The sequence below is a fragment of the Bos indicus genome, chromosome 3, assembly GCF_029378745.1.
Source record: "Bos indicus isolate NIAB-ARS_2022 breed Sahiwal x Tharparkar chromosome 3, NIAB-ARS_B.indTharparkar_mat_pri_1.0, whole genome shotgun sequence".
Classification (NCBI taxonomy): Eukaryota; Metazoa; Chordata; class Mammalia; order Artiodactyla; family Bovidae; genus Bos; species Bos indicus.
In genome coordinates this window covers 20610847-20682935 of record NC_091762.1, presented here as the reverse complement: position 1 = coordinate 20682935, position 72089 = coordinate 20610847, and the positions used below count along the sequence as shown (strand labels likewise).

The 72089-nt window shown below is 39.2% G+C and overlaps 1 protein-coding gene across 1 annotated transcript; it reads right to left on the bottom strand.

Moving 5' to 3' along the window:
- Positions 1 to 34090: 34090 nt before the first annotated feature.
- ANP32E (acidic nuclear phosphoprotein 32 family member E) lies at positions 34091 to 48517 on the bottom strand. The gene is made up of 7 exons (XM_019956515.2): positions 48148 to 48517; positions 45033 to 45182; positions 44432 to 44554; positions 43540 to 43705; positions 42303 to 42475; positions 37633 to 37690; positions 34091 to 36757 (listed from the first exon to the last, which is right to left on the bottom strand). The coding sequence occupies exons 1-7, from the start codon at positions 48199 to 48201 to the stop codon at positions 36687 to 36689; spliced, it is 795 nt and encodes a 264-aa protein (XP_019812074.2). The 5' UTR covers positions 48202 to 48517; the 3' UTR covers positions 34091 to 36686.
- Positions 48518 to 72089: the final 23572 nt, after the last annotated feature.

Here is a 72089-nt window from a genome sequence, read left to right as displayed (position 1 = left end):
TCTCTGGCCTCAAACTCTCATATCTGTTATTTGCTATTTGGGGAGCGCCCCCCTACACACACACACACACACACACACACACACACACACACACACGACGTGACTGCAGAGCAGTGACCAAAATATACGTGCTGCCACAGGCTTTCGTCTCTAAAGAATACCCTTCTGTTGGAACAAGTATCCTTTCAATGAAAAGGAATAAATCCCCTCTGGTTTAAGTAGCAGATGGTTAAGATTGTTACTTTTGCTTTAGGCGATGCTCTTAAATGGGAAAGAAAACCTAAAGGCATAGGCATGGAATGAGAAGAGATCAAATACTAAGGTCAATAACTAATTCCTAGCAACTGAGCAGAAGTTCCTGGGGAGCAACTCAGGTTCTTTACATCAAGACCTCCACAAGGGCCACTCCTGTCATAGACTCAAAGTTCCAGCAATCTAGGTTCATCCTCCGAGGTTTGATGGCCAGGCTTACTCAGAAATCTGTGAATCACTTGGACTCCACTTCACCCCCCACCCTCAGCCTCCCAACCTTCACCCAGTTTACATTCTGATGTTCACCAAGGGAGCCTCCTGTATGTACGTGCTCCAACAGACAGCACATTTAAAGGCTTGTACTTGCACTGAAGAATATAAATTTCTTTATGTATGTCCCCCAACAGCACAGAAGCAGAGACCAGATTTTTCTTGTTCTTTTGTGATGGTCACATCATACCCATTCCTCAAAACCTTCCAGGTAAACCAGGTAATGATGAACTTTCCCATGTGCTATGGCAACTGATTATTCAGTTTACACTTAATTATATCTTGTCTTGAATTGTTCTCTAACAAGGGGCACTTTCAAAAACAGTCGAAAGGAAAAATACCAAACTGGGAGTAAAAAGATGTAGCTTCCAGTCAAAAATCTGCCACTAACTCTGCATAATCTCTAGCAAGTAACTGGGCCTCAGTGCTGCCTGCAGAATAAGGGTGAAGCGCTGATCTTCCAGTCGACGGGGTCAATGACACTGAGCTCCTCAAAGTTCAGGAGCACAGGCCACATCCTTTCTCAAGGCTAGACACATAATAGGAGCTCTATTAATACTTGAATGAAAACCATTGATAAACAGATTGACTGGCCCCAGCCCTTCTACAGCAAACTAGCATGCCACAGATGGTTGTGTCTTCCCCAAAGCACTCTCTCAAAGCCTACAAGTGAGTCTACAACTTCACTGATACAAATCTAATGAGTTTGAATACCTTTTTCTACTGGAAAGTATTATTCCTTAGGATAAACTTAAATCTCTCCAGATCAACCATCAAGGAAACAAAATCATCAGCCTCAAAGTTGTCTTATTCCCCCCACCCAAGGACTCCTTTTTGCTCCAGCTCTTAGACTCTAGTTCAGAGAGCAAACACTAATGCTGGACCACTAATTTGTTAGGGACAACCATTTGGTCCTACTGCCCAGACCCCCAGTGTTCCCACTAAGCAAGCCAAGAGATTATGTGAATCATTGACTGACACTCAAAGGCAAAAGATAAACAAAAACAAACTCCTTTTCAGGAATTTCAGTTAGAAAACCAAGTATAGTGGCAAACAACAAAAAAAAGCCTACTTTTTAAGCTTTTGGGGATGTTGGGGGTGTAGAGATCTCGAGAGCTGGTTTCCGAAGGGCATTGCATACCAGACAATGTACTACAAGAGCCTCCCGGCTGTTGTGTCAATGAAGCCTTTCATGCCTTGCACACTACTTCACTTGTTCCCTTAAAGTAGCGCTTTCTGGAAGCTAAACTCTCAGCTGGCGAGAACAGTGAACCCTGTGCCATTTGTCTATCAACTTCTTTAAAAAGAAAAACCTCCTGTACAGCTGTCTTGTTTTGCATTTTCTATTCTGTACTTCAGTACACGTAATGACAAACAGAGGAGGCAAGGGGCTCTTTTAAAACTGTGAAGAAAGAAGAAATGAAAAAGTGCCCAGAAGTCTCTGCTTCAGCTATTGGGGAAAGTTTGCAGCCCATAAAAACCAGTACTAATTTAAAAAAAAAAGGTCGTCAGTGCTGGGAATTAACAATAAGGCTTCAGGTCTGAGGATACAAAAGAAAAGGTACACAGCCCATCCATCCTTTCTAAATCAAACAATATAGCTTTCCAAAACTTGAAGGAAAAAATCTTTTCACATGTAAATTTTATCTCAAAAGATAAACTTTAAAAAAAATGTAAAAAACTCAAAAAAATATTTTCATATACAATCTACTCTAGTGGCATTACTATATGAAAATAGTGCAGATAATCAAAGTAGTAAATATTTCCCAAAACATTTTTTTACCACACTTTGGTATACGTTATATACATTTTACAGAAAATGTATCGTTGTAATTTTATTTTTTTTTAAATAATTGCTTAGTATAAAGAGTTTACACCACTTGAGCCCACATTCATTGGCAGCGTGAGAAACCAGCTCAAAAGAGTACCTAAAAAAAAAAAAAGGAAATTAAATGTTTTCCCCAAATAATATTTTTTAAAACCAAGAAACCCTACATGTTAAAAATTGGTGTTTAAAGGAATATAATTTTAAAAGAACTATCAACACTATTCATTAAGAAAAAAACTAACATTAATGTCTTAACACATCAAGAACTCAAACAAACTGATAAAACCTGAGAAAATTACAAAGTAAATAATAATATAAATAAATAAGAAATAACCATAAATATAAGGAATTGTTCAAACTTAATAGTAATCATCAAAGACTTGATATTAAAACAATAATATAACATTTTTTGTCTCCCAACTTAGCAAATAAAAAACAAATGAGACTATTTTGTGCTGTTGACTGCTGTGAAATGGATCTCACATTGATGGGGACAACTCTTCTGGTAAGCAAAGTGTCAAAATTTATCAGGAACCTTAAAAACGGTATACTCTTTAGCTTGGCAGCTCCACTTCCAGGAGTTGGACCTAAGGAAAAGAATCCTGAATATGGAAAAAAGTTTGTTTACAAAGATGGTAGGGCTTCCCTTGTGGCTCAGCTGGTAAAGAATCCACCCATAATGCTGGAAACTTGGGTTCGATCCCTGGGTTGGGAAGATCCCCTGGAGAAGGGAAAGGCTACCCACTTCTGTATTCTGGCCTAGAGAACTCCATGGACTGTATAGTCCATGGGGTCACAAAGAGTCAGACACGACTGAGCGACTTTCACTTTCACAAAGATGGTCACTGAAGCATCAGATGTGGAAAATCTGAATGAATGTCTAACCATGGGGCCTGGCTGACTGAACAAATGATAACACATCTCACTATTGTCAAGTAGGTATTTTAAATTATATATATGGACATTTTTTAATGCTTATAACTTTAAGGAAAAACAAATAAACAATTCTACTTCATAATCACAAGTATTTTTAATGTTTTAAAAGCCTGGAAAGAAATATACAAAAATAGTTGTCTTTGGAATTATGGATTAATGTTTTCTTCTTTTTTTTCATATTTTCCAAATTTTAAAAGGCTCCTTTTCCTAATGGAACAAAACAGATTAAGTTTAACTTTAAAACTTAATGTTTCTAACATGTGCAAATAATGCCAGTATGACTGCTAGGATGAATATGAAGTTGTTTTTGAAAGAACTAGATATTTCATTTTAACTCAGAATCCATGATGAACTCTTTCTCCTTCTGCATTTCTGGAATGAATGAACATGAATTTAGTACTTTGGGCATTTAACATTTTAGGACTACAGTTTAAAGTTAATTCTAAATCTCTATACTAATATTACTTTCGCACTAGATTTCAAGCTTAATGAGAGCCAAGATCACATGGTTTCTATGTATTGAACATATTCGCATTCCTCAGCTCTTCTGCACATAAGCAGAACTTCCTGATGATGACTATTTGTTTCCCTAACTGGTAAAGAGCTAGTAGCTAGAGTGCAACTAGTGAAATAATCAAATATAATTGAGATCAGTTACTGTAACTGATGTGTAGTTACTACAAACAGTATATTACTACTAATCTCACCATATTAGGCAGACAAATGATACTAAATGAACCTCAATTCAGAATGTGAACACACAACTTCTTGGCCATTAATATCAATCCATGTGAAACCTGCTTTGTGGCTCTGGAGGACCTCATATTATCCGTGCATTTCTAAGGGTCTGCCCTGGTCACAGTCCATCTCTCAGAGTTTCAGAAACTCTCACTTGCCATCATCCCTGCCACCACTCCCACCATCTCCAAAATCTTAAAACTTTTACCTTTACTTTTGAGTCACCCAACTAATTGCATGACTTGGGACAACTTATGTGCTTTCAAGGTTTAGATTCCCTCTGCTATAACTTAGAGCTATACTGTTCAATTAAAGTAGCTACTAGCTACATGCGGCTATTGAGCACTTGAAATGAGCCTCCTGCAAATTCAAATATGTAACATTCATAGCACAGCCTAAAGACTGGTATGAAAATAATGTAAAATATTGATTATGTATTTAAATGATAATATTTTGTAAATTAGGCTAAATAAAATATATTCTTAAAATTAATTTCACCAATTTTTAAAAAAACTTTTTAAATGTGACTACGGAAAAACTTTTTAAAAAGTGGTTCGTGTTATATTCCTATTATACAGCTTACCTTGAAGGACTACAGGACTTCAAAGATCCTTCCTCCCAGGTTTAAACAATAAAATTCTTCCAAGGAATTCCCTCGCAGTCCCCTGGTCAGGCCTCTGTGCTTTCATTGCAGAGGCCATAGTTTCAATTCCTGGTCAGGGAACTTAGAACCTGCAAGCCGTGTGGCTTGACCAAAAACTTTGAGTTCAAACCTCTGCTCTGCCCCTTACAGGCTTTATAACCCTAGGCAGCTACTTAAACTCCTTGTGTTTAGTTTCCTCTTTAGTAAAAATGGAGATGATGATAATAATAGTACCTACATTCTAGAGTTGTTATATGGGTTAAATGAGTGTATACATGTAATGCACTTAGAATTGTGCCTGCCACTTATAGACTGCTGCTGCTGCTGCTAAGTCGCTTCAGTCGTGTCCAACTCTGTGCGACCCCATAGACGGTAGCCCACCAGGCTCCCCCGTCCCTGGGATTCTCCAGGCAAGAACACTGGAGTGGATTGCCATTTCCTTCTCCAATGCATGAAAGTGAAAAGTGAAAGGGAAGTCGCTCAGTCGTGTCCGACCCTCAGCGGCCCCATGGACTCCAACCTTCCCGGGATTTTCCAGGCAAGAGTACTGGAGTGGGGTGCCACTGCCTTCTCCAACTTATAGACTAGTGTTAGCTATTTCCAGTATCATTATTATTCACCAAAGAGAGCAAAGTCACAAACCATGCCTTTAGTATATAAAACACCTAGGTGAAAACAGGAAATATCTTGCATAATTCCAAATATACTGTTGTTTAATATTAAATGATGTATACCAAAGTAGTTCAGTGAATAATTCAGATGGATTATGTTCTATATATCCATTCATTCAACTAAATATCCCTTGAACATCTACTATGTGCTAGGCATATTTACAAGTATAAACAAAAATAGGCAAAAATTGCTGTCTTCATGGTGTTTACATTCTAGTAAAGGGCAGTACAGCCAGTGACCAATAAAGTCAATCTGAACTACTTGGGTTTTTTTACAATCACATATTCTTGGATATTTGAAAGAGCTCAAAAGTTATTAAAAAAAAAAAATTTCCTAGTCTTTTCCCCATTCCCAGCACCCTCTCAAAAGAATGATAAATCTAATTGGTATTCTGTAGCGCTACACCAATTAGTACTCACCCAGAGCTAAGGGGAAAGAAGCTACAACAAAGATGTGTCTAAGCTCATTACTTAAACCAAATGAAAGCATAAGATTCAAAGAATTTTTTTCATGTTTGTTTCAGAGTTTGAGGAAATATACTATCTGATGTAACATATTATAGGAATTTGGAATTTTTAAACAGATTTAATTGATCAGACAGCAAAAAATGAATATGTGCCACCTAGCAATTCCATCCTTATGTATATACGCTAGAGAAGAAAGCAGCAAACTTTTTCTATGACTGGTCAGAGAGTAAATATATCAGTCTTTATAGGCCATCCAGTCTTTGCTGCATCTACTCACCGGGTCTGAAAACAGCCATAGACAATATATAAACAAATGAGTATGGCTGTTCCAATAGCATTTTATTTATGGACACAGAAACTTGCATTTTCATGTGTCATAAAGTATCAGTGTTCTTAAAATTTTGTTAAAAACCATTCAATAAGGTAAAAGCCATTCTTAGCTTCTGAATCATACAAGCATAGATGGAAATCCCTATGGGCCAGGTCATAGCTTGCTGACTCCTGCCTTAGAGAACTCTCCCACTGCATAAAAGCAGATATATATGAGAATACATATAAATCATTATTTGGATTAGCAAATAATTGGAAATAGGCTAAATAACTATAATAGGAGGATGATAAATAAATATTGGTATAACTGGAGATATTTGTATCAACGTGGATAAATCACACACATAATATTGAAAGGGAAACACAAGTTAGAGTATCCTTACATGCCATTTATGGTAAGTTTTTAAATATGCAAAAGTTATGTATTACTGTACATATTTAACATATATAATAAAACTATGAAGAAATAGATGGGAATGTTAAACATCAAAGTCACTTACCTGGGCTCCTGGGCATGATGGCAGGACAGGAGGCAGGAAGAGAAGGATGCGATTGGTGAAGGGTGCACAGAGGGTTTCAATTGAATTGGTTCATAAATGTCCATTCTTTATGCTGTGTTGCAGATGGTACCACTCTAATGGCAGAAAGTGAAGAGGAACTAAAGAGCCTCTTGATGAAGGTGAAAAAGGAGAGTGAAAAAGCTGGCTTAAAATTCAACATTCAAAAAATGAAGATCATGGCATCCGGTCCCATCACATCACAGCAAATAGATGGGGAAAAAATGGAAACAATGACAGAGTATTTTCTTGGGCTCCAAAATCACTGCAGATGGTGACTGCAGCCATGAAATTAAAAGACGCTTGCTCCTTGAAAGAAAAGCTATGACAAACCTAGATAGTGTATTAAAAAGCAGAGACATCACTTTGCCAACAAAGGTCAGTATAGTCAAAGCTATGGTTTTTCCAGTAGTCATGTACAAATGTGAGAGTTGGACCATAAAGAAGGCTGAGTGCCAAAGAACTGATGCTTTCCAACCGTGGTGCTGAAAAAGACTCTTGAGAATCTCTTGGACAGCAAGGGGATCCAATTAGTCAATCCTAAAGGAAATCAACCCTGAATATTCATTGGAAGGACTGATGCTGAAACTGAAGCTCCAATACTTTGGCTACCTGATTCGAAGAGCCAACTCACTAGAAAAGACCCTGTTGCTGGGAAAGATTGAGGGCAGAAGGAGAAGCAGGTGAAAGAGGATAAGATGATTGGATGGCATCACTGACTCAGTGGACATGAGTTTGAGCAAACTCTGGGAGATAGTGAGAGACAGGGAAGCCTGCTGTGCTGCAGTCCATGGGGTCACAAAGAGTTGGGCACAACTGGGCAACTGAACAACAACACACCTTGAATGTTTAATAAATAGGAATGTGTAGGTTCCATGTGAGTTTAACAAATGGCTTGTCCTGTCTGGGGGAAGGAGTTTCAATTTTTACTAAAATACCCAAAAACTTAGACTTCAGCCTGGATGTCTCACACTGAAAGAGAAAATATTATTTCATTTTTTAAAACTGGACTGACCCTTAGGAGAAAACAGAAAATGGCACTGCATTCTTGCACAGTTAGCTAATGTAAACACCTTCACACAAACTGGTTATTATTTAATCTGTTTCAGAGATGGCTGAGTCAGATTCTCTGCCTCATCTAATGGGTTCAATCAGCTTCACCTGTCTGCTCGTAGTCCGGGGGTTCCAGACACTGCTTCCACAGCATTACAATGATCCACATGTCTTAGAATAGCGACTTTCCATCACCTGCTTTGACAGAGCAAATAGAAGTGTAGGTGGCAATGACGTTAGTGTTACTGTGTGTGAAAACCTAGCGTGAATTTTCCCCTTTCTCTGGCAAAAGTTCACAAGGCATCATTTATAAAAAGAAGAAAAATCCCGCTTGCTCTGCTTTTACTGATTTCAGAAAGAGTAATCGTTAAAACTGCCTTTTGATCTAGAATTACTTGAATAGTTCTTTAAGGGTCTCCTAAAGTCATTTATCTTCAAGCAACGTAAATTACAAGCTCCTTTTTAAGTTCAGAAGACCCCCCAAAGTACCGTAGTATCAATCACAACTGCTGGGGAGGCACTGCCCTCTAGTGCTTACACGTTTATAAAAACTTTTTTTAAAAATACTGACATATCAAAGCAAGCCTGTCAAAAATTAAATAACATCCTCTTGACCAAAGATCTTTCAACTTCATACATTTGACATTTGGGGTCAATAAGTCTTTGCTGTGGGGCTGTCCTGTGCAGTCTTGTATGTTTAACAACATTCCCAGCCTCTCTACCCACTAGAGGCTAACGCACCCCCATATCTCAATTGTGACAAACAAAATGTCTCCAGATAGTTGCTAAATGTCCCTAGGGAGCAAAATCATCCCTGGCTGAAAACTACTAAAAGCTATCCAAAACATTCATACTAGTCTCTTACAAGCCAAAAAAAAAAAAAAAGTCTCTCTAGACTAATTCATTTGAGTGAAATAAAAGAAAAATTCATTTCTGCATGAAAACAAAAAAGAATTAAGATTTTTCAGCTTCTTTCCCCACCCCCAAAATCTTGGCTGGTGGGAAAGTCTTTACACGTTTATGTTCCAGCTTCACTCCTTAGATCTATTCATGTCCTTTCAAAGTGCTTAGAAAATAAAACTTGCACTTCTAACTGAATGTAGGAAATACGATAAGGAAAGGGTCAGGGGAAATATGAATGTTTGTTCTGTGTTTTAGCATAAGGTAGAGGATCAGGCAATGGAGACTTTGTATTGATTGTAAACATCATATGAAAATTCTTATAAAATATCAAAAGAAGTTTCAAATCCAGACTTTAGAAAGTTAGATTAGGAGGGTTTATTCAGGTCTGCTATGAATGATCTTTTTCCTCGTGTAAGTGCTTTGTTTGTAAGTCCTGATTCTATGAATTTTAAAACCTACAAATGACTGAAGATTTGATATTTTAAACATAAAAAAGTAGTTTAGACTGACACAGTGAAACTTTCTCCTCTCATCAAATTTCTCTCTAGCTTAATTGATTTTACTGAAGAAATAAACAAGAAATAAGAATCAATAAATTTTAATTCACTATAAAAGTATATTACTTTTTATTAATACATTCAGATCTAATATTTTATTTATTGCTTAATGAAATTGAAAGTATTAAAGCTCTCTACAACTGACAAGCCCTTATCAGCAGAATATTGGAATGGATATCTATTTTAGCCGCTCAGAGCAATTTGTGATCGCTTCTGACCTCTTCTTAGAGGCTGTTGCTTTGCTGACTTTTTATATTGGTTTTGTTCTATCTTCCCTAATTAAATTCAATTAGAAAGCCTTCTAATCATATAATAAAGCCAGGGACAAAGAGGTTTTAGGCTTTGATCTTTTAAAGGACAACCAAATGATATAGAATGTATATTTAGAACAGTAACGGAGATTCCTTAAAAAACTGGAAATAGAACTGCCTTATGACCCAGCAATCCCACTGCTGGGCATACACACCAAGGAAACCAGAATTGAAAGAGACATGTGTACCTCAATGTTCATCGCAGCACTGTTTATAATAGCCAGGACATGGAAGCAACCTAGATGTCCATCAGCAGACGAATGCATAAGAAAGCTGTGGTACATATACACAATGGAGTATTACTCAGCCATTAAAAAAAATATATTTGAATCAGTTCTAATGAGGTGGATGAAACTGGAGCCTATTTTACAGAGTGAAGTAAGCCAGAAAGAAAAACACCAATATAGTATACTAATGCATATATATGGAATTTAGAAAGATGGTAACAATAAACCTGTATGGGAGACAGCAAAAGAGACACCGATGTATTGAACAGTCTTCTGGACTCTGTGAGAGAGGGAGAGGGTGGGATGTTTTGGGGGAATGTCATGGAAACATATATAATATCATATAAGAAACGAATCTCCAGGTTCGATACAGGATGCTTGGGGCTGGTGCACTGGGATGACCCAGAGGGATGGTACGGGGAAGGAGGTGGGAGCGGGGGTTCAGGATGGGGAACACGTGTACACCCGTGGCAGATTCATGTTGATGTGTGGCAGAACCAATACAATATTATAACTTAATTAGCCTCCAATTAAAATAAATAAATTTAAATTAAAAAATAAATAAAACAGTAACGTAGAAAGTTACATGATTTAGACCAAAATAAAAAAAAGGAAAACAATCTGGAAGGATCTTATTCTGATCAGAGAGAGAGGAGTGATACATACCACCCAGTACATTATTTAAGAGTTATTTTGTAGAACTTTATTCAGTTGCGTAGAAAGTCTTAGTTAAATTCTGTAATGTGCAATTATTTTAAAGCATTTAGAAGCTTTTTCTAAAAAGCAAATTACTCTGGAAATTCATTTACATATTCATTGTTAATTGCATAGCATTTTCAACTCCTCAGTGAAGGAAAATATTTCCTTAGGTTTTGATTTAAAGGAACTGTGGTGGGCAGAATAATCGTCCCACCTCTTCTCAGAAGTCCATGCCCTAACCCTCAGAACCTGTGAACATGCTACCTTACCTGGAAAAAGGGATTTTTCTGGTGGTGATCACATGAACAATTTTGAGATGGGAAGCATATCCTAGATTATCTGTCTTGGCCAAATGCAATTGCAAAGGTCCTTATAAGTGAAAGAAGGAGACAGCAAAGTCCGAAGAAATACATGATGGCAGGGGAGGTCTCAGTGAGGCAATAGCTGGCTTTGAAGATGAAGAGCTACGTGCTGAGGAAAGCGGGCCACGTCTAGAAGCTGAAAAAGACAAGAAATGGACTCCCCCCCTAGGGCCTCCAGAAGGAACACAGCCCTGCCCACACCTTGGTTTTATTCCCATAAGACCCCCTTCAGGCTTCTGACCTCTAGAACGATAAGAAAAGTTATTTGCGTTTTATAAAGTGACTAAGTTTGTGGTAATTTGTTGTAGCAGCACTAAGAAACTAACACAGGAATATTTCATTACTTTTTTAGTACTTTCAATATCTTGTTACTTCAGAGTTTCAGCACTTGAGGAATTCCCTCTCATATTACTACCATGTTTATCATTTTTAAAGTTATAGGTGCTCTTTCTCTGGTTGCTAATAACTATCATATTTTACTAAACTATACTTGCTATTTACTTTTAATAGGCCTAAATCAGCCAAAATGTGTATTCCTTGGTTTGAAATGTACGAAATTACTTTAGCTTGTGCTAAGTCACTTCAGTCGTGTCCAACTGTTCGACGCTATAGACTGTAGCCTGCCACGCTCCTCTGTCCTTGGGATTCTCCAAGCAAGAGAACTGGGAGTGGGTAACCCAGAAATCAAACGCACACTGGCAGGCAGGTTCTTTACCACTAGCACCACCTGCTGCTGCTGCTAAGTCACTTCAGTCCTGTCCGACTCTGTGCGACCCCATAGACGGCAGCCCACCAGGCTCCCCCGTCCCTGGGATTCTCCAGGCAAGAACACTGGAGTGGGTTGCCATTGCCTTCTCCAATGCAGGAAAGTGAAAAGTGAAAGGGAAGTCGCTCAGTCGTGTCCAACTCCTAGCGACCCCGTGGACTGCAGCCCCCCAGGCTCCTCCGTCCATGGGATTTTCCAGGCAGGAGTACTGGAGTGGGGTGCCATTGCCTTCTCCAGTGACACCTGGGAAGCGGAATTTTAGCTTAGCACTTGTAGTTTAGGAAAGCAAGCTTCAGAAATTCTCTTGCTTCATCTCCTCCTGTCAGGTTTCGGTATCATCTGGCCTTTCAACTTCAACCAACAGTCATTTAATATATTGACTTTTTAAAATAGTGTCTACAGAGTAAATTAATTATTACAGAATATTTTCATTATTTTCAGCTGGCATCAATTTGAGCATCAAGGTGTCCTTTGTACTAAGCAGTTTAATCTGAATTGGCAATATATGGATGACATATGTATAGTAACTTATAGATTTCATTGTAGTTCTCCTGTGTGGAATGTTTGATACTATTTTTCTCCTTCTTTGATGTGGTAAAATGCTTCTAGAGAAATTTATGCTTTATGTCTGAATAACAAGTAAACTGTGAGTTTAAGGGAAAATATTTCAAGAAAAGTAAACTCTAGCCATTTTTACCTATACTTGAAATTTTTCCTTTCTTGTACTTCTGTAATGAGGAACTGATAACTAAGGGGATTCTAAAAATCTAAACAGGCATTATAAGCTGCTGTAAAAAGTGGAAGATGCAAAGATAATTCGTGCCTTCCAGGAGTTTTCGCTTTGGTAGGGGCAGGAAGAATGATGATAAGAGACCATCAGCCATATCATGGAGGAGCTCTAGACAAGCAACCCAAGGATGTGGTCAGAGAAAGACTGTATCCCAGGGATCCATAAAAGAAAATTCCCTGATGATGGACAGGATCTTAGTGAGTAGAAATGAGGGATGTTCCAGGCAAAGGGGAAAGTTTGACCAAAACTAGAGAGATGGTATATTGTTTTCCAAGGGGTGGTGTAACAAGGTACCACAAATAAAGTGACTTAACATAACAAAAATCTATTCTCCCTTAGTTCTGAAAGCTAAATGTAAAAAGTCAAGGTGTTATCAGTGCCATGCTCTCTCTAAAGGCTTTAGAGGAGAATTTTTCTGGCCTCTTCCTAGTCTCTCGTGGTTGCCTGAAATCCTTGGCTTACTGGACATCAGTCCAGTCTCTTCCTCCATCATCACATTCTCCTGTGTGTGTCTCTCTTGAAGGTCTTCCCTGGGTGTCTGTGTCTCTTCTCCTATTCTTCTAAGATTTATCAGTCATATTGGATTAGGGCCCACCCTAATCGAGGATGACCTCATCTTAACTTGATTACATCTACAAAGACTCTATTTTTAAATAAGGTCACACTCACAGGTACTGCAAGTTTGAACTTGGACATGTTTTTCAGGGGACACAATTCAATCCACAATATGTGGTAATGAGAAGTTCAGTGTGGCTAGAAAGTAGACTATACCTTGGGGAAGAATGAAAATAACCCAGTAAAGAGTTGTAGAAGACTTTGATGAGTAAGCAGTAGGGGTGCCACAGAATTTTTTTCATGATTTCTTTTTTCTTTTTTGGCCATGCCCCATGGTTTCCAGGATCCTAGTTTGCTGCCCAGGGATCAAACTCAGGCCCCAGCAGTGAGAGTCCAGTATCTTAACTACTGGACCATCAGAGAATTCCCCTGCAGAATATTATTAAGTAAAAGAGTACTACTAAAAAAGTAAAAAAAGATTAAAAAAAAAAAGTATTAGCAATGAAATGATCCATTTGGGGAAATTAATTTGTCATGATTATGTAAAAGTCATGATAGAAAAAGAAAAAATAACAGGCAAAGTCAGAGAGCTACTTTAGGAAAAGAGTGTCTTTGTAATGCCTCAACTAAAATGGTCTCATATGGTTTATAAAGAATAGGACATACAAGAGAGACTGGTTATAGGAGATAAGAAATAAGGTAAGGCAATTTGGGAACTAGGAGACTAGTGTACAATTATTATCATTATTATGTTAATTGTATCACACTTTAACACCAATTCTTTAACAACAGCTGGGTGTCCTACAATTCAACTCTTGACACTATACTAGAGTTAATGCAGACCCCACATGTTGAGGGCAAAGTCCTTCCCAAGACTACCCCTACTTTAGACACCAGCCACAAATGTCAGGGGTCCCCCAGCCACTTGGCATCTGCCCAGCTCACTACAAATTCTCAGGTTTCTCACAGCCCCTTGGGTTTGATAGACAACTTGCTAGATTAACTCACTGAATTCTCTGAAACCACTGTACTTACAGTTTTATTATTAAAAATACAATTCAGGAATAGCTAAATGGAAGAGAAACCTAGGGCAAGGTCTATGGTGGGGGAGCAGAGGAGGGGAACACAAGAGTTTCCATCCCTTCTCCTTACGTAATCCAGTACATCACCATACTGACACATTAATGTGTTTATGATTCAGGAAGCTCCACTGAGCCTCAGGTCCAGAATATTTATTGGGGTTTCACTGAGTAAGTATGATTGACTAAATCACTGTCCACATGACTGAATCCAATTTCCAGTTGTCTGCCCTCCTAGGAGCTTGGGGCTGGGGGTTAGGGCAGTGGGGCTGAAAGTTCTAATCCTTTAATCATACACTAGGTCTTTCTGGTGTGGCCAGTCCCTCACTTGAAGTTATCTAAAGACCCAATAAGAGTCACTTCATTAGCATAAATTTAGGTATGGTAGAAATGGGCTTGTAATGAATAACATATTTTGGAAATTCCAAGTTTTTGAAGCTTGTGCCAGGAACTGGAGACAAAGAGTGGATATATTGCTTATTATACACATACTAACGTGCTGTGCTTTAGTCACTCAGTCATGTCCGACTCTTTGTGACCCCATGGATTGGACTATAGCCCGCCAGGCTCCTCTGTCCATGGGATTCTCCAGGCAAGAATACTGGAGTGGGTTGCATGCCCTCCTCCAGGGGACCTTCCCAACCCAGGGATCGAACCCTCGTCACCCAAATTACAGGTGGATTCTTTACCATCTGAGCCACCAGGGAAACCCAAGCATACTAGAGTGGGTAACCTATCCTGTCTACAGGGAATCTTCTTGACCCAGGAATCAAACCAGGCTCTCCTGCATTGCAGGCAGATTCTTTACCAGCTAAGCTACCAGGGAAGCCCATGTGTATTAATAACTAATATTTAGTAAGGCCTTGATATGGGGCTTCCTTGGTGGCTCAGATGGTAAACAATCTGCCTGCAATGCAGGAGACTGGGGTTCGATCCCTTGGTCGAGAAGATCCCCTGGAGAAGGGAACGGCAACCCACTCCAGTATTCTTACCTGGGAAATACCATGCACAGAAGAGCCTGGCAGATTACAGTCACAAAGAGTCGGACACAACTGAGCGATTAACACTTTCACTTGATAGGCAACAGGTTCGTTTTTCTGACAAAGTCTTATTTTATCATCTCCATTATACAGTTGAGAAAATTAAGCCCCAGACTTGACTGGTGGCCCAGTAGATAAGAATCCACCTGCCAATGCAGGGGACACGGGTTTGATCCCTGGTCCAGGAAGATTCCACATAGAACACTAAGTCTGTGTGCTACAAAGACTAAGCCTAGAACCTGTGCTCTGCAACAGGAGAAGCCACCGCGAGGAGAAGCATGAGCACTGCAACAGAAGAGCCCCTGCTCTCCAAGACTAGAGAAAGCCTGCACGCAGCAGCGAAGACCCAGCACAACCAAAGTAAATATACAATTTTTAAAAAAAGAAAATGAAGGCTCAAGGATCATAAGACCAGTAAACAGTAAAGATTTGAAGCCAGGTCAGCTTACTCTAGAGCCTGTTCTAGTAACCACAACGCATACTTCATAAGTGTTCTTGGGCAAATCACTCTACCTCTCCAGACTATCAGTAAGATGAAGAGGCTGTGATTACCAATGTTCCTTTCAATTCCAATGTTTCCTTTTTTCATTTAAATTGTTTCCAAGTATCGTAATATTCTACTTATGAGTAAAGAATAATTTACTATTACTCTGCTACTGGATGTTTAGGTTGCTTCCAGTTTTTCCTTAGTATAATTAACCCTGCAATGAGCATCCTAATGTACTCACTATTCGTTTTGCAGATTATTTCCTTAGAATAACTTCTTAGAAATAATCCTATCTAAATATATTTCAATAATAAGGGTTTTTTTAAAAATTGTGTTAATCTAAGGAAAATTTAAATTATCATTTTAATATACCTGCTTTTTAAAAACAGTATTTTGCTATAATAGAAATCTAATAAGAAAAATATAGCACCTTTTTAAACTTTATTTCATTAAAAATTTTATCACTAATTTTTAAATATCAGGTCTATATTTTATCTTCACAAAATTACATTTGTTAATAATAACAATTCAAAAGAAAAGAAAGTAACACATTTTACTTACACCTGATTACTTTTAAATTGTAATATCTTATGCACTGATGTATCCTTAGGGCTTGGAACATAGACATCAATACTTATTGAATGAATAAATTAGTCTTGCTCTTTTTGTTTATTCTTTTAGAACAACTTTATAAAATATTTTCAGTTCCCCAAAAAAGCTCCATAGGGAATTTAAATGAGAATTATATTGAGCTTTAAGTGGATTTAAGATGGCCTGAAAATTTTCAAAATGTTTAGGGCTTCCATCAAAAACTTAGCATGCCTCTTCTTTCATTCAGTGGTAAAAAACTAAAGATATTTCTGTTAAAGGGAATACCCTTTAATAGAAACATCCATAAACATCCTTTCTATTAGGAACACCCAATATTTTTTCTCTCTGCTAATAATTTGATAGTTTGAATTATATAGGTCAAACACATTCTTCAATAAAATCATGCCTATGAATTTCATTTGTTGATATAATGACTGAGATCTTTTTCATTACATTTCCTACCTGATTACTGCTAGAATAGTAGAATGATTTTTTTCCTGAGCTACTTTATTAATTCAAATGTTCAGTTCACATAAAAATTCCATCATCTATTTCCCTCTAGGATTTAAACCACTTATTCATTTACTATCTTATTGCATTGGTCTAAAATTTCAAAACAATTTTCAGTTACAGTGACTGAGAGACTAAATATGCAAGTGCATAATGGCCAGACCATATAATAAATAGAACCTTGACCCACAAGCTGCAGCCACTTGCCCAGGAAACCATCTCCTTATTTACAATAAACAACCCAGGAAGCCAGCCTGTTATGTCAGACTTGGAGTAAGCCAAGCTGCTATCTATAGCAACAATCCAAGAAGCTAAACAATAAATTCTGTAATAACTGGCTCAAAATGGCCAGGATTTGATTAATAACTGACAGTTTCCTTCATTTTGTTTCCCACTTCTGATGTGGGACCAACCATAGAAAGCCAAATATGCACTCCTAACCAATCACAAAGGATGCCCCATTTGCAGTTGGTCTGTCCACAAGTTTCTCCATGCAAATAGCCTCCAACTGGGGCACACCTGAAGCCTTCCCTGTATCCACTATGAAGCATTCCCATTTCTGCACCTGACTTTGAGTCATTGACAAAACTCAGGTAACCCAGGCTAACTCCTTTGCTATAGCAAATTCAGAAAAAAATAGCCTTTGCTTTTCTCAATTGGTTGGTCTTCATATATTTGCACAGGCAATATCAGGTTTCCTTAATTTTGCTCCTCATCTTAATGGAAACATCCTTAATTTTTTTGCCATTAGGAATAATACCATTGGTGGGACTTCTCTGGTGGTCCAGTGGTTAAGAATCTGTCTTCCAATGCAGGGGATGTGGGTTTGACCCCTGGTTGGGGAACTAAGATCCCACATGCCACATTGCACAGCCAAAAAAAGAATAATACTGCTATTTTTAAAATTAATAAACAACTACAAATTAAGACAACATTGTAAATCAACTATACTTCAATTTAAAAAGAAAGAAAGAATACTACTGTTATTTTGAAAAAGACTTTTATCGTTTGAGGTAGCCTTCTAGTCCATTCCTAATAAGTACTTAAAATAGAATATTTACTTTTATCAAATATCTTCTCAACATCTGAAAAGATCTTGTATTTTTAAAAAACTTTTTCAAAGTTTTAAAATTAGATTTTTATTGTTGAACCGTCCTCGAGTTTCTGAGATAATAATTTCTCGGTTCAGTTCACTCACTCAGTCATGTCCAACTCTTTGCAACCCCATGGACTGCAGCAAGCAGGCTTCCCTCCATCACCAACTCCTGGAGCTTACTCAAACTCAAGTCCATTGAAACAGTGATGTCATCCAACCATCTCATTCTTTGTCATCCGCTTCTTCTACCTTCAATATTTCCCAGCATCAGGGTCTTTTCCAGTAAATTAGTCCTTCACATCAGGTGGCCAAAATATTAGAGTTTTAGCTTCAGCATCAGTCCTTCCAATGAACATTCAGGACTGATTTCCTCCTTGCAGTCCAAGGGACTCTCAAGAGTCTTCTTCAACACCACAGTTCAAAAGCATCAATTCTTCAGCGCTCAGCTTTCTTTATGGTCCAACTCTCACATCCATACATGACTACTGGAAAAACCATAGCTTTGACTAAACAGACCTTTGTTGGCAAAGTAATGTCTCTGCTTTTTAATATGCTGTCTAGGTTGGTCATAACTTTTCTTCCAAAGAGCAAGCAATTTTAATTTCAGGGCTGCAGTTTCCATCTGCAGTGATTTTGGAGACCAAAATAATAAAGTCTGTCACTGTTTACATTACTTCCCCACCTTTTTGCCATGAAGTGATGGGACTGGATGCCATGATGTTAGATTTCTGAATATTGAGTTTTAAGCCAAGTTTTTCACCCTCCTCATTCACTTTCATCAAGAGGCTCTTCAGTTCCTCTTTGCTTTCTGCCATAAGGGTGGTGTCATCTGCATATCTGAGGTTATTGATATTTCTCCCTGCAATCTTGATTCCAGCTTGTGCTTCATCCAGCCCAGCATTTCTCATGATGTACTCTGCACAGAAGTTAAATAAGCGGGGTGACAATATACAGCCTTGATGTACTCCTTTTACTATTTTTCTATTTACAATAGAACCAGTCTATTGTTCCATGTCTGGTTCTAACTGTTGCTTCTTGACCTGCATACAGATGTCTCAGGAGGCAGGTAAGATGGTCTGGTATTCTCATCTCTTTCAGAATTTTCCACAGTGTGTTGTGATCCACACAGTCAAAGGCTTTGGCGTAGTCAATAAAGCAGAAGTAGATGTTTTTCTGGAACTCTCTTGCTTTTTCCATGATCCAATGGATGTTGGCAATTTGATCTCTGGTTCCTCTGCCTTTTCTAAAACCAGCTTGAACATCTGGAAGTTACAGTTCACGTACTGTTGAAGCCTGGCTTGGAGAATTTTGAGCATTACTTTACTAGCGTGTGAGATGAGTGCAATTTGCGGTAGTTTGAGCATTCTTTGGCATTGTCTTTCTTTGGAATTGGAATGAAAATGGACCTTTTCCAGTCCTGTGGCCCCTGCTGAGTTTTCCAGATTTGCTGGCATATTGAGTGCAGCACTTTCACAGCATCATCTTTTGGGATTTGAAATAGTTCAACTGGAATTCCATCGCATCCACTAGCTTTGTTCATAGTGATGCTTCCTAAGGCCCACTTGACTTCAAATTCCAGGATGTCTGGCTCTAGGTGAGTGATCACACTATTGTGGTTATCTGGGTCATGAAGATCTTTTTGTATAGTTCTTCTGTGTATTCTTGCCACCTCTTCTTAATATCTTCTACTTCTGTTAGGTCCATACCATTTCTGCCCTTTATTGTGCCCATCTTTGCCTGAAATGTTCCCTTGGTATCTCTAATTTTCTTAAAGAGATCTCTAGTCTTTCCCATTCTATTGCTTGCCTCTATTTCTTTGCACCGATCACTGAGGAAGGCTTTATTATCTCTCCTTGCTATTCTTTGAAACTCTGTATTCAAATGGGTATATTTTTTCTTTTCTCCTTTGCCTTTCACGTCTTTTCTTTTCTGAGCTATTTGTAAGGCCTCCTCGGACAGTCATTTTGCCTTTTTGCATTTCTTTTTCTTGGGGATGGTCTTGATCATTGCCTCTTGTACAATGTCACAAACGTCCGTCCATAGTTCTCCAGGCACTCTGTCTATCAGATCTAATCCCTTGAATCTATTTGTCACTTCCACTGTATAATCGTAAGGGATTTGATTTAGGTCATATCTGAATGGTCCAATGGTTTTCCTTACTTTCTTCAATTTAAGTCTGAATTTGGCAATAAGGAGTTCATGATCTGAGCCACAGTCAGCTCCCCATCTCATTTTTGCTGACTGTATAGAGCTTCTCCATCTTTCGCTGCAAAGAATATAATCAATATGATTTTGGTATTGACGATCTGGTGATGTCCATGTATAGAGTCTTCTCTTGTGTTATTGGAAGAGGGTGTTTGTTATGACCAGTTCGTTCTCTTGGCAAAACTCTGTTAGCCTTTGACCTGCTTCGTTTTGTACTCCAAGGCCCAATTTGCCTATTACTCCAGGTATCTCTTGACTTCCTACTTTTGCATTGCAGTCCCCTATAATGAAAAGGACATCATTTTGGGGTGTTAAATCTAGAAGGTCTTGTAGGTCTTCATAGAACCGTTCAACTTCAGCTTCTTCAGAATTACTGGTCGGGGCATAGACTTGGATTACCATGATATTGAATGGTTTGCCTTGGAAACAAACAGAGATCATTCTGTCATTTTTGAGATTGCATCCAAGTACTGCATTTCGGATTCTTTTGTTGATAATGATGGCTACTCCATTTCTTCGAAGGGATTCTTGCCCACAGCAGTAGATATAATGGTCATCTGAGTTAAATTCACCTACTGCCGTCCATTTTAGTTTGCTGATTCCTAAAATGTCAATGTTCACTCTTGCCATCTCCTGTTTGACCACTTCCAATTTGCCTTGATTCATGGACCTGACATTCCAGGTTCCTATGCAATACTGCTCTTTGCAGCATCACACTTTTTCCATCACCAGTCACATCCACAACTGGGTGTTGTTTTTGCTTTGGCTCCATCTCTTCATTCTTTCTGGAGGTATTTCTCCACTGATATCCAGTAGCATATTGGACACCTACTGACCTGGAGAGTTCATCTTTCAGTGTCCTATCTTTTTGCCTTTTCATACTGTTCATGGGGTTCTCAAGGCAAGAATACTGAAGTGGTTTGCCATTCTCTTCTCCAGTGGACCACGTTTCGTCAGAACTCTCCACAATTTCTCAATTGTAATTATTCTTTCAATTTACTGTAATATTTACTTGCTTGTCTTTTTATTTAAGATTTGAAGTCTGTATTTGTAGACAAGGCTTATTTTTAGTATTCAGTGTTAATCTTACTAGTTTTATTTTCGAATGGATAATTTTATTTTCAGACTGAGAGGGCATCTTTTAGGTATTTTAAAAAGATGAACCAGAATGTTGGCAGTCACTTACAATTATAAAGGAACAATAACCAAATGCCTCACCTTTAAGATTATAACAACATGGAACTTCCCTGCGGTCCAAGTGGTTCAGACTCCGTGCTGCCACTGCATGGGCTGGATCTCTGGACTGGGTACTAAGATCCCACATGCTGAGTAACCAGAAAAGAAGTAAAAAAAAACAGAGTATACAGCAATTCAGCGTATCCAAAAGTAAGGTGAAAATAAACCTACTTGTAAATATCTGCTTAATAAAATAGAAAACCATTATTTTAAGCATTGTCTTTATTTGCAAATTCTCAACTATAGAGAACCATAGCACTCAAGCGAGAGAGAGAAAATTCTATTGATATTAGAGACAAAATTGAGGCTTTTGAGAAAAATGAAGAGTAAATATACATAATGATGCTTTCTTTTAATGCTAATTGGTTCCTGTATTAAATGACAGTATATGTTTTACATATCAAATTCATATATGTTTAAAATCTGACTTCATGAATTTTAATATCCTCATGTGAATGATATTAATATTTTAAAATAATTAGATATAAGTAAAATATTACACTTAAGAATTTAATATATGCTAAAAAGGAGATATCAAATATCATCAGCAAAGGGACAGATGTGTTCATAATAAATAGTGCTAGAAAAACTAACAATTTGCGAGCAGAGAGAGACAAAAAAGAGTGTCCAAAGAATGGGCCCAGAGGCTCTCCCAGGGTGATTGATAATGAGCTGACTGGTATCTGGAGGAGCCTCATCTCATCTTCCCCCAAAGTCTCCAAGTGCTGGACAGATAGTGCTTCCAGCAGCTCTTGGAAGAACTGGCACCCAAGGTCAGGTTATATGACACCCAAATTCAGCTCCACTCACAGGCCACTCCCATGTTTGACCACAGAACACCTGGTGCACTCAAGCTAGTACACTACTCTCCTGGATGGTAAGTGCATGGCCCTTGCAGCCTGCTGACCCTTCTGTTTATGAATTCCTGCTTGAACCAAATAATGCTGGCTGATGACTGCCTGAGCCCTTTGCAGAAATGGGTTTAAACCCTGACCTCACATGATGCACTAAAACAAACTCCAGAAAGTAAATAAAATGAGATCAATAAAATAAGTTAACAAAAAATTAAAAGATCAATAAAAATAAATCAAGACAATGAAAAGCTAGAATCAAGTAGAATTAAATGATCTTCAAATCTCTGAAGGGTGAGACAAATTTCTAGGTTTCATAAGAAGACAAATCAAAAATACTAATCAATTTATTATTTACCTACATATGTTAACCATTTATGTTACAACAAAAAGGCAAAGAAGAGGAGAAATATTTTTGTCTAGTATGACAAAAGTTTAAAATCCTTATTACATAAAAATTTATACAATTGATTTTTTAAAATCATCACTGAAGCCTAACTGATAAAGGTTAGAAACCATCTACACAAGAACATGCAACCAGAACCGAAGAAATGCAAATGAAAGCAACAGCAAACACCATTTTACCTACTTTGCCCCCTACTTTTCTGGCAGCTCCTTCTTAGCGTCTTTTGCTCTTCATCTCCTCAATCTCTGTGTGTTGAAGGGCTCTAGGAATTCAATAGTATTTAGACTCATTGCCTAATGATCTCAACCAGTGTCATGGCTTTAAATAGGATCCATTTATCAATTCAAAAAAATGGGTTTTTGAGGGGCTGAGCTGGGTCTCCACCGCTGCACAGGCTTTTCTCTAGCTGCCATGAGCGGGCATTACTCTCTAGTTGTGCTGCACAGGCTTCTCATCCAACAGCGTCTCTTGTGGAGCATGGGCTCTGGGACACAGGCTTCAGTCGTTGCAGCTCCTGGGTTCTAGAACACCAGCTTAGTAGTTGTGGCACACAAGCTTGGTTGCAATGTAGTATGTGGGGTTTTCCCAGACCAGGGATCGAACCAGGGATTCTTTATCACTGAGCCACCAGGAAAGCCCCCAAAAATTTGTATCTCCAACCCAAATTGGGATATCTAGCTGCCTACTTGCCATCTCCACTTGAATTTTTTAACAACAGACTCAAACTTAATGCAAATTCCTCTCTCCCCAAAACCAGCTCCTCCTGTAGCCGTCTTCTCAGTTGAGGACACCATTCTTTCTGTTGCTAAGGCCAAAATCTTGGTACCATCCTGACTCCTCTCTCTTATATGCCACATTTCATCAGTCAACAATTTCTGTCAGCTCCACCTCCAAAATACACCCAGAATTCACTTTACTTTCCCCACCACCATCAGGGGGCTTCCCTGGTGGCTCAGATGGAAAAGAAGAATCCATCTGCAGTGCAGGAAACCCAGGTTCAATCCCTGGGTCAGGAAGATCCCCTACCCACTGGCTACCCACTCCCAGTATTCTTGCCTGGAGAATTCCATGGACTACCTGGGTTACTACATTAACCTCCAGCTGATGTCCTGGCTTCTGTCCTCTATTCTCACAAGAGTAGCCAGAGTGAAACTGCTAAAACCTAAGGCACATGCTCTCACTCCTTTGCTCAGCTCTCCAACAGCTGCCCATTCCCATTCAAAGTAAAATCCAATTCCCATTCAAAATAAAAAAATGTAGGCATGATCTACTCTCTTCTTACCCTACCTCACTCCCTATCTCCATGACTTCATCTAATATTGATATCCCTCTTGTTTACTTGGTTCTACTCACTCGAGCCATGCTCCTACCACAGAGCCTTTGCATGCGCTATTCTTTATCTGAAATACTCTTACGAAGACATCAAATAGCTAACTTTCTAATTTCCTTCTGGTCTTTACTAAAAATTTGCCTTTCTTCTCCTCTTCCCTTTCCTTCCTTTCCTGGCAATTCAGTCTTAAAAATATTCGGGGTCAGGGCAGAATAAGGTACACTGGCCCACAGGGGTGTGCTGAAGCCAAGCAGGACCAAGAGGGCACCCATGCAGAGGGGTGGCCTGGAATAGGGTGTCAGACCTGAGTAGGGTGAAGAGGTGCTTACATGCAGTGGCAGACCCATATAGAGCCTGTATTTAGTCAGAGGGCATCGAAGCAGGGGAAACGGTGACAGCAGAGGAAGAGATTATTTACACACAGAGGGTTTGATCAAATAAGTAAATACACTGACGATAAAGACAGCTAATTTCTCACTAATAGAGTATAGAGGTACAAAGATGGAAAGGGATAAAACTAGAATGAAAACTGAAGTGTTAGACTGAAAGTGAAGTAAACTCATGGTTTCCAATATACAGTATAAATATATTTATAGAAAGATAAATATATGTGCATATTGCTTATATGTATATACACAAATATTCTCAGTCCATTGAGAGTACCTGGAAGAAGGAAAATGCCACTAGCAATGAGCATACCTAGCATGCAGAGCATGGCTGCAAAATAGCATTCCCATGGGCTCCTTGGAGAAATGCCTGGTTCCAGAGTTGGGGCAGGAAAGTACAAGATAAACCTGGAACATCTTGGTATGCCAGAAAGCAAAGTGTTCAGAGAATGATGGTGACATGATGAAAGACAGAAGCTTAACTTGAAGTGTTCCAATGGGAAAGTCTAAGAACCATTTGACCACCAAAATAATGATACTAACTCATTGACTAAAACAGGAAACTATGAGCTCATATCCATTCAGTTAGTCACTCGGTCGTGTCTGACTCTTTGCGACCCCATGGACTGCAGTATGCCACGCTTCCCTGTCCATCGCCAACTCCCGGAGCCTACTCAAACTCATGTCGATCACGTTGGTGATGCCATCCAACCATCTCATCCTCTGTTGTCCCCTTCTCCTCCTGCCTTCAATCTTTCCCAGCATCAGGTTCTTTTCCAATGAGTCAGTTCTTCATATCAGGTGGCCAAAGTATTGGAGTTTCAGCTTTAGCATCAGTCCTTCCAATGAACATTCAGGACTGATTTCCTTTAGGATGGACTGGTTTGATCTCCTTGCAGTCCAAGGGACTCTCAAGAGTCTTCTCCAAAACCACAGTTCAAAAGCATCATAGATATAGACAAATAAACAAAGCTTGATGAGAAATGTGATCAAGTATGGCCCCCCACAAAATACTTAGTTACAAAAAGAAGAAGCAGAGAAGTTTGGAAGATCTCATCTAAATCAAGTGACAAAGTAAACATTATCGGTAATGGGCTAAATAGAAATTATGTGCCATCTGATAAGATACAACAAGAATACAGCATTGCTTCTGTGATATTCTTGCCAAAAACACATAACCTTAAGTCTAATCATAAGGAAACAGCAGACAAACTTAAATTAAGGGATATTCTACAAAATAAGTGGCCTGAAATTTTCAACAGTGTCAAGGTCATAAAAGTTGAAAAAACACTTAGAAACTATTTCAAACTGAAGGAGTCGAAATAGACAAGATACTAAATGCAACAACTCACAATGTAGAACTGAATCTTTTTGCTATGAAGGCCCTTATTGAGACAGTTGACAAAACTTGATGGGGAGGGCAGTTTGAGGATAAAACAGTATCAATATATCAATGTTAATATTCTTATTTTGATGGTTACGTTTTGGTTATATAAAAGAATGTCTTTGTTTACAGGAAAGATACTCTAAAGTTTTGGGGGTAGGTGGAACATTATATGGGTAAGTTACTGATTTCCAAATGGTTTAGGACAAAAAGATTTTGCTACTATGCTTGCAAGTTTTCTGTAGGTTTGTGATTTAAATTTAAAATATTTTTTAAAATTTTGTCACTTACTTAATGAGAACTTTACTAGCTATTCTAAAATGCTCCCCCGTATGAAACTTCATATTCTCCTTCTTGCTTTATTTCCTTTAGCACATATTCATTTATCTATCCAGCTGATTGTTTCACCCAGGAGGACCTATGACACCAGGAATTTTTGTCTGTTTTATTCACTGTTGTGTCATGAGTGCTTAGAACATTGCTGGGACATAGCGAGTGCTTAAATGGATAAGCCTATTAAGTAAGCGTATGAAGAAAGATATAACCATTACAAGCACAGGTAACGTAAAACTGTTATTCTCATGATCCTATGTAAAAATCCTTTCAGAACTGAAAGTCATAAAAATATTAATAATCCTTTAACCTATAAATTCCACTCTTGGGAATTCATTCTAAGTAACTATTCTAAAATATGGGAAGTAATCGCAGTGTCAAGCTTTTCACCAGAGTGCTATTTATACAAAAAATAATAATAATAAAAGAGAGAGAAATAGATATTCAAAAATATTGGATAAATTATGCCATGCCTGCTTGCATGAATGCTCAGTTGTGGCAGACTCTTTGCGACCTGATGCACTGTAGCCCACCAGACAACTCTGTCTGTGGAAGATTCCAAGCAAGAATACTGGAGTGGGTTGTCTACTCACAGATTAAAATTCGATTTCATTTGAAATTCTAATAATGTGGCAAAATGCTTTTTTATGTATTATTGCATGAAGGGAAAATACAATGTAAATTTACAGCCTATGAGTCAAACTAAATAAAAATATGTATTGTAATAAACAACTATTGCATTGTGGCAAATTTTTTTCTCTTTTCCAAACTGTCAGTGATATGGTTTTAATTTATATTCTTAAAATATACCTATAATAAATTTATTATTTATTTTAAAAAGCACATCATGAATGAAATTAGCTGGATGTAGAGAGTATTAGGGCTTCCCAGGTGGGGCTACTGGTAAAGAACCTGCCTGCCAATGCAGGACATGCAGGACATGCAGGTTCGATCCCTAAGTGAGGAAGGGCATGGGAATTCACTCCAGCATTCCTGCCTGGAGAATCCCATGGGCAGAGGAACCTGGCAGGCCACAGTCCATAGGGTCACAAAGAGCTGTAGATGACTGAAGCAACTTAGCATGTATGCACAGAACGTATTAACCCCATGAAAGAAAGTAACTGCTTGAGTGAAGAAATTAGGGACATACAAATCAAACATTCACTAGTCACACACACAATCTACACACATATTCAAATATGACTAAATATAAAAGAGGTAAAAAAAATTTTAACTTTTTTGAATAAAATATGCTAATATTAATAGAAAAAAGTGATCAAAAGACGAATTTGGCAATATCAGTCTATTACTGCTAGTGCAAAACATGTTTAATACAACAAACTGTAAAACCATCAAAAAAGTATACTCTACCGGATCAGGGTAGGTTCATCATACTTGTCAGGTCAATAAAATATCCCCCAAGACCAACAAGCAGCCCCTGTTCTGATTCTGTGCTCATCAGAGAGTCTTCTGATTATTAACTTGGCCTCCCAGTTAACCTCTTCTAGGAAAGGCATACCCTAGACTTTCACATGCTGCTGCTGAGTCCCTTCAGTCGTGTCCAACTCTGTGCGACCCCATAGACCGCAGCCCACCAGGCTCCCCCGTCCCTGGGATTCCCCAGGCAAGAACACTGGAGTGGGTTGCCATTTCCTTCTCCAATGCATGAAAGTGAAAAGCGAAAGTGAAGTCGCTCAGTCGTGTCCGACCCTCAGCGACTCCGTCCATGGGATTCTCCAGGCAAGAGTACTGGAGTGGGGTGCCATTGCTTTCTCCGTAGACTTTCACATAGCCACATGAAATGTGGCTAATCCAAATTGATACGTGCTGTTAAGTATAAAATCCATCTGAAAATTTGAAGACTGTGTATGAAAAAGAAAGTAAAATAATCTCCGTAATAATTTTATATTGACAACCTATTAAAATTAAATAGCATTTTGGATAAATTGGGTTAAATAAAATATGTTGTAAAAATTAATTTTCCTTGTTTATTTTAATTTTTTTAATATGGCTAAAAAGAACATTTTAAATTACTTCCTGGCTCACATTTGCAGATGTCATTATATTTCTATTGAACAGAATACTGCAGTCAGGGACTTCCCTAGTGGTCCAGCGGTTAAGAATTCACCTAACAAAAGGATAGGGATTCACCCATCCCCTGCCATAGCCCAGTCAGGGGATATGGGTTCGCTCCCTGGTTGGGGAAGATCCCACATGTTGCAGAGCAAATAAGCCCTCGGGCCATAACTAGAGAAAGCCTGCATACAGCAAGACCCAGTGCAGTCCAAAATAAAAATAAATAAATACGAAATATTGCCGTGGACTTCCTGATGTTACAGTGAATAAGAATCCACCTGCCAGTGCAGGGGGGATGGGTTCAGTCCCTGGTGCAGGAAGAGTCCACACGCTGATGAGCAACTAAGCCTGTGTACAACTACTGGAGCCCACACCTAGAGCCTGTAGTCCACAAGAGAAGCCACTGCAGTGAGAAACCCGTGCACCACAATGAAGAGTAGACCCCACTCACCACAACTAGAGAAAGCCCGCATGCAGCAATGAAGACCCAGCACAACCAAAACTAAATACATAAATAAAAAGAATGCTGCAGTCAACATAATTATACAATCTCCATATAAAGCAATAAGCTGATACCTGATTTAGAGGGCTTCCCTTGTGGCTCATCTGGTAAAGAATCCACCTGCAATGCAGGAGACCTGGGTTTGATCCCTGGGTTGGGAAGATCCCCTGGAGATGGGAAAGGTTACCCACTCCAGTATCCTGGCCTGGAGAATTCCATGGACTGTATAGTCCATGGGGTCGCAAAGAATTGGACACAACTGAGTGACTTTTTCACTTTCACTCTGGTTTAGAACATTAGCCTCTTGTGAGCTTTCACACGACACAAGTCTGTCCCTCACTAGCTGGCTGACTTTGACAAAATGAAGCCCTGCTAAACAGAAGATGAGACCTTCACTGAAGTGAGCAAATCTAGGTTCTGGCATCCTCTGAGCTTCCTAGGCGCAAGTCGTCAGCTCCATCATTTCTCTACCTTCCATCATTTCTCTCCTGTTTCATAATCTTGTGTTTAGACTGTGTTTTTCAAGGGGTAGAGTTGTGTATTATTTATCTTTGTTTTCCAAGCACTTATGTGCCTTAAACAAAGATATTAAAAAGTTTGTTAAATGAACATTCTTCCACACCTTATGTCTTTGATCATAGCTACAGGCCTCCTTGCCTTGAAAAGAATTTGTAGATAATCTCCTCACTTCTTCATCTGTTAATTGTAACTAATAAAGTTTGAACACATAGAAACCTGAAAGAAAGTGGTTACATTACAGCCATGAGAACTAATATAAAATATGGAGTTAAAGCTTTACAACAATCACAGCACACTATATTATCAAGGACAGAGCCTTAGAGACCGAGTACGGAATTGATATTTCATCATTATGCAATGACCTACATTATATGACCTCTTATTTGTCCCTGAACTCCAGCAGGCTGATATAAAACAGTGGTGGAAAAAGGAAAGGAGGTTTTTTATGGGATCAGTGTAAAGATTTGGCTACATAACATAGACCAGATGGCAATAACCCCTTTCTCAGCAGGTGACTACTCAATGTCCTATGGGTTGTTAAAAAAAAAAAATTCACTATCAACCTCCTCTGATAATTGTTTCTAAGTACTGCAGCAGCATCAAAACAATGCTGAAAATACACAACATCCCTCAACATAAGGAGAAATAAACAATCTAAAAACTTCTCCTACATATTAATTCCTGACAAAAGGAAAATCCTTTTCTGAGAAATGCTACCCATCAGAAAATCTTGGCTTCTAAAAACTCAAGTATATTCTCATCTTTTATTTCAAATGAAGATGGCCTTTGTTTTACCCAATTTTGTGGTTGTTTTGTAAAAGCCATTGAAAATGCCTGAGAAACTATTGGCATTAGTTTTACTGAAGTTAATTATTTATAGTTGCTACTTTTATATAAGACAAGAACCCATCCTTTAACATTTTTATAAAAATTGTGTACCCAAGAATTCATTTGCTGACACCTTCTATAGCTCCAAAAAAACTTTTCTGGTGTACAAGACAAACTGAAGGAAAAAATCCCTGAAAGGTGACTTACTGATTCCAATAAAAATATTAAAAGTATAAATTTGATGACAATTCCTCTCCAAAAGTTTGAGACACTTCAAACAAACTACAGTTCCATTACTTTAACTAAAAGCCTGCAAACTGACCTTCATAAAAGTTCCCCAATATTTCCCTTCTTCCCTTCTAGGACAGAATAAAAAGATCGTATGTTAGTTACAGCTCTTTATTTTACACGTGGGTTCCGCATCATTTTTCAGTGATTTCCCTCCGGCTAGTTGGTTGCTCTAATATTCTCCAGAATTGATTCGTCCTTAGATACCTACTTCAACTATTAAGGCTCAGATCAATCCAGCAATTCTTGCTTCAAGATAGAGAAAATGGGAATAAGAACCGCAGAGCAGGCTAGCTAGCTACTGAGGAGAAGCAAAGGTTACCACTGAACAAAGGTTATTCAAGTGCAAACTTGAAGCAGAGAGGCACGAACGAGATGGAGAAGCAAAGTGGCCTCGGCTCGAATCGCACCTAACACACCTCAGTTTATAGTCATTAAATTGGATGATATTCGCAAATGTGGGGCTAAGAGCATTCAATATTTGAAAATTAGAAAGGAAACAGAAGCTCTGTTGGCCAGGTGGCGCTAGTGGTAAAAAACCCGCCTGCCATTGCGGGAGACCTAAGACACGAGGGTTCAATCCCTGGGTTGGGAGGATTTCCTAAAGGACGGCACGGCAACCTGATCCATAGGGTCGCACAGAATCGGACACGGCTGAAGCGACTGAGAACGCACAGAAGCTCTGTAAACTCTTAAACGAGAGCTGTAAGATACGAGTGACTAAAGAAAAGGAAGGTCCTAAGGGCCGATGGACGAGCTTCTCTCCTTATCAGAGGGCGGAGGCAGAGGGACCCATTCACAGGGGACCGCTGTCGCCACGCCCCACGCATGCGCAACTCGCTGACTTAAAGCTGAGGGCATGAAGTAGCCCCAGCTTTTCTAGAGGCGCGGGGAGGAGGGCGCAGGGAGGAGGGCGGGGCGAAGGCACGTGACCGGAATGCGGCATTTCTGGGCCAATCGGCGGCGCTTCGGAAAGCGCCCTTGTAGAGCAATGTGGGTAGCCCCGGTTGGGCCGGAGTCCTGACCTCTTTTTAAGTTCCTGGCATTTCGACTTCGCTCTTGAATTTAAGAAACTAGTTTGTCAGAACTCTTTACCATGGGTTTCTTGAATCAAGTCAGGGGCACACTCTAAAGTGATTAGCGCTTTTTATTTCGTTTCCCCTGTAACTAGAGTGTTACTTGTGTAGTTTGAAGTCCTGTTGCTCTCGCCATCACGCTCTACTATTACGACCGCGCGAGATTCCAGAATCGCTGGAGGGTGTCTTGCTGTGAAAAGTCTTCTAGGAAGAGAAAGTCCATGGGCTGCAGTCTATGGGGTCGCAAACAGTCGGAGACGACTGGGCGACTGAACTGAACTGACTGAGGAAAGAAAAACTGCTTTATAGCGCAGTGGTAGAGATTAGGGAAATTAAGGTAAAAATTAAGGCAGAGACTACAACAGATAACCTCAAAGATATACCCTGAGGTTATTTTATTTCAGTATAAACATTGAAGTAAAATCTCCCGCTGATACTAGTATACGATAATCTGCACGGTGTGGTTAGTTCGCCCCAGAGGAGTGTGGCGGGAGACAGGCTTTAGAGAAACTCAGCCTTAAAGCTGGAGTCCGCAAAGTAAGAATGGCATGGGGTAAAAACAAGATGAATGGGGCTGAATTCTAGGGTTCTAATCCATCATGAATTGACTCCTACAGCCCAGGAACCTTCGCAGTGGGGAATCAAGCAGTACTGCAAGAGGATAAAATGCCAAATATGTCAAAACAATTTTAAATTTCCCTACACATATCCCAATATGGACAGCGTGGTAAGAATAAGACACACACCCACCCCACCCCCCTCAAATGTGGAATCCTATTCAGAAAGATTTCACTCATTTCCTACGAATAATAAATCCTCAACACTGCACAATTGAGATTGTTCTTAACTCAATATTTTCAGAAAACGGGGGCGGGTGCACCGCTAAAAACGACCTGCACTGGTTTCTCAGCTGGAGTTGCGCTGTGATGGTACTTGCTTCCCTTGCAGATGCTAGCTTCCTCTGTTGCTGCTGTCATTAGTTTAAAAAATATAAAAGTTGCTCCAACTCCAGTTCGTTCCATAATATTTATAGATTCTTCTACCAACCCCAGTATTCCTCAGACATAGCTAGTCTTTATAAATGGCCTTGAGCTCCATTGAGCACAGTTACTGACTTCTTCGTGCTTAGAAGAGGACTGTGGGAGAAAATGCCTCCTAGTGGAGAAACCCTGTAGCCTCTGTTAATTCTGGAGCTGTGGGAGTGAGTCTATCCAGGAAAAGTTAACAACTAAAATGGAGGGCGCAGGTCATGGCCTTCATCTGCAAGATGGTGCAGTGTGAGCATTGAATAGGAGATTGAGAAATTAGGCAACTATTTATGGGGTCAAAACCACTTCTTGAACAGCTAGAATGAGTTTTCACCAATGTTTTATGCCTAATTTGGTGGCCTGCAGATGTGTAATGGTGGACATGTTCATTTTATAAATAACCAGGTACAATGATGCTTTAACAAAAAAATAATTTGCAAATATTCATAAAATTGAAAGCCATTAACTTGGCTCACTTCTGATTCTTTCTCAAGCAGAACTGCTGTCATGGGATAACCACATGGTCTTACCACACAGAAAGGTGGTGTGTGTGTCCTACTCTGCAACCCCATGGACTGTAGCCTGCCGAGATCCTGTCCGTGGGGTTTTTCCAGGTAAGACTACTGGAGTGGGTTGCCATTTCCTCCTCCAGGGGATCTTCCTGACACAGGGATCCAATCTGTATCTCCTACTTTTGTGGTAAAACCTGTTCTCCATGTTAGGGCTCTTCATTAGACTAGTAACACAAGTAGCTGCCTAAGACCAAATTATCCAAGCCAGGTTCTCAAATCTTAGGCTGATTAGTACATGAAAAAGGAATGCAGTAGTAGAATGCTATTATTAAACAACAGCTGCAAAATAACATTGCATCCAGTACTAGGAAGAACAGAGGGAAAATTTTCAGCCATGGGAAGAATAAATGTCACATGTTCCAAAGCCTCTTTAAAATATAGAACAAGGAATGAAGTTGTGTTTGTTAGTTGCTCAGTCATGCCTGACTCTTTGCAACCCCATGGACTGCACCCCAAGCTCCTCTGTCCATGGGATTTTCCAGGCAAAGATACTGGAGTGGGTTGCCATTTCCTTCTCCAGAGGATCTTACCTACCCAGGGATAGAACCCAGGTCTCCTACACTGCAGGCAGATTCTTTACCAACTGAACTATGAGGGAAGGAATAAACAATACTTAAGTGTTTTTGAATCCCATTCTCTCAAAGAATGGCTTCATTATCTAACATCTCCACCAAAAACTAGTGTTATTACTACCATCATCTTTAACCTAGAAGGGATAAGTTTTGAATTGTTTTAAGCCATAAAACCAGAAAATACCATACTAATTTCAATAATCCCTGCAGTTGAAATGTACTTCACTATTTTCCATCTCTCAGGAGGCAGAGTTCCATAATTAAAATACATGAAAACATTACTTAACATTATACTTGTTTCTTGACTTTATCAAATTCCAGAGTTGCCTACAAATGAAACTTTTAAAAAACCACTTATCACAAGAAAACCAAAATGAGAGCAGATAAAGTTTGTTTCAGGTTGGATTTACTCAAACATGCAAGAATTATTTGTATTTATATTATCTAAGGACTCTGAAGATAAACATACAGTACTAATGGAGACTTTAGCCTCATTTTAGAAAACTATTTGCTGTACAAGAGGTTTATAATCACTTTGGGTATCTATAAACAATAGTTACTTCAACTGTAGATATTAAGTTATTACTTCAAATCAAAATACAAAAAGTACTGGCTCAGTTTGCAATCCCTTGGGAAAAGCTAATGAGTTAAACTATTACACTGTATTATCTCATATCACATTCGTGTTTGAATGTTAACTTTCAAGCTGATTCTGTTTTAGGAAAGACCTTCAAAGCCCCAATGGTGATGTTCAAAAAATGAATGTCATACAGTGAAACTAATCAGTAACAACTCTTCAATTTATTTGAAGCAATTCACTTTCAAAAACTTTAAATTACAGCAGTCACAGAAAAAAACAAGGGTCAGAAACAATAAAATAATAATCAGTACTGACTTTTTTTGTTTGTTTTTAACACTGTCATGGCTTTATTCAAAACACAGTTGCACAAAAGTATTAACTTCAAAGTTTTCAAGGAGGGTCTTGAGGAATTTAACACACTATATACATACTGCCATACAAAGAGCATTAAAATAGGACCAAAAACTTCTACAAAATATAAAACCCACCCTTACTTATTTGCATGAAAATATCACCCACAAAGCTAAATAACTCTTAGAAAGTTATTTGGAGGCTCTAAGTGTTGTTTTCAAACCAAAGAACTCTAATTTTGATCATTTCGATTGCACAGTAAGATGACTGATAACAAAGTCAATATATAGATTTAACTTTTAAAGTATCTTATAATCTGGCATATTATGCAATAAGAATTCTTAAAACAGGGTATTATAATTGTTAAAAAGGAGTAAAATGTTAGCCTTTTGGAGATTCCAACCCCCCAACTAAACTTATCCCAACAGTTTTATTTCAGTTATGCAGCTTTTTTAGTTTATCCAGAAATAACTTTGTAATTTTTTACTTTAAAACCCTGTCATACATTTTAAACTAAGAAAGAAGTAATACTATTCTTAGTAATTTAAATGTGTCCCAGTATGAAAGTGTAACCAACTAATTTGCTGATACTTTTTAAAAACTTACACATATTCAAAACAAAGGGGAAAAAATTTTTAGCTAGCCAAAATTAAGAAAGCAATTTCCTTGAACATGGAGCCTCCACAACAACAAAAAAGATGTACTTGCCTACTCATAATATTATATTTAGTAGTTGTATAAGGAAACACACACTCGGTTATCCCAAATGTTTCTATTTTTAATAGACATCTACCTGAAAACAAATCTTAATATTGATTTAGTTTCAAATATTTTCCCAGCTGTCCAGTGTATTCCAATTAAATGCTATAACTGGTAATAATGCTTTAAAACTATACAAAGAATAAAGGTTCTGCTCAGAAAAATTAGAACTACTTTGCAGTGTGTGCATTCTTAAGTCGGTTCAGTCATGTCTGACTCTTTGCAGTCCTATGGATTATAGCCACTCAGGCCCCTCTGTCCCTGGGATTCTCCAGGCAAGAATAATGGAATGGGTTGCCATGCCCTTTTCCAGGGGATCTTCCCAACTCAGGGATCAAACCCGCATCTCTTATGTCTCCTGTACTGGCAAGTGAATTCTTTACCACTAGTGCTACCTGGGAAGCCCATGCTTTGCAAAGTGGTATCTAAATCATTTGGAAAGCTAATCTGATTTGAATGTCTCATTATTACCAGGCAATTGTTCTGACTTTCAGAGAAGGCAATGGCACCCCACTCCAGTACTCCTGCCTGGAAAATCCCATGGATGGAGGAGCCTGGTAGGCTCCAGTCCATGGGGTCGCAAAGAGTCAGACACGACTGAGTGACTTCACTTTCACTTTGAGGAACACAGTGCTGCTTCCAAGAGTCTCCTCTGTTCTTTTCTTTCTCCATCTTCCTAAGTCTGTATATCTTGTCAAGAAAGATTTACAGTAAGCAGAGTCTGTTGCATAAAACTGTATTGATAATAATATCCGTATTTCAGAAAATACTCAGTTTCTTTCACTTAGCTTGTTTAAGACTGACACAGGTCTGAAAAGGTGGTTGAGGTATAAAACAGTCATCCTGGGTGTCCCTATTTCCCAACTGTTTTTTGAGAAGAGGGAAGGGAGTGAAACAAGAAAGGAAGGTGATCATAAGAGAATCACTGAGAGGAAAACAAGAGTGCACACTTAAAATAACAACCGTTGGCAGGCCATGATCTTCAGCTGGAACAAGAAAGGGCTCACCTACATGTCTCTCAACTCAGTATAAGCAATTTTTCCTTGAAAACAAAAATCTTAGTCACCTAGCTTAAAAGGTTTTAGAAGGCTCCACAAATGCCATGAACTATATTGTTGAATAGAACCTTTACTATTCTGCTCCTACTTTCCAAGCTATTCGTGTGACAAAAAAGCACTCAATTACCCTCAGCCCAAAAAAAGGCACTGCCTTCATACTAAAGATCTCCGGGTTGCCTCTAAAAAAATAACCAACTTAGCATTCAAGAGACTATTTTCATTCCAGATTTCAGCCAACTGTGATTTCAGTGAATTTATAAATAACTTTAAAACCCTATGAATGAAATGCACCGTACTATGCCTGTGTAAAAGCGATATTTTAATTATGCTAAAAATGACTAATACAATGAGCTTTAATTAGAAAATTTAAGATTCTAAATAAACTGCTAGGGAATTTCACAATGGGGGGGGGTCAATGAAAATTTTTCTCTACATACAATATGATCATTAACAGACTAGTTAATCTTATTTGGAATGATAAGGCAAAAATAGTAAAACCACACTTTTCCTATAAAAAGTTACAACATTATATTCTGGAGGGATAGCTATCATACAAGAAGAAACAAAGAAGATGTGATCACTCTATTGCACACCCAGGAACATTAGGAAATCTGGTCTTAGAATGATCTAGTCATCTTCTTCCTCTCCATCATCTTCAGCATCTCGTTTCCTCTTTTCCCCTCGAAGACCTTCTTCTTCTGAAAAAATAAAAGGAAAACTGTTCATAATACTTAATTTTAAATGAATATATGTTAGGCTACAAAATTTTGAATCTATCTTAAAGTTAATGGCACAAGAAAATTATAGGTTAGGTTTCCCCTCTGCATTACTTTTAAGTTCAGTATTGAAACAACCTTAATAGACTTAGAAATCCATAAATGATGACAGCTTGCTATGCACCCTTGTGGCCAAATCATGAAGTACAGATCAAGAAACATTAATGGAACTGTTACTAAATTTTTAAATTTCTTGAAAGACCTAGGTAAAGAGAGTGAAGTGAAGTGGAGTGGAGTTACTCAGTCGTGTCTGACTCTTTTCGACCCCGTCGACTGTAGCCTACCAGGCTCCTCCCTCCATGGGATTCTCCAGGCAAGAGTACTGGAGTGGGGTGCCAGTTCCTTCTCCAGGGGATCTTCCTGACCAGGGATCGAAGCCGGGTCTCCCACATTCCAGGCAGACACTTTAACCTCCAAGCCACCAGGGAAGCCCAATGAGAGGGCAAATCTAAAACAGGCATTATCTGGAGTTCAACTGCTCTTCTCTCATAAATAAGGTTTTACCCTCTTCAAAATGAAAGGCTATAAAAAAATAATAAATTGAGCTTATGGTCCCATTATCTCTTCATTCCTGTTTTGAAACAAATGTTATAAGCTGTTTTTTTTTTTTTTCTTTTAAATGGAATTAATGAATGTCCTGAGAAAATTCCTCTTTAAAAAGGTTTTATACCTTTCAAGGAATTGTGTGATATGTTACCAATATCAAAGAGATCAGTGATAATTTGAATTATAGACACAGTCTTTAAAACCCATGAATAAAGGCTTTTTAGGATTTTTGAATGGCTAATGTAACTCACCCTCTTCTTCTTCTTCTTCTTCCCCTTCTTCAACATAGTCATCATCATCTTCTTCATCCTTGAGAGTCAAATATTCAGTTTGAATATGACACAAATAAACTTATTTAAAAACAGAAATAGACTCACAGACACAGAAAACAAACTTATGGTTACCAAAGGGGATGAAGGAGGGATAAATTGGGAGTTTGGGATTAGGAGCTATAAACTACTATATACATAAAATAAACAAACAACAAGGTCCTACTGTATAGCACAAGGATCTAATATCCTGCAATAAACCAAAATGGAAAAGATTATGAAAAAGTGTATGTGTGTGTGTGTGTGTATATATATATCTCTGAATCACTTTGTTATATACCAGAAACTAACACAACACTGGAAATCAACTATACTCCAGTTAAAAGAAAAAATTCAGTTTGAGAATAAACAACCCATGACATGGGCTTTTCACCCTGTGATAACAATATATTCCAACAGGAAAAAAATATATGGTCATCCTGTGTTCTAACAACTTCTGCCTAACTTACAGAGGTCTTTTTAAAAGCCTAACTAAATCTAGTTTCTTCATGAAAATAAGTTATGGTTGAGAACAACAATGTTCAAAAGAACTTTCTGCAAAAACGGAAAATGTTCTGTATCTGTGCTGTTCAATGCAGTAACCACTGGTCACACACAGCCAACTGAACATCTGAAATGTGACCAGTGCAAATGAGGAACTGAATTTTATTTTAACTAAATAAGCAAATGTACCCAGTGGCTAACAGACAGAGTAATTATTGACTATTTCAAAGATAGTCTTCTGTTTCATAGACTGAGGAAGGAATCACCTGAATTGTAGCTCCAACACAGTTATACGTATGGAGTAAGTCACTTAATCTCTCTGGACCTCAGTTTTCCAATCAATGAAAGAAGTATTCATCTAGAAAGATCTCTAAGTTCTTTCTACATCTAAAAATCTACATAGCAAAATAGCAAATATCAATAAAAATCACAATAAAATTTGATCTCTAACTTTTGTGGGAGTTTTGGATAACTAAGATTTAAACACAGCCTTCAAACATCATAACCTTTTTTTTTTTTTTTTTAAGCAAATTGGGATAAAACCTCTAAAATGCATTGCACACTTCTACCATTTTATGCTAAACCTTTTCCTTGAATTATCATAGTCACCATTTTGACGGTGAGCAGTATACTAATTAGTATATGTCAATTTCCTCAAAGACTATTAATATATGTAATATGGTTTTCTCCTTTTTAAAGTGACTCTTGGCCTCTACTTTGAGTTGTATCTTTTCCTAACGCCTGCTCTTTTACAGTTACTTACAATGTCAATTTTAATCTGCTATGGATTCAGAAACTAGATCAACAAGCTTACCAAAGAACTGAATATAAAAGAGAAAATAGGTTTAGAGTAACAGCTTGAATATTCTCCCACAAAGAAAACGTCTTTTGTTACTTAGACCTTTTACACTTTTACATTTTAAACATTACTGCCTTGTGCTTGGTTGTGTTCCAGATGGTTAAGTTCTAATATATATTTTTAAAAATGCAATCAATCTAGGGACCCCCTCCAATCTCAAAACAGTGTACACCTCCTTAAAATAGTTTAAAATGGCAAATGTTAAAAACTGCTTGGTAGCTAAGAAAAACTTGGATGACCACCTTTTTCAAAATAACCACAGCTCCATTTGTATCTAGAAATATTAATCAGAACCTATTTTTCCCCCATTTAGCTTGAAGCCCCTGAGAAACTAAACTGCATGACACATATCAGAAACCGTTCTCAGTCAATTCAAACCTTAAAACACGCCATACCAGGACATCCAAGCTACAAAAAGCATAAGCAACTGATGCAGTAGCAAATAAACTAAGCAACTATAGTAAAAATCAGGAAAATGTGTGGGCTTATACTCACATAAAAAAGGAAGAGAAGCGGGTAGAGGAGAGAGGGGAGAGAAGAGTAGGGAAAGGGAGAGGAAAAGGAGAAAGTAAAGAACATTTTTTTAAACACTTCAATCTGCAAGGAATGACAAATGAGGGTATTTAAATATTTATAAATTAAAAAAAAAAAAATCAAACCATTTGAAATACTAATCACATGTATTCCATGGTAATTTAGAAAAGCTGAACTTTAAAAAGCAAATTATTTCTCTGGATTTTGTTTTATACAAAACATGATTAATCAATTCATGTTTTTATGCCCTTTTAAAAAATATATCATCTTTTTATGCCTTTAAAAAAATATATATCATCTAGAGACTTCCCTGGTGGTCCTTTGGCTACAACTCAGCGCTTACAAGGCAGGGAGTGTGGAGTTCAGAAAACTAAATCCTGTGTGCTACAATGAAGACCCAGCACAGCTAAACACACACACGCGCACACACACGCGCACACACACGCGCACACACACGCGCACGCGCGCACACACACACACACACACACACACACACAAAATCTATTAGATTACCAGATATTTGCTCTGTAAAGATTATGGTCTTTTCCTAATTAGTGATTTATAAAATGTTTCCTCATTTGTGTTAATACTGTGAATAGTGCAAAAACACGGTAATTCCCAGTTCTCCTAAATCCTCCATCTCCATTTTTAATGAAGTATACTACATATTACTCCTTCTTTATACATATTAATTCCTTACATCTGAAGAGCAGCTGAAATAGAAATAACTCAAACAAAAAAGTAGCTAATCAAATATCATTTCTATTTCCTTCTAATTTTTTTTTTAATCTTACTTTCTGAAGGTTCTCTGGCTCTTAGCTTCTAAAAACAAGACTTCATTTTAAAAAACACCCAAATTACCTCATCATGATCGATAACTTCTGGACTCAGCTACCTGGGTACCACATTGACTTAATGTTGTATATATTATCTTAAAGATGTTTGCTCTATACTTCACCACATCATTTTTAGTTAATATTTCCCAATACTCAACAGAAGGATGAATATAAACATTCAAAGTTAGCTGAAGGTCATTTTTAAATGACTTAATACTATTTAAAGAAGAATTATTGGCACAGAAAGTAAAAGTCAACTGCAAGGACTGGTGGTTTAGTGGTTAGGACTCTACTTCCACTGTAGTAGGGGCATGGGTTTGATCTCTGATCAGGGAACTAAGGTCACACAAATGGAGCAGTGCAGCCAAAGGCAAAAAAAAGTCAAATTACAAAATAACAAGTCTATTATTTTACTAAATAAATTAAAACTTATGGGGAAAATATTCAAGTTGTATGCTGATAAAAACTGAATAGGTTGCCTTTCTCCCTGAATACTTACAAGTTCTATTCTTCATTATTGTAAAGATCCTAACTCACTAAGGCTCCAAGCAAATTTAAGTGCCATTTTTTTCCTACACTAGTTTCATATTTAAAATGGTATCAGAGAAAAATCATCATTAATCAGTGATACTGTTTAAGTAATGTAAAAGTCATTAGGAAAACAAATAAAAATACAATTTCTAATCTAAATAAGAGGTTATTTTTAATAATAAATATTAAATTATGAATGATGAAAACAAAACTCAATAATTTTACATTAAGAGAAAACTTAATAACTTATCTAAACTCCCAGCAATTACAGATCATTCATTCTAGTCAACTGACATTTCCCGTGAACCTACTATGTCCCAATCAATGTATTAGATGCTGAGACACAAAGATGAATACCCCTTCCCTAAAGGAGCCATCTAGTAGAAAGTGGCCAAATAAGTTTTTACAAAATGTCTACAGGTTCAAAGGTAAAAGAGGAAGGAGTTGTCTGTCCCTTTAAAATTACAGAAAGCTTCAATAATGAGGCAACTCCAGAGCTGAATGTTTAAAGGATCATGAGGCACAATGTGAGTAGTGGTTACACAAGTGTGTACATATATAATATTTCATGGAGTTGTACATAAAATCGGTCCACTTTACATGCTTTAGTATATTGATGTTTACCTGAGAAAAAAGAAAAGTTCATTAGAAGGCATGGCTAGCAAGTCGTTTCGGATAAAGTAAACAATGTGTGTACAGAAAGGCAGTAATAGCTTCGTGTGATGATTTAATTCGGTACTAAGGGAGATGAAGCTAGAGAAGGAAGCAGAGGCTAGATAATGGAGGGCCTTGTATACCGTGGTGGTAACAGGGAAACATTAAAGGGTTTCAAGCAGGCTAGTGATACAATCACATTTGCATGCAGACCACACAGGCAAGCACTGCGGAGGATACACCTAAGTAGTAACGCTGTTCTCAGAGAGACCATTTAGAAAACTACTGGAAAAGCATAAGCAAAAAATAATTAGGGGAAAGGAAAGTTTCCATGAGTGCCTACAACGTGCCAGCAACTAGGTACTTCACACGTATTAGTCTATTAAATCCTCAACGACTCTGAAGTTGGTATAAATCTCAGTTGTATAAATGCATAAAATGGGCTCAGAAACACTTGTAAAATGTTTCCACTATACCATGCTACTGAGGGAAAGATGGATTTGAAAGATATCTGGGAGGCAAAATCATAGGGTTTATGATTATCTGGATATAGTATGAACTGGGGGGCAGTGGGGAAAAAAAGCAGGTGGATACACAGAGCTGTGAAAAGAACTCTCAAATTTCTACACAACTTACTTTTTATATTAATGCTATGCCTAAAGAGTTAATTTTCTCTATTCATAAGGTCTATTCACCTGAATTTCTTCTTTCATCAAGTATGAGAGGCCCACCTCCTCTTCTCCCTCTCCCAGTTCTGAGCCTGCTTCATCTTCATCCTCATCCTCCTCTTCTTCTTCCTCCTCTTCCTCATATCCTTCAGGTGGACCAGCTTCATCTTCTTCTTCCTCTTCATCATCTTCATCTCCATCTTTTAGAATATTTTAAAAGATGAGCAAACGTCTGGGCAAATATTTTTGCTCTGGCCCCTCAGATTCTTAAGCCAATGGGTAGAAAGTATCTCAGGGTGATTTTTTTTTTAAGATTTCTCTTTTATAACATCCCTATTTACTATTTGAGAAATACAGTATCTAAACATTAAAATTTTCCCAATGTATAGATTCTCTTAAAAACATACTTCATAGTCTTTAAAACCTGTCAATCATTCCATCATTTTGTAACACTGTTTATCCATCAAATTTCTTCTTTCAAGTGAATTACTTTTCAACCAATAGCAACAGTGTCCCATCACTAACAACAGCTGTTCTGTCATCTGATCTATTAGTCACCCATTGATCTGAAAATGTTCAACTCCTAGAACATTTCTATCACCCCCTACAAAAAAAAAACCTATATCCATTAATAGTCACTCACTATTCTCCTCTCCCAGATCCCTAATAATCATTACTCTACTTTCTGTCTCTATGAATTTGCCTACGAATTTGAGGCAAATGCCACACATATTGTATGACATTTCATATAAACAGTGTCACACAATATGTGGCTTTCTGAATATGGCTTCTTTCACTTAGCAGAATGTTTTCAAGGTTCACACACATTGTAGCATGGATCAGTACTTCAGTCATTTTTATGGCTGATTAAGATTCCATTGTATGGATATATCACATTTTGCTTATCTGTTATATACTTGTTTCTACTCTGTGACTTTTATGGATAATTATGTGATGAATGGTTTTTGGTTTGTTTTTAATACTATTTTAAAAGTTACCCCCCCCCAAAAAAAGTTACCATTTTACTGAGTAGTGGTGAGGTTTACATAAATATAAAATTTCATGGAGCTTAATATTATAATAACCATTAAATTCCCCAAAGCAATCAGAAATCTGAACAAATACAGGACTAGGGCTGTGGGTTTTAAGTTTTTCTTGTCTTACATATTTTATTCCCCACACTTAAATACCCAAGTCCAATCTAATTTACTAGCTAGGGTAGAGGCTATAATTGTGACACATTTATAGTATTAAGAATGATTACCCTCATCATCCTCCTCTTCTGAGTCTGGTGCTTCATTATCCTCCTGGTCAAATCCATCTAAGTATGTGATTTGCTGCAGCAGTTCAAAAATACTTTCTCTGTAATCTTCCAGGTTTGTGATCTCACAGTTAAACAAGTCAAGACTCTTCAAATTTTTAAGATTTTGCTAGAAAGGTAAAAAGTAAAAAATTACATTCACGATTTAAAATCTCATGTTATTCCTTTTTAATTCATGAACCAGAAAATGTATAGAACTTGAAGTCAAGAGAATTCCAGATGTTTAGAATTTTCTAATGAAGGGTTATTATATCGAGCACAGTTAATTCTAATAGGCCCTCGCAGGTAAACACCACAAGAGCAGGAACTCTCTTTCGTTCACTGCTATCTCTAGCACCTGGCTTAGTGCTTTGCCTGCAGTGGCACTCAATATACTTTGTTGACTGAATCTGTGCATAAAGAGGCAACAACAATAACATGGTTAGTTTAAATCCACAATCAACTTTATTTTCAACAATTTCAACCTCCCCCAAGCTTTTTTTTTTTTGCTAAGTTTTCAGAGTTTCACTTCTTCTCCTTTCCTTCCCTCATACCAGGAAACTAGGAGCAAATAATGAAATAACTCAAAAAATAATCAAGAAAGAAGGAACAGAATTTAAGAAAATACTGGAAATTTTACAACCAGATATTCAACTCCTGAAGTTGATGATAAAATAAATTTCCTACTGATTTAAACATTTATCTGAATGTTTTATAATATTCAGATAAATCACAACATATAATAAACTCAAAAGTTTCACAAGAGTGAATTACAAGTCAATAGGATAAAACTCAAACAAATATCAGAAAATTCAACCAAAAAAAAGCAAGTCCCGAGACAAACCTTTCCACTTACCAAAGCTTCTACTGTACTGAGATCTTTGATTTTGTTTCCACTCAAATTGAGGTAGGTAAGATTTGGGCATTTCTCTGCCAGGACTTCCAAGCCTCCAGAAATTATATTGTCACTAAGTTCCAACTATATATTCAACATGAGAAGAAAACAAAGAATGGCAAAGGCTTAGGACACATTAAACATTTCTAAAATATTATCAATTTAAAGAAGAAAACAACTGTCATTCTCTTTGCCTTCAAGAAAGACTTTCAGAAGTCTTTAATTTCCAAATTCCCATCTATGATTGCCAAATAAAATATTAGAATCTCTACAGACTTCTAACCAGGTTTGGTTGCAGTTGTATAATAGTTGTATTTTACGCTTCAGAGAAAAACATTTGGTAGGTGTTAAATTCATGTCATAAAGTGATTTCATTATTAAATTTCCACAACCAAAGCAATATTACGGTGGATTTCAAAATGCTAAACAACCCATTTTCTTACCTCTAGAAACATAGAGGCTTCTAATTAAAAGGCAGAATCATCATTTCATGTGGGAAAAAATGTGCGTAATAGCCCTTGCCATCAAAATCATGATACTCTCATGCCTAATGCCAACTTACCTTCCGAAGTTTATTTAAGCTGGGCAGCCGGGCCAGTGAACTTAGTTCCACATTAGCCATACTCAGAAACTCTAGTTTTTTAAAAGTATCATTCAGGCCCTCAATTTCCCCATTGACACAGAGGCAATTATCAAGGACCAATTCTGTTACCTAGGAGAGAGAATATGAATGATTCTTCAGTTTGTTTAGCAAAAAGACCTGGATCCTGACACTCTGGAAACATGAATATTAAAACCACCAATCCCCTTATATAGATCCTTTTCATTCTCCCCCAAAATCGAAACACAAAGTCTGATATCTTAAGTTAATTTTTTAAAATTTAAACTTGGGCTAAGACATTCAATGCCTGCTTCAAATCACTAATAAAAAATTTTTTTAATATATATTTATTTATTTAGCTGCACTGGGTCTTAGTTGCAGCATGTGGTATCTAGTTCTCTGACCAGGGATTGAACCTGGGTCTCTTGCATTGGGAGTACAGAGTCTTGCCCACTGGACCACCAGGGATGTCCCACTAATTAAAAAAAAATTTTTTTAATTGCATAAGAAATAAAGCTTTGAAAAAAGTCCCATGTGAAACTTGTTTCTGACACTTGTGAAAAGGACCCTCAACATCAGGGCATATATTTATGCAGTAAGGAGACACCGAGGTTACTGAGAAAGGATTTAAATAAGCCCTAAAATGGCAGGGAGAAGAAAGGCAATTGTTTTATTCCCTCTTTCACTTTGAAACCCCCTTATCTTTGGTTGTCACCATAACTCAAAAATACGTTGTTACCTTTGATGAAGAAACATTAGAAAGCTCCTTCTCAGACAGCCCAGCTTTCAGATGTTCTTTGTTCTAATATCAGTATCACCCAGAACAACACATCCTTGACTAAATGTTATTTTCCCCTGCCACCCTGGTAGAATTTCTGTAACTTCTCCCCAGTCGTGGAAGGGCAGATGCTGGATCCTCTATCCCGTCAGAGTTGGAGCACAAAACTTTCTGGTGTGGGCCTAAATGTACTTAAACCTAGAAGGGAGGCAGGAAACCTTGGCCCTCCATTCTCAATGTAAAAATATGTTTGAGATATTTTGAGAAATAAATGTTATCAACTAGGAATGCCACCTTCTCTATTTGAACATGACATGGTATTTCAGGAAGCAAAGGAAGGCATCATAATCTGTTTAGAGCGGAAGAAGTCAAGGCCTAGAAGGTTAGCATGACTGCCTGGGGTCAGTCACAGGTGGGGCAGGGCTGTGCCTGCATTCAGTCTGAGACTCCTAGTCTAGCTGAGTGGAGGAAAGGGCCACTAGATTTGGTGTCAGAAAACCAGTTTTTCCACTTGAGTAAGTAACTTCACTGCCCTGAGACTCCGTTTGCTAATTTGGATTCTAAAACAATACCATCCACCTTACAAGTTGGTCGGAAGTAGTAAAGTAAATAACAAACTCGAAGAGTGCTTTGTAAACTGTAAAGGGCTATTCAAATATAAGAGACCGTTATTACACCACAGGGGAAGGAGAGGCTGCAAAAAAGTGACATCCGGGACTCCCCAAAACTGGCGAGAAAATTACTAGGGATAGAACAGGTATAAAAGTGGGGGAGGAGGGGCAAACCCACTTTTCCAACCAAGACATAAAAGCCCATTCGAAATGTGTGCTTCTGCGAGACAGCTTTTTAACTTTGATTTTGTTTTTTCCTTAAGTCCTTAAAGAGTAGGCCCTAGGAAACTTCAAGTTATCTGTGGGATGATAGTAGTGACTCTTTTTCCTCCTCCCTGCCCCCCCACCAATTTTATGGAAAGATATTTTCTAAAAAGTACGTAAAGATCTCGGATTCCCACTCCTCACGCCGTTACAACCTACCGAAAGGACCCTACGCTGGTACGCACAAGCACCACCTCTACCCCTCCCGAAAAAAAATATACCCCTTATATTGCAATTCTAGGGTTTATTTCGAAGGCTGCAATTAGCAAGACTCTAGACGTTTTCCACTGAGACCAGAAACGCGAGGTTCCTCGCTGGCTATGGGCCCCGCTTTCGCGACCTGCCGCTCCGACCGACGGGAAACCCCAGAAGGGGCGGGGACTCCCCAACGAAAAAAGGGGTCGCCCCCCAGCCCGCGTTCCCCGCAGCGCCTCTGCCCCGGGCGGGGAGGACTGGGTGAAGTCGAGAAGGCTCCCTCCAAAAAGGAGGCGGAAACGCCTTCCGCCCGACCCCCGAAAAGTTGACCGCGACCCGCCTCACGTGGCCCCTCCCAAGCCTGTCTCTTTAACTAAGGCGACAGCAGCGAGAGCGCATCATTTAGTTTCGCCGAACCTATCTTTAAGACGCGAAACTTCTACGACCCATTTGTTTAGTTTTGTGAAATCGTCTCCCGGGATGAAAACTGGAGTCGCAGCCTCCACGACACGACACGCCGAGCCGAATTTTGTTACACCGCGGGAGGACGAAGGGGATAAAGTCTCGTGTCCCCTCCCCACCTCCGGTCACTACGACGAGTCCCAAAACTTCCTCGCGGCCAGAGAACCAGCCGCTGACCCAGATTCCGCCTGGCGGCGGTCGGCGCGCGCCGCTTCCCGGGGGAGTGGGCGCCGCCGGCAGCCCGCGGTCCTCCCGACTACGCAAACGACCCCAACCAGCGCCCGGCGCGACGTCGTCGAACGCCCAGGGGCCTCGAGGCCGGGGACGCCCCCTGGCCCAAAAAAAGTGTTGGCAGCACTGCAGAAAAGTTGGACTAACTTCTCAGGCGACGATGGCTGCGGCAGAGGCGAATGGGACTGAGGGGTCGCGCCCACGCCGCCGGCCCTAAGGAGCAGAAACGTGGGCAGCGAAGCCGCTGAACCATCCCCAACACCCCGCTTCCCGCCCCCACGAGGCCACGACGCCTGACTCGAGGGGAGAAGGGGCTAAGCCCCCAAGCACACACAAAAACGCCCCCTAGAAACTTAAACCCTTCGCCATTTTAAGATTTTAATGATTTAAAAGTTAAAATTGAATATCTCCCTCCAGCCCTACCCAGATGGGGGTTAATTCATTACCCCTCCCCACACACCCACCAGGACCCCCAGAAACCCGATCCTCCGAATACAGGGCTCGTAAGGAAGGGGAGGGGGCTGAGTCATCTCACCTCCTCCGGGGCTCTGTCCCTTAACTCCAGGTTAATCCTCTTCTTCATCTCCATGTCCTCCTCCTGCTCTTCTGCTACTACTCTCCTCCCTTACCTTTTCCTGCTTTTCCTACTACCCCCAACCCTAAATTTTTAAAAGATTTGGAAATGAATGAAAAGAAAGGCAAATATAAACGCCCACCACCACCAGATAGGTATGGGGAAGAAAGAAGAGAATCGCAAATGGAGTCCAAGGAGTTGGGACTCTAACTCGGCTGCCCCCACCTCCTTGTCCACACACTCGCGCGCGCACTCACACGCACACACATACACACACCCTCAGTTCCTTCCCCTTCAATGGCTGCTCGGAGACTGAGCCTCCATGACACGGCACCGCCAACCCCCTGGCCTACACTCCACCCACCTCCCGAGTGTATTGGTGGATTCTTCGGCATCTCACTACTCGATTGGGTTACATAAATGTCTATCAGTCTTTAGGGCGGACCTGAACCAGAAACAGTGTGTTTACTGGCTGCGACCAAGCGCGCAGTTAACTCCGATAGGTCCAGGAAGGTGTTCGTCCCGGAGAAATGATTTTGAATCCCAGCAGCCCCCCTCCTTTTCTTTGTGTGATTGGCGCGCTTTCTCTAGGCTATCGGACGGTTCTGAAGCTTGTTGGATTTCTTTTTGTTTTTGTTTTTGTTTTTGTCTTGTCTGTTTTTAATGTTAAAGGAAGGAAGAAAACATCCTTCTTACGGGCGGAAGTTGTGAGACAGATAATTCAGCACACTGCACCCACTCGCTCCTGGCGGTTTTAAAACGCAGCTCTTGCTTTGCAGCCAAGGTGAACAGCAACGTGCTCACCACGTAAAAAGCATGCCTTCGTGGCAATGTCCTGCAGGAGACAGGCTTCTGGTGCAGAACCAGAACAGGGATAAAGATGGTAGTTTTAACTTTCAGCATGAAGGAAAAACGATTTTGAAAGTAGTTGGGTGAAGTATGATAAGTTAGGCACCTTTAAATAAAACTACCCTAGAGGGCTTGTTCTTAAGGTAATTGTTGCTGTAATAAACACTAAGACCTCGGAGGGAAAACAATGCTGGCCTAACGAAAATCAGATATCAATGCGCATAGAAATAGTACCGCAATGCCTCTCCTTTCTAAAATTCCTTTGGTCGGTTTCCAAGGAAATCTGTAGTTTAAATGTGCTTTTAAAAGTCTGTCAATGTGGAATATAAAAGCGGTATAAGAATGATTTTTTAAACTTTTGTCTTGAGAATTTAGCCTTTCTTAGTTCTTGCTTAAAATCTGTTCTTTCCATTCCCTTACACCTTTCTCAGGATAAATACCCAAAGAAATTCCCGCTACTTTGGGGAAGGAAGTAGGTGACTTAGTCCAACTTCCAGAACTGTTTCTTTACTATTTTTCCAGCTTTTCGGGTTAGAGACTTTAGGATTTCCTATCAGATTTCTAACGGCTCCACATTGCCCCACCTTCCATACTTCTCCCTAACAAGATACACAGCTCCTGAAATAGGCTTGCATTTAAAATGTAAATATTTGGAATTTGTCACGTTAAATAAAAGAAAACAAAATAGTAATTGCCTTTTCCTTGCCAAGTGTTTCCTTTGAATTCCCTGAAAAGGAGGTTTTATGAAGATAAAAACAGCTGGAAGAGGGAGAGATTTTGGTATAAAATGATATGACAGGGGCAGGTATTTGGAGTTAGTCTTTGTTTGTTTGAACACAGGCCAAAGGAAGTCAAGATGATACAAGAATGAATCAAAATGAACTGAGGAACAGTTCAAGAAGAGTTTTTTTTTTAAGACAAGGAAAAAGGGGACTATAAAGAAACACATTTTAGTACCAGCTTAGGAAGTTCTGTGTTCTGATCCCACTAGCCATTGCAATCTGAAACTCCTGAGTGGAATCCCAAAGACAGTTCAGGGAAAGAGTCAGATTAGGGAGTCATCCATATATGAATGATAGCTGAGGGCATGAGAACAAAATAAGATGTCCACAGAGAATGTATATAAGAAGACTTATCAGGCAAAGGAGAGCAAAGCATGGTTGAGGAGACAGACGTTACGTTGTCTACCAAAGCTGTCAGAGAAGCTAAGGAGCAAGAAGAAAAGAAGGAAGTGAATTTGTAGGGGGGAAATGTATGCAAGCCAAAGAGTTTCAGGGGATAGATGATTATTAGAGTTAAACAGTAGGGCTTTTTTATCAGAACACAATAGATAGACTGGGAGAGTGGGCTAGAAATAATGAACGTGAGGAAAGGCCATGGTAAGCCTAGACAGGGATTTCGAAAGTGGACCTTACCCCCATACCCATTATCCCCTCCCTCATATCATTTTTTATCTTCATATCTCAATACCTTGAAACTTTCTAGTCTCAGTCAAGAAGCTAGGATAAACAAGATGCTGGAGAGGAAACACTCCCCATAAGGCTGGCACACAGAAAGAAAGGTGCCTAGGAAGGAGTTGAATGAAGAATACCACCAAGCTAGCGGATAAGTGCATGGAGCTTAAGTGAAGGATAAAAGAATGAAATACAGTCAAACATGGAAACAACCTAAATGTCCATCAAAAGATGAATGGATAAAGAAGATGTATTTTATGTGTACATAATATAATGGAATATTACTCACCCATAAAAAAGAATTAAATAATGCCATTTGCAGCTACATGGATGGACCTAGAGATCATCATACTAAGTGAAGTAAGTCAGACAGAGAAAGACAAATATCACATGATATCACTTATATGTGGACTCTAAAATATTACACAAATGAAATTATATAAAAAACAAAAGCAGACTTAGATATAGAGAACAGATTTGTGGCTGCCAAGGGGTAGGCAGTGCAGAGGAGGAACGGATTAGGAGTTCGGGATTAGGGGATGCAAACTATTATATACAGCATGAATAAACAACAAGGCCATACTGTATAGCACAGGAAACTGTATACTCAGTATCCTATAATAAATCACAATGGAAAAGAATATAAAAAAAGAATATATTTGTATATGTACAATGTAAGTGAATCACTTTGCGGTATACCAGAAACTAACACAACGTTGTAAATCAACCATACTTTATTTTTTTAATTGTAATTTTTTAAAAAAATGAAGGAAAGGACTTCTCTGGTGGTCCAGTGGTTAAAAATCCACCTGCCAATGCAGGGGACTTAAGTTTAATCCCTGGTCCAGGAAGATCCCACATGTTGCAGGGCAACTAAGCTGGTGTGCCACAACTACTGAGCCACAACTCTGTATCCATGCTGTACAGCAAGAGAAGCCACCACAGTGAGAAGCCTGCACATCTCAACAAAAAGTAGCCCTCACTCACTGCAACTAGAGAAAGTCCATGCACAGCAAGAAAGACCCAGTACAGCCAAAAATATAATTAATTAATTTTTTTAAAAAGGAATATAGTTAAGGAAAAAGCCAAATTCATGAACTAAAATACATTTTAAGCTGAAATAATGAGGCAGACATCACCTAGAGCCAGACCTCCTGGAATTTGAAGTCAAGTGGGCCTTAGGAAGCATCACTATGAACAAAGCTAGTAGAGGTGATGAAATTCCAGTTGAGCTATTTCAAATCCTAAAAGATGATGCTGTGAAAGTGCTGCACTCAATATGCCAGCAAAATTGGAAAATTCAGCAGTGGCCACAAGACTGGAAAAGGTCAGTTTTCATTCCAATCCCAAAGAAAGGCAATGCCAAAGAATGCTCAGACTCCTGCACAATTGCACTCATCTCACATGCTAGCAAAGTAATGCTCAAAATTCTCCAAACCAGGCTTCAACAGTACATGAACCAAGAGCTTCGAGATGTTCAAGCTGGATTTTAAAAAGGCAAAGGAACCAGAGATCAAATTGCCAACATCCGCTGGATCATGGAAAAAGCAAAAGAGTTCCAGAAAAACATCTACTTCTGCTTTATTGACTATGCCAAAGCCTTTGACTGAGTGGATCACAACAAACTGTGGAAAATTCTGAAAGAGACGGGAATACCAGACCACCTTACCTGCCTCTTAAAAAATCTGTATGCAGGTCAAGAAGCAACAGTTAGAACTGGATATGGAAAAACAGACTGGTTCCAATTTGGGAAAGGAATACATCAAGGCTGTATATTGTTACGCTGTTTATTTAACTTATATGCAGAGTACATCATGAGAAATGCTGGGCTGGATGAAGCACAAGCTGGAAACAAGATTGCAGGGAGAAATAAATATCAATAACCTCAGATATGCAGATGACACTGCCCTTATAGCAGAAAGCAAAGAACTAAGAGCCTCATGGTGAAAGTGAAAGAAGAGAGTGAAAAAGCTGGATTAAAACTCAACATTCAAAAAACTAAGATCATGGCATCCAGTCCCATCACTTCATGGCAAATAGATGGGGAAACAATGGAAACAGTGACAGATTTTATTTTCTTGTGCTCCAAAATTACTGCAGATGGTGACTGCAGCCCTGAAATTAAAAGATGCTTCCTCCTTGGAACAAAAGTTATGACCAACCTAGACAGCATATTAAAAAGCAGAGACATTACTTTGCCGACAAATGTCCGTCTAGTCAAAGCTATGGTTTTTCCAGTAGTCATTTAAGGATGTGAGAATTGCACTATAAAGAAAGCTGAGAGCCAAAGAATGGATGCCTTTAAACTGTGGTGTTGGAAAAGACTCTTGAGAGTCCCTTGGACTGCCAGGAGATCCAACTAGTCCATTCTAAAGGAAATCAGTCCTGAATGTTCATCGGAAAGACTGATGCTGAAGCTGAAACTCCAATACTTTGGCTACCTGATGTGAAGAACTGACTCACTGGAAAAGACTCTGGCGCTGGGAAAGATTGAAGGCAGGAGAAGGGGATGACAGAGGATGAGATGGTTGGATGGCATCACTGACTTCATGGACATGAGTTTGAGCAAGCTTCAGGAGTTGGTGATGGACAGGGAAGCCTGATGTGTTGCAGGCATTGAGTCTCAAAGAGTCAGACACAACTGAGCAACAACTGAACTTAAAGAGGTGGGGTTTAAGTGGCCAATGAAGAGTGAGATTAAGTATTTAGGAGCAAAGGAGTGGAATGAATGAGAGGGTGGTTCAGACACTTCTTTAATCCACCAATAAGAACCATACATCAGGATATTATTTAACTCAGTATGTCTTTAATGTTCAAAAACTAAAATTATCAGCTGCTGAATATTTTGTGTTGCCTCTCCAGATCCACTCTTCACCCTTCTCCATACTGCTCTGTGACCCAAAACCACATAAACTGCATCAAGTCCTATGACTTCCTGTATTTGGTCCATGGGGGAGGGGTGCTGGCAGGAAATCAAAAGTCTGGAAGAGAGTAAGGCTGAAGTATTTTTTGGAAGTTGGGGCCTCTGAGGAAGCCCAAACTAACCCATGAGAGAAATCACATGGAGAAGCCTCCAGCCAACATGAAGAGGTGAGAGGTACCCAGCCAGCCCTCAACTTCTCCAGGACCCTATGTTTCCAGCTCCAGCCACTGTCTCATTGCAATCACAAAAGAAATCCTGAGCCAGAACCACCCAGCTGAGCCCATCTCCAATTCCTGTCCCACAAAACCATGAGAAATAATAAAATGATCATTACTGCTTTAACCCTCCCAATTTGGAGTTGTCATACACCAATAGTGGCTTGAACAACCCCCTCTCTAGCTCTAGCTCAGTTGTGTCCAACTCTTTGCAGCCTCATGGACTGTAACCCACCAGGCTCCTCTGTTCATGGGTTTTCCCAGGTAAGAATACTGGAGTGGTTTGCCATTTCCTACTCCAGAGGATCTTCCCGACCCAGGGATTGAACCTGTCTCCTGTGTCTCCTAGATCAGCAGCTGGGTTCTTCACCACAGAGCCACATGGGAAGCCCTGAATAATCCCACAGATCACATTTTTCTGATCAAGTCTCACTAGTATCCTTTTGTTCTGTACAGCTGATAGTCATTCTACTCTTTTTAGTTTTGCTTAGGCTGATCTTCTGCGCTTTCCTTATAGTTCAGTTGGGAAAGAATCTGCCTGCAATGCAGGAGACCGGGTTTGATTCCTGGGTGGGGAAGATCCCCTGGAGAAGGAAATGGCAACCCATTCCAGTATTCTTGCCTGGAGAATCTCATGGACAGAGGAGCCTGATGGGCTACAGTCCATGGGGTTTCAAGAGTCAGACACGACTTAGCGGCTAAACCACCAGGCTTTTCTCCTACTTTAACCAAAAAGATTTTACCTCCCCTGAATCATTAGAACTTATTAAACTACTTATTCAACATTTATCCTATGCAGCCTTGTAAGTCATGTCTGACTCTTTGCAACCCAATGGACTGTAGGCTCTCAGGTTCCTCTGTCCATGGAACTTTCCAGACAAGAATACTAAAGTGGGTTGCCATTTCCTATTCATGTGCTGTGCTTAGTCACTCAGTCATGTCCAACTCTTTGAGACCCGGTGGACTGTAGCCCGCTGGCTCCTCTGTCCATGGGGATTCTCCAGGCAAGAATACTGGAGTGGGTTGCCATTTCTTACTCATAGGCGTTATTTAATTCTGGTTTGCCCAACCAAAGTGGAATTTCCTAGAGAGAAAACAAGTCAATAGGTCAGCTTCCTCTGCCATCACTCACAGACTTAGCACAGGGCTGAGCACAAGGTGGGTCCTCAAGACATGTCTAGTAATTGACTATGTCTCAACCCGCAGATGGTAATTTAAATTCATACTTCCATTAGAAAATAAAGAGTTTGGTTAATGCCTGCTTGGGGCATAGGTGACAGAGTAGAAAGGAGTTAAGGATGACTTCAAACTTCACTTTCTCTTAACTTTTTCCCTTTCCCTTTTCCAAACTAGTTTACTTGCAGCCTCAAGACAAAACTAAGCTGGTACAACCAATGCAAGTGCATTTTCTCCAGAGTGCAGACTAATTTGGAACCACAAGAAATTTTTCCTGTCCATACCTGTGAAAAATTTCAGAAAACCATCCAACAGGGTCACCACTTCCCCTCTTGACAACAGCATAGATGATGAATACTGAGAGAACATAATTCTACAATGCCCAGCGTTTTGATATTCTATGTAAAGCTTCCAGGTCAACACGCTCCAAGGAAAAGTAAGTTGTTATATATATAAAGAAGTTCCACCATGCTGAAGGAGAGAGAGGCCGTATATAGAGAGAGGCCCTAGAGAAAGAGAGACTATAAAGAGAGAGAGCCCAGACATCCCTCAGCTCTCCTAGCCCAATGGAGGCCCCAGCCATGTGAGTGAAGCCATCTTGGATCCTTCAGTCCTTGTCAAGCTAACACCATATGGACCAGAGATGAGCCATTCTGCCATTCCCTGCCCTAATTTCAGAATCTTGAGTAAATAAAACATGGCTATTGTTTTATTTTTTTTCCAGCCACGGAATGTGGCTTACAGGATCTTAGTTCCCCTACCAGGGATCGAACCCAGGCCCGGCATTGAAAGCAGGATGTTCTAACCACTGGACCTCCAGGGAATTCCCAGCATGGTTGTTATTTTAAAATACTCAGTTTTATGGTGATTTATTAGCAATGGATAACTAAGCAATAAATAACTAAAACTAGGGATATACCCAAGGTCTTATGATTAGTGCTTCATGAAGATGAATCCCAAACCCAGTTCCTCTGATCAAACTTCAAATCTATTTTCAAAGCTAACCATTATAATTATGTTTAATTCATGTACACAAAATATTCTGTTCCCTAAGATATCCTTACCTACCATTGATGCTCAAAATGCCACACATAGATATTCAATTTTATGACGCCTGTTGAGATGCAAACACTACAGGATAATTAATAAGTATAGTTAATTATTCTATTAAAACTTAGTTGAAGATATTTATCAGACTTTTTTTTTTTTTTGGTTTTTTTTTTTCAGACTTTTTTGAGAAGAGGTTTTGATTAGCACCATGATTACTATATAATGTTTGAACTACCATACATTCTCTAGGTTTTTCTAATCACATTCTTTTTTAAATTTAGGGTTCTTTTCTCTGTAGGGATTATCAGTGAGTGGCGAAGAGGGAAGCCTACATATCAATAAATTCTTGACTACTGCTATGTGAATACCAAATTCTGGAAATATCTGCAACAGATTAAAATTCTAGGTTGAGATTTCCCAGTTTGAGTCACTTCTTTAGATGCTAAGAAAGTACAAACCAGTTTTAACATTAGTCAAAGTCAAACAAAGTTAGGAGAGTAAGTTTCCTAAAAATAAATCCATAATGTAAATAGATTCGCAAATAGAAATGATTTAGAGATTTTGCACTCTAAGAATTATTGCATCACTGCATTTCTCCAGTAGCACAGATAATAAATATTTGCCTTAAAAGAAATATGTAACCTCAATAACAAGGTAACATTCAAAAAATAACTTTAAACTTGTAGTTAAACATGGAGAATTTAATACAGTACCTGCTTAACTCCATTCCTTCCCAAATCTATTAAAATGACTTTAAATGGATAAACCTAAACCCAAAAGAACAAAAAGACTGATCAAGGAGAAAAGAGTTGATGAGAGAGCGCAACAAAATTTTGGAATCTGTAAAGCTGATGGACCATGTAGTTCAGAAATGCGTTTTCCTCACTTCTGAAGTTTTCCTTCTTGGGACAAAAAGAGCTCAGTTAGTGTAGCTGGGCCTCTCCCAGCCTTCTATTCATCCACCCTCAGTGGACTGTTCCACTTCTTCCATCCTCTGTTCTCCTGGGAGAGGGAGCTTGTTCATCAGCACACACACATTCTGCTGTGCTCCTCCACACTGAGGTCTGCCCCAGTCCAGGCTGCCTGGCTCTGGGGAACAGTTAACAGGCCCACAGACTCTCACACTAAGCTGCACCCTCCAATCTGGCCTCTGACAGTAATAAGGCCTCTAAAAGTAATAATTGACCTCCATATTTACTTCTTGCTTCATTTCTCAACTTGTTCAGGAATGTTCAGGAATGCTATTATGGGGATCCCCCTTAGAAATCCCATTAGACTAGAGGTAATTGCCCTAGCAGAAAGGAGAAAGTTGAAACTTTACTGTCTGCAGGAAATTGAAAGACAATCTGATTTACACTGTAGAACCTGACAAAGATGCTGAATTTGGAAACACTAAGAACCCTTGAAGATGAGGGTGAATGTAAGGCTAAAACAGAAGAAATGGCAAAAGGTCATGTTAAAAACAACTAAATTCCCTTCCCAACTCTGGCCCCTAGAGGTCAAAATAAAATACTCTAAACTCAGAGATACCAGGTATAACTAAGGTAGGTTAGATGTAATGAAAACCAGCAAAAAAAAAAAAAAAAAGTGAAAAATCTATATTTCAATGAGAATTCTCCTCGAAAAATCAACCCCTTTCTTTTCTCCATCTTACAGTTGGATGCAACTCCAGGTAAAAAAATTAGAGATTTCCTCTCTGGAGAAACTGATTAGCCTAGGACACAAGTCCAGACATCCTGACAAAATGGTAGGAAATGGCCAAATACCTGTTCCATCCCCTCACCGCCATGCAGTCTACCAACTTTCATACATGATTACACATGCCTTTTAAGTGTTTTTTATGTGCCTCACTCTTAAATGTGAATGGATAGGTAAAGATCACAGATATTTTAGAAAGCCCCTTTACATGAAAGAAAAGCCAAAAATAAACAGGAAAAAGAACTCAAGAAAACAGGAAAGGATACAGAAGAAACCAGGTTTCAAAAGAAAGCTTAAGTTAATATCATAAAGGATAATGTATTCATGAAAATAAAAGAAAATACTGCTGTAAGAAAAACACTCTTGGGACTTAACCTGGTGGTCCAGTAGTTAAGACTTTGCCTTCCAATGCAGGGGGTATGAGTTTGATCTTTAATCAAGGAGTTAAGAACCCACATCCCTCATGACCAAAAAATCGAAATGTAAAACAGAAGCAATACTGTAACAAATTCAATGAAGACTTTTAAAAAAAAATCCACATCCAAAAAACAAATCTTTAAAAAAAAATGACATTCTTAGAAGAGCTTGTAAAAATTAAAAATATGAACACAGAATGTAATAATTCAAAAGAAAGGAAGAGATAACGTTGAGGAAACCTCCCTGAAAGTAGAACAAAGAGCAAAGAAATAGAAAAATAGAAGAAAAAAGTTAAGAGTGTTAGAGATCAGTCCAGAAGATTCAACATACCATTGACAAGCACCTCAGATAGAGAACATATAAAACAAAATTTTTAGAGAAATAATATGAGAAACTGTCCCAGAGCTTAGGTATATAAGCTTTTAAACAAATGAGCCTATTGAGTATCCTTGCAAGAAATAAAAAAGACCAAGATGTGTTAAGATGAAATTACAGAAAATCTAGGATAAAGGAAAGAAATTAAAAAGCTCCCAAGAAGAGAGAAGCCAATCTAATTCAGAATCAGAGAATGGAGGGTTCAAAGAGGAAAATTCTTTTTAAAACATTATGATAAATTACCTTATATGTTTGAACATAATGAGAAAGGCGTTACACTTTCAACAGTGAGTTTCGAGATGAATAAGCAACTAGGAAACTAAACTAAAAGGAAAAAAAATCATTATCAGTTCAAGGGAAGATTAAAAGTTGTACAAGAAAGGAAATATAATACACTCCTTGACACAACTGTAACTATTGATGATAATTTAAATGCTAAATGCTGATTTAACTACAATTGTGGTTTAATAATTGGATCAGGAGGACAGGGTAAAAAAAAGTGTATAGGGGAGAGACTGTTGTGTAAAAGAGGTAAATCCTTATCTTTCATAGTTGAAAGCGCATAGATAATAATATCTAAAACTGAAAAATCAAGAAATAGCTCTATAAACGTATTTTTGGAAATCTAGAGTTGTAGACTAAAAGAAATAGTTTAAAAGTTGCAGTGATTGTCTCTAGGAAGTAGGAACTGGACATGGGGAAACAATGTTTTATTGTGACTTTTACTGATATATTTGACTTTTAAAACTGTGTATCTTACTATTTTGATAAAAATAAAAAACTAAATTTGCAAATAATACAAGGTAGCTAAGGACTGACTTGTGAACTATCTAGAAACACAACAAAACATATTGGGCAGATCAGCTATCTTCAAACCAGTATCCGCTTTTGTTATTCTGTGGTAGAAGATAAGAATATAGGTGTATTTTGACAGTGATAAGAGAGCAGACTCTATGATTTCAATACTTTCAGACCATTAAATTTTTGTGCCTTGCTTTACATCCCTGGATATGTTCTAGTGTCTCCTCATTTATAGTGTATGGGAACTTTAATAGAATTTGTATCCTGCTGTTCTGTGAAAATTGTATAAATCTTTATTATGTTGAATAGGTTCATAGTGCTTTCCAGGTCTACTATTAATATATCCTTCTACTTTTCTGTCTATTCTTTCTATTAATTTTTGAGAGTTTGATATTGAAACTCCAACTAAAAGTCTCAATTTATCTACTTAAAAAATAATTGTAATATATAGTAGAATTATATGTAATTTTGGGGGCTTTCCCCACAGCCCAGATGGTAAAAAATCCACCTGAAATGCAAGAGACCCAGGTTCAATCCCTGGGTTGGGAAGATCCCTTGGAGAAGGGAATGGCAATTCACTCCAGCATTTGTGCCTGGGAAATCCCACGGACGAAGGAGCCTAGCAGGCTACATCCATGGGGTGGCAGAGAGTCAGACACAACTGATGAACTAACACTTTCACTTTGATACATAACTTTGTTCTGTGTTTTCCAAGTGTTCTGTAAATGAGTTATCATACTTTCATAATTGAAAAAATAAAAAAGAGAAAAAAGAATATAGGCATATTTTGCTATGCAGAAATTTAGATTGCTATATCTAAACTTACAGTTACAAGATAGAGAACTTTGGGCAGGATGCTGGTATACTCTTCTGCCATGTGTTTCAAAAACTATGTTCTTTTGTTTCTTTATTTTTTTAATACAGTTTAGATTTTTGCCAAGGCCATGCTTGTGTTTCTATTTAACTTTAGCTCAATCAAACCCATGGCTTTCACAAAATATAAAAATCTTCGTAATCAAAGAGTTGAATGCAATTCTACTGAAATATATTGAAATTTGATAGAAGCTGGGTGACTGGTGGAATGTGATTTATTTAATTAGCATCTTCTCTTGCTTGCTATTTTGACCAGAAGTGTTTGCATTAGTATAAATTTCTATAGTATTATGATTTCTTATAGCATGATGGGTATTTTCAATATGTGTATTTGAAAAGCATGCTACATCACTAATGTAAACTTTACTCGTCTTTAAGCTAAAATTTTCTCCAAATGAGCACATCTCTCACTTTATACTCAAAGTCCATAAGAAGATAGGATTCATTGCACAGAAATTTAACCATGATACAAGTGAAATTTATGTCTGTGTGATAGCTAAAAGGTCACAAGAGAGGGAAAAAATACTGAATTTTTGCCGAGTTGGGGAAGACCAATTGCAGGGTCCTTTGTTTATCTCTCCAAAAAAAAGAAAAGAGTGACAATTTGTGTCTGTATCTCTGGAGGAGTATAACTTTAATGAAGCCAATACGGCAATAAATATAGCAAGAATCCTTAAAAAGTACACACCCTAAATTAAAACCAAAGTGAAATATCACTACACACCTACCAGAATGGTTACTCTTTTTTTTTTTTTCAACTGATTATATCAAGTGCAATGGAAACAGTGACAGACTTTATTTTCTTGGGCTCCAATTTCATGGCTCCAAGCCATGAAATTAAAAGACATTTCCTTCTTGGAAGAAAGCTAGGACAAACCGAGACAACGTATTAAAAAGCAGAGATATTACTTTGCCAAAAAAGGTCTGTATAGTCAAAGCTATGGTTTCTCCAGTAGGCATGTATGGATATGAGAGTTGGACTATACAAAACTGAGCACCAAAGAATTGATGCTTTTGAACTGTGGTGTTGGAGAGGACTCTTAAGAGTCCCTTGGACTGGAAGGAAGGAAATCAAACAAGTCAATAGTAAAGGAAAATAATCTTGAATATTCATTGGAAGGACTGATGCTGAGGTTGAAGCTCCAATACTTCGGCCACCTGAGGTGAAGTACTGACTTGCTGGAAATGACCTTGGTATGGGAAAGACTGAAGGCAGGAGGAGAAGGGGATGACAGAGGACAAGATGGTTGGATGGCATCACCAATTCAATGGACATGAGTTTGGGCAAGCTCTGGGAGATGATGAAGGACAGAGAAGCCTGGTGTGCTGCAGTCCATGAGGTCACAAAGAGCTGGAAACAACTGAGCGGCTGAACAACAGCAACAGATCAAGTACTGGAGCAACTGGAGCTTTCATACGTTGCTGGCAGGCAACAAAAACCGTACAACCACTAGGAAGCACAGTTTTGGCAGTTTCTGCAAAGCTAAACATACTGTTACACACAACCACACACAACACACAACCACACAACACACAACCCAGCACTACCTATTTCAGTTCAGTTCAGTCGCTCAGTTGTGTCTGACTCTTTGAGACCCCATGGACTGTAGCACACCAGGCCTCCCTGTCCATCACCAACTCCCAGAGTTTACTCACACCTGATCTGCCTCTTGAGAAATTTGTATGCAGGTCAGGAAGCAACAGTTAGAACTGGACATGGAACAACAGACTGATTCCAAATAGGAAAAGGAGTACGTCAAGGCTGTATATTGTCACCCTGCTTTTTTAACTTATATGCAGAGTTCATCATGAGAAACTCTGGGCTGGAAGAAACACAAACTGGAATCAAGATTGCCGGGAGAAATATCAATAACCTCAGATATGCAGATGACACCACCCTTATGGCAGAAAGTGAAGAGGAACTCAAAAGCCTCTTGATGAAAGTGAAAGTGGAGAGTGAAAAAGTTGGCTTAAAGCTCAACATTCAGAAAATGAAGATCATGGCATCTGGTCCCATCACTTCATGGGAAATAGATGGGGAAAGAGTGGAAACAGTGTCAGACTTTATTTTTCTGGGCTCCAAAATCACTACAGATGGTGACTACAGCCATGAAATTAAAAGACACTTACTCCTTGGAAGCAAAGTTATGACCAACCTAGATAGCATATTCAAAAGCGGAGACATTACTTTGCCAACAAAGGTTCGTCTAGTCAAGGCTATGGTTTTTCCTGTGGTCATGTATGGATGTGAGAGTTGGACTGTGAAGAAGGCTGAGCGCCGAAGAATTGATGCTTTTGAACTGTGGTCTTGGAGAAGACTCTTTAGAGTCCCTTGGACTGCAAGGAGATCCAACCAGTCCAATCTGAAGGAGATCAGCCCTGGGATTTCTTTGGAAGGAATGATGCTAAAGCTGAAACTCCAGTACTTTGGCCACCTCATGCGAAGAGTTGACTCATTGGAAAAGACTCTGATGCTGGGAGGGATTGGGGGCAGGAGGAGAAGGGGACGACAGAGGATGAGATGGCTGGATGGCATTGCTGACTTGATGGACGTGAGTCTCCGTGAACTCCGGGAGTTGGTGATGGATAGGGAGGCCTGGCGTGCTGTGATTCATGAGGTTGCAAAGAGTCAGACACGACTGAGCGACTGATCTGATCTGATCTGATCTGATGTTCATTGAGTCAGTGATGCCACCCAACCATCTCATCCTCTGTCGTCCCCTTCTCCTCCCACCCTCAATTTTTCCCAGCATCAGGGACTTTTCAAATGAGTCAGTTCTTTGCATCAGGTGGCCAAAGTATTGGAGTTTCAGCTTCAGCATCAGTCCTTCCAATGAATATTCAGGACTGATTTGCTTAAGGATGTACTGGTTGTATCTCCTTGCAGTCCAAGGGACTCTCAAGAGTCTTCTCCAACACCACAGTTCAAAAGCATCAGTTCTTAGGTGCTCAGCTTTCTTTATAGTCCAGCTCTCACATCCATACATGACCACTGGAAAAACCATAGCCTTGACTAGATAGACCTTTGTTGACAAAGTAATGTCTCTGCTTTTTAATATGCTGTCTAGGCTGGTCATAACTTTTCTTCCAAGAAGCAAGCGCCTTTTAATTTCATGGCTGCACTCACCATCTGCAGTGATTTTGGAGCCCAAGAAAATAAAGTCTCTCACTGTTACCACTGTTTCCCCATCTATTTCCCATGAAGTGATGGGACTGGATGCCATGTTTTTTGTTTTCTGGATGTTGACCTTTAAGCCAACTTTTTCACTCTCCTCTTTCATCAAGAGGCTCTTTAGTTCTTCTTCGCTTTCTGCCACAAAGGTGGTGTCATTTGCATATCTGAGGTTATTGATATTTCTCCTGGCAATCTTGATTCCAGCTTGTGCTTCATCCAGCCCAGTGTTTCTCATGATGTACTCTGCATATAAGTTAAATAAGCAGGGCGACAGTATACACCCTTGATGTACTCCTTTCCCAATTTGGAATCAGTCTGTTGTTCCATGTCCAATTCTAACTGTTGCTTCCTGACCTGCATACAGATTTCTTAAGAGGTAGGTCAGGTGGTCTGGTATTCCCATCTCTTTCAGAATTTTCCACAGTTTGTTGTGATCCACTCAGTTAAAGGCTTTGGCATAGTCAATAAAGCAAAAATAGATGTTTTTCTGGAACTCTCTTGCTTTTTTGATGATCCAGGGGATATTGGCAATGTGATCTCTGTTTCCTCTGCCTTTTCTAAAACCAGCTTGAACATCTGGAAGTTCAGAGTTCATGCACTGTTGAAGCCTGGCTTGGAGAATTTTGAGCATTACTTTGCTAGCATGTGAGATGAGTGCAATTGTGCGGTGGTCTGAGCATTCTTTGGCATTGCTTTTCTTTGGGATTGGAATGAAAACTGACCTTTTCCAGTCCTGTGGCCACTGCTGAGTTTTCCAAATTTGCTAGCATATTGAGTGTAGCACTTTCACAGCATCATCTTTTAGGATCTGAAATAGCTTAACTGGAATTCCATCACCTCCACTAGCTTTGTTCGTAGTGATGCTTTCTAAGGCCCACTTGACTTCACATTCCAGGATGTCTGGCTCTACATGAGTGATCACACCATAGTGATTATCTGGGTCATGAAGATCTTTTTTGTATAGTTCTTCTGTGTATTCTTGCCACCTCTTCTTAATATCTTCTGCTTCTGTTAGGTCCATACCATTTCTGCCCTTTATTGTGCCCATCCTTGCATGAAATGTTCCCTTGGTATCTCTAATTTTCTTGAAGACATCTCTAGTCTTTCCCATTCTATTGTTTTCCTCTATTTATTTGCACTGTTCACTTAGGACAGGTTTCTTATCTCTCCTTGCTATTCTTTGGAACTCTGCATTCACATGGGTATGTCTTTCCTTTTTTCCTTTGCTTTTCGCTTCTCTTCTTTTCACAGCTATTTATAAGGCTGCCTCAGACAGCCATTTTGCTTTTCTGCGTTTCTTTTTCTTGGGGATGGTCTTGATCATGGCCTCTTGTACAATGTCACGAATCTCTGTCCATAGCTGTCCAGGCTATCCGGACAATTATGTTGTCCATAGTTGTCTCTGTCTATCAGATCTAATCCCTTAAATCTATTTCTCACTTCCACTGTATAATCATAAGGGATTTGATTTAGGTCATATCTGAATGGTCTAGTGGTTTTCCTTACTTTCTTCAATTTAAGTCTGAATTTGGCAATAAGGAGTTCAGGATCTGAGCCACAGTCTGCTCTGTTTTGTTTTTGCTAACTGTATAGAGCTTGTCCATCTTTGGCTGCAAAGAATAAAATCAATCTGATTTTGGTGTTGACCATCTGGTGATGTTCATGTGTAGAGTCTTCTCTTGTGTTGTTGGAAGAGGGTGTTTGCTATTACCAGTGCATTCTCTTGGCAAAACTCTATTAGCATTTGTCCTGCTTCATTATGTACTCCAAGGCCAAGTTTGCCTATTACTCCAGGTATTTCTTGACTTCCTACTTTTCATTCCAGTCACCTATAAGGAAAAGGACATCTTTTTGGGGTGTTAGTTCTAGAAAGTCTTGTAGGTCTTCATAGAACCATTCAACTTCAGCTTCTTCAGCATTACTGGTCAGGGCATAGACTTGAATTACCATGTTATTGAATGGTTTGCCTTGGAAACGAACAGAGACCATTCTGTCATTTTTGAGATTGCATCCAAGTACTGCATTTCAGACTCCTGTTGACTATGATGGCTACTCCATTTCTTTGAAGGGATTCTTGCCCACAGTAGTAGATATAATGGTCATCTGAGTTAAATTCACCCATTCCAGTCCATATTAGTTCGCTGATTTCCTAAAATGTCAGTGTTCACTCTTGCCATCTCCTGTTTGACCACTTCCAATTTGCCTTGATTCATGGACCTAACATTCCAGGTTCCTATGCAATATTGCTCTTTACAGCATTGTATCTTGCTTCCATCACCAGTCATATCCACAACTGGGTGTTGTTTTTGCTTTGGCTCCATCTCTTCATTCTTTCTGAAGTTATTTCTCCACTGATCTCCAGTAGCATTTTGGGCACCTACTGACCTGGAGAGTTCATCTTTCAGTGTCCTTTCTTTTTGTCTTTTCATACTGTTCATGGGGTTCTCAAGGCAAGAATACTGAAGTGGTTTGCCATTCGCTTCTCCAGTGGACCACATTTTGTCATAACTCTCCACCATGACCCTCCATCTTGGGCAGCCCTACGTGGCATGGCTCATGGTTTCATTGAGTTAGACAAGACTGTGGTCCATGTGATCAGACTGGTTAGTTTTCTGTGATTGTGGTTTTCAGTCCGTCTGCCCTCTGATGGAGAAGGATAAGCAGCTTATGGAAGCTTCTTGATGGGAGAGACTGACTGAGGGGAAAACTGGGTTTGGTTTGATGGGCGGGGCCATGCTCAGTAAAACTTTAATCCAGTTTTCTGTTGATGAGTGGAGCTTGTTCCCTCCCTGCTATTTACCTGGGACCAAACTATGGTGGAGGTAATGAAGATAATGGTGACGTCCTTCAAAAGATCCCAAGCATGTACTGCTACACTCAAGTGTCCCCAGCCCTGCAGCAGGCCACCACCGACCCACGCCTCTGCCAGAGAATCCTGGACACTCACAGGCAAGTCTGGGTCAGTCTCTTGAGGGGTCACTGCTCCTTTCTCCTGGGTCCTGGTGCTCACAAGTTTCTGTTTGTCCCCTCCAAGAGTCTATTTCCCAGTCCTCTGTATGTTCTCAGGGATTCCCTGGTGGCTCAGACGGTAAAGTGTCTGCCTACAATGCGGGAGACCTGGGTTCGATCCCTGGGTTGGGAAGATCCCCTGGAGAAGGAAATGGCAACCCACTCCAGTACTCTTGCCTAGAAAATTCCATGGATGGAGGAGCCTGGTGAGCTACAGTCCATGGGGTCACAAAGAGTCAGACATGACTGAGTGACTTCACTTCACTTCACTTCACTTCTGTATGTTCTGGCAGCTCTGTGGTGGGGTTGATGGCGACCTCCTCCAAGAGGGTTTATGCCATACCCAAGTCTGCTGCACCCAGGGCCCCTGTGCCTGCAGCAGTCCACTGCTGACCCGTACCTCCACAGGAGATGCTCAAACACAGTTCTGTCTCAGTCTCTGTGGGGTCCCTGGATTTAGTCAAGAACAATAAATACATATGTCCACTCAAAAACCTGTACTTGAATGATTTTACCTGCAGTTGCTGAAAACTAAAAACAACCCACAGATTCTTCAACTAGTAAAAACTCAGCAGTAAAATGAAGCAAACTTCTAATATGCAGCAACATGAATGAATGCTGAGTGAAAGAAGCCCGTGTCAAAAGGCTATGCTGTATAATTTAACCCATAAGACAATCTGGGAAAGGCAAACGTATAAGGTCAGAAACAGATGAGGAATTATGTCCGGGACAGGGTGATGTCTTGATTATGATGGTGCTTACACTTCTTTATGTATTTGTCAAAACTCATAGGACTCTACACTAAAAAGGGTGAATTTTACTGTACATAAGTTATACTTCCAGAAACCTGACTTTAACAAAAGGAATGAGTGTGAAATTATCATAATAATTTTTTAAAGTATACACCCTCTTTTGATTTTACTTCTAGAAAACAGTTGAACAAATGTGTAAATCTATATGAACAAAAATATTCTAATTGAAGTATTGTTTGTCACAGGTAAAAATTGAAAAAAAAAAAAAAAACACTACCAGTCCAAAGCTACAGGATTCTTTAATCGGGTTTCTATTATACAATACTTTGCAGTTTAAATTTTTGACAGAGATATACACTTACTGATACAGAAAAATGCTCACCAAATAGTGTCAAGGAAAAAGGTTACAATTATGTATACAGTTTGGTCCCATTTTTGTAAAAAAAATGTATACACACAAAATATATACATTTAGTTATAGCTTCATAGAAAAAAATTGTAAGATAGCAGAATGGTAACAGACTTATCTCTAATTGGGAGAATTTTGAGTGATGTTATTTTTCTTTTTTGCTATTTTGAATCTTCTCTTTTCCTAAAAATGATCTTCTCTTTTCCTAAAAATAATCAGGTATTATTTTTTAAAATAATATTTAAGAGGAAAAAAGACAAGACACTGCTAAGATCTGATATTCTCTACCATTCTGGAGCCAACTCCAACATTTCCTTTTCATTTTTTAAAAAAGGAGTAAACAGTCAATTTTTCCCCATGTGTATGGATTTGTAACCAACCTGTGACAGCGCTATTTATATAAAATACATGAAACAATAAGCATGTTCGATAGTAGAAAATGAGGGAAAAGGGGAGAATTAATAACTGCATTTCACGTTTGCAGATGTTGCCCGGAAATGACTTGAAGCTTTAAAAAAAAAAGGTTTGTTGATTTTTATTTCCTCCTCAAAGCAATGCCTCCCCACCAGCTGCGAGGAATAGGCAGAAGCAGCCAGAGTCAAAAATGTCACCAGTTTTTTTAAATTTTGGTTTTGTTTTTAAAGTCTCAATGCATTTTGAGCAGTGAGTCTGTCAGAGCCTGATTCTTTGTCCTAGTAATATTTCTATACGACCCCAGCCAAGTCATTTTACCCTTTAAGACCCATGCTTTTAAAAAAAAAAAAAAAAGTATAGATATTTAGAAGCAAATAAAATGTCAGTGAAAGCACAGCCTGTTCTTTTGCTTTAAGGTTTCAAAGAAAACCAAATCATTTGTCACAATCTGATCTGAGAACAGACTAATTATCTGGGGGATGATTAAGCCAGTAATAGGGGTGTCCCAATGGCTCAGAGGTAAGGAGTTTGCCTGCAATGCAGGAGATGCAGGAGCCAAGGGTTCCATCCCTAGGTCTGGAAGATCCCCTGGAGGAGGGCATGGCAGGGTATTCCAGTATTCTTGCATGGAGAATCCCATAGAGGAACCTGGCAGGCTACACTCCAAAGGGTCACAAAGAGTCAGACACAACTGAAGCGATTGAGCACAGCACTAAGCCAGTAATAAGCTACCTGTGGTCACAAGATCTCATTTTGCTATATTATTTTCTGATGCCCATTCCTACAGCTATTTGCATATAACAATTCTTTAAAAACCAAAGAAAAAAAATCTTCAGAATCTTCTCACTATTGAAGGGAAGCAGCGTAAGTGTTAGTGTTTTTTGTATGGGTTGTCACACACAACCTTCACTTGAATTAGATGAATGGTAGAGAATAAAAAGAAAAGGGAAAAGTCAGGCAGAATGAGGAGGCCACCAGAGCAGCTGGAACAAATTATTATAATTTCCAGGGTGGCGCTAGTGGTAAAGAACCCGCCTGCCGATGCAGAAGACATAAGATACCTGGGTTTAATCCCCGGAGGAGGGAAAGGCAACCCACTCCAGTACTCTTGCCTGTAGAATTCCATGGACATCGGAGACTGGCGGGCTACAGTCCAGTTCAGTTCAGTCGCTCAGTTATGTCTGACTCTGCGACTCCATGGACTGCAGCACACCAGGCTTCCCTGTCCATCACCAACTCCCGAAGCTTGCTCAAACTCAAGTCCATCAAGTCACTGATACCATCCAACTATCTCGTCTTCTGTCGTCCCCTTCTCTTGCCTTCAATCTTTCCCAGCATCGGGGTCTTTTCTAATGAATCAGTTTTTCACATCAGGTGGCCAAAGTATTGAAGTTTCAGCTTTAGCATCATTCTTTCCAATGACTATTCAGGACTGATTTCCTTTAGGATTGACTTGTTTGATCTTCTTGCAATCCAAGGGTCTCTCAAGAGTCTTCTCCAACACTAATTATCCAACACTTCAATTTTTTGGCACTCAGCTTTCTTCACAATCCAACTCTCACATCCATACATGACTACTGGAAAAACCATCACTTTGACTGGATGGATCTTTGCTGATCTTTGTCAGCAAAGTAATGTCTCTGTTTTTTAATACGCTGCCTAGATTGGTCATAGCTTTTCTTTCAAGGAGCAACCGTCTTTTTCATTTCAGGGCTGCAGTCACCATCTGCAGTGATTTTGGAGCCCAAGAAAATAAAGTCTCTCACTGTTTCCATTGTTTCCCCATCTATTTGCCATGAAGAGATGGAACCGGATGCCATGATCTTAGTTTTCTGAATGTTGAGCTTTAAGCCAACTTTTTCACTCTCCTCTTTCACTTTCACAATGAGGCTCTTTAGTTCTTTGCTTTCTGCTATAAGGGTGGTGTCATCTGCATATCTGAGGTTATTGATATTTCTCCTGGCAATCTTGATTCCAGCTTGTGCTTCATCCAGCCCAGTGTTTCTCATGGTATACTCTGCATATAAGTTAAATAAGCAGGGTGACAGTATACACCCTTGATGTACTCCTTTCCCAATTTAGAACCAGTCATTGTTCCATGTCCAGTTCTAACTGTTGCTTCCTGACCTGCATACAGATTTCTTAAGAGGCAGGTCAGGTGGTCTGGTATTCCCATCTCCTTCAGAATTTTCCAGTTCGTTGTGATCCACACAGTCAAAGGCGTTGGCATGGTCAATAAAGCGGAAGTAGATGTTCTTCTGGAACTCTCTTGCTTTTTCCATGATCCAACAGATGTTGGCAATTTGATCTTTAGTTCCTCCGCCTTTTCTAAATCCAGCTTGAACATCTGAAACTTCGCGGTTCATGTACTGTTGAAGCCTGGCTTGGAGAATTTTGAGCATTACTTTGCTAGAGTGTGAGATGAGTGCAATTGTGCGGTGGTCTGAGCATTCTTTGGCATTGCTTTTCTTTGGGATTGGAATGACAACACCTTTTCCAGTCCTGTGGCCACTGCTGAGTTTTCCAAATTTGCTGGCATATTGAGTGCAACACTTTAACAGCATCATCTTTTAGGATTTGAAGTAGCTCAACTGGAATTCCATCACCTCTGCTACAGTCCGTGGGGTCGCAAAGAGTCGGACATGACTGAACGACTTAGCATGCATCATGATATGCTTCCTTGAAGGGAAGGCAGCTTCTTAAATATATTAAGGAGAAACCTGCTTTGACATAACACATTCTTGGGTGTCACTCTTAGAGACAAATGAAGCATGGGTCTGCCTGCTGTGGAGTGGCATTTTTTATGTTCTTATATATAACTATAGGCCCAGGCTATGCAACCATCACAAGACTGTTGACATCAGGTAAAGAAAATCTCACTACTAATTACCCATCCCTCTTGGTTCCCATAAAACTTTGTTTCACCACTATTTAGAACTTCTCATGGCTGTATTCTGATAATTGGGTAAGGTATCTGCATCCCCTAAAGAGACTGTGAAATTCTTGAGGGCCGGGATTGTGGTTTATTAATTTTTTATTTCTAGAGTCTGCCCTGTTGCCTAGCACTCAATGTATGTTTGTAAATTAGTGACGGTATTGTTGCTAAGCTCTGCAAAAGTGACTGCAAAGAACAATTCTAGTTGGCTAGAATCTCTGCAGAGAATGGCAAACTCCTGGGAATTCCCTGGTGGTCCGGTGGTTAGGACGCGGTGCTTTCACTGCCATGGCCCAGGTTCAATTCCTGTCCAGAGAACTAAGACCTTGCAAGCCACGTGGTGCAGCCAAAACAAACAAAGAAAAAGGCAAACTCTATCACCTCTGCTCCTTCAGTAGATATACAGCATTGATTCTCAAGTGTGGACCCTCAGACCAGTACCATCTAACAGGTCCCCAGGTGACCTGTTAGAAATGTAAATCTCTGGGCCACTCTCAGCTTCTGAGAAGGACCCACATTCTGCCTATGGAATGTGTCCTCTACTTTCACTTTACTATGGCTTGCTCTTGAATTCTTTCCTGTGCCAATCCAAGGACCCTCACTTGACAGCCTGTCCCCAGGAATTTGACTAAGACCTGGGACATGACCATCCTCTTGTGCCCCATTTTCCTGCAACGTCTTTGCAAAGTATATTAATAAATCTACTACTTGAGTTTATGTGCATGCTCAGTCATCTCTAACTCTTTGCGACCCCATGACTGCAGCCCACCAGGCTCCTCTGTCCATGGAATTTTCCAGGCAAGAACACTGGAGTGGGTTGCCATTTTCTTCTCTGGGGATCGTTCTGATCCAGGGATCAAACCTGTAGCTCTTATGACTCCTACATTGGTAGGTGAATTCTCTGCCACTAGGGCTACCTGAGAAGCAAATCGACCTCTTAGCTATCAAAAAAATGCAAATCTCTGGACATACCCCAGACCTACAGAATCAGAAGCCTTAGGGGCAGAGGCTCAGAAATTGGTATTTTAACAAGCCTTCCAGGTGATTCTGATGCACAATGATGTTTGAGAACCCAAAGGAGAAAGTTCAACGGTGCCTATGTCCTTATCCTGGTTTAGCTTAGCAGCTATATACCTAGCCAAGGGAGAATCCATAAATCCCTCAAAACTCAGTCTTTAAAGGGTATAACAAGGGAGCTGAAATGATGATTGAGGACCCTTCTAGCCTAAAATTCTGGGAAAAGGCAGAAAGTAAATAAATGTTCCAATGACCAGATGCATTCATTCAATCAGCAAATATTTATGTACCAGGCAGTGCTTTGAGCATGGAATCAGTGCATGACACAAATTTACTCCTTTTTAATTAAAATTTTAATTTT

What these genes read in the sequence shown, in the direction of transcription:
- ANP32E (XM_019956515.2), bottom strand. Translation starts at nt 48,201, where the DNA reads ATGGAGATGAAGAAGAGGATTAACCTGGAGTTAAGGGACAGAGCCCCG. An exon ending in AGAAGAGGAGGATGATGAGG is followed by an intron (nt 42,476 to 43,539) that starts GTAATCATTCTT and finishes ATATTCTAAAAG; the next exon opens with ATGGAGATGAAGATGATGAA. An exon ending in TGATGAAAGAAGAAATTCAG is followed by an intron (nt 37,691 to 42,302) that starts GTGAATAGACCT and finishes TTGACTCTCAAG; the next exon opens with GATGAAGAAGATGATGATGA.